The sequence below is a fragment of the Kogia breviceps genome, chromosome 7 (assembly GCF_026419965.1).
Source record: "Kogia breviceps isolate mKogBre1 chromosome 7, mKogBre1 haplotype 1, whole genome shotgun sequence".
Lineage (NCBI taxonomy): Eukaryota > Metazoa > Chordata > Mammalia > Artiodactyla > Physeteridae > Kogia > Kogia breviceps.
In genome coordinates this window covers 104573133-104645221 of record NC_081316.1, presented here as the reverse complement: position 1 = coordinate 104645221, position 72089 = coordinate 104573133, and the positions used below count along the sequence as shown (strand labels likewise).

Here is a 72089-nt window from a genome sequence, read left to right as displayed (position 1 = left end):
TTCTCTTCAAAAGACATTCTTTTTTTAAAATTAATTTAATTTAATTTATTTATTTTTTGGCTATGTTGGGTCATCGTTGCTGCTCGTGGTCTTCCTCTAGTTGCAGCGAGCGGGGGCTACCCTTCGTTGCAGTGTGCGGGCCTCTCATGATCGTGGCTTCTCTTGTTGCAGAGCACGGGCTCTAGGCACATGGGCTTCAGTAGTTGTGGCACGCAGGCTCCAGAGCACAGGCTCAGTAGCTATGGCTCATGGGCCCAGTCGTTCTGCGGCATGTGGGATCCTCCCAGACCAGGGCTCAAACCCGTGTCCCCTGCATTGGCAGGCAGATTCCCAACCACTGCACCACCAGGGAAGCCCCCAAAGACATTCTTGAAAGACTTAAAAGACAAGTCACAGACAAGGAGAAAATATTTCCAAAACACATATCTGCCAAAGGACTTGAATCAGGACTACATAAAGAACTTTCAAAACTCAACAATAAGAAAATAAACCACCCATTTTTAAAAAATGAGCAACAGACATTTCACCAAAAAAAGATACACAGATGGCAAACAATCACATGAAAAGATGCTCCATGTTCTAAAGTGAGATAACTCTGCATACCTATTAGAATGGCTAAAATTATAAATGAATGAATGAATGATGATACCAAGTGCTGGGGAGGATATAGGACAAGGAGGATTCTCTATCATCGTGGGTGAGAATGTGAAATGATATAGCCATTTTGGAAAACAGTTTGGCAGTTTCTTATAAAGTTAAATATATACTTGCAAATGATCTAGCAATTCCAATCTAAGTATTTACCATATGAAATGAACTGGCATGTACACGCAGCCTGTATGTGAATGTGTAGAGAAGTTTATTCATGATCACCAAAAACTGGAAACAACCCAAGGTCCTTCATCTAGTGAATGGGTGTAAAACTGTAGTATATCCATACAATGGACTCTTACTCGGCAATGACAGAAATGAATTACTGATGTATACGACAGCATGAGTGAGTCTCAGATATTATGGTAAGTGAAACAGCCAGACCCAGAAGGCTACATGCTGTATAGTTATATTCACAGGATACTCTGGGAAAGGCAAACTATAGGAACAAAAAACAGATCAGTAGTTGCCAGGAGCTGAGGATGGAAAGGTGATTGAATGAAAAGGGACTTAAGAGATATATGGAGGGTTGATGGAATTGTTCTGTATTTTGTTTTATTTTATTTTATTTTTGCAGTACGTGGGCCTCTCACTGTTGTGGCCTCTCCCGTTGCGGAGCACAGGCTCCGGATGCGCAGCCTCAGTGGCCATGACTCACGGGCCCAGCCGCTCCGCGGCATGTGGGATTTTCCCGGACCGGGGCATGAACTCGTGTCCCCTGCATCGGCAGGCGGACTCCCAACGGCTGCGCCACCAGGGAAGCCCCTGTTCTGTATTTTTATTGTGGGAGTGATTACATGACTTTATGCATTTATCAAAACTCATAACTGTACACTGAAAAGGGTTAATTGTACCATATATAAAGTATACCTCAATCCAAAAAAAAGTGAAGCTCTTTGTTCTTGACAAACATATCCTATGAGATATGGACTAAAAATTGTTATCCCCATTTTACAGATGAGGAAATGGAGGAATAAAGAGATTGATTAACTTGTCCAAGGTCACAGAGCCAGTAAGTAGTAGAGTTGTGATTGGGATCCAGGGTCTAGAGCTCCAGGGTCCATATGCTCTTAGCCATCAGGCCATACTGCCTCTGACACTTGGGAATTTATTCTTAAGTATATTTTGGCTCATCCATTGGATTTTAACCAACTTGAAGATACAGTCGAAATCATTTTATTTGTGTTTCAAATACGTGAGAATAACTTGAAGATATTGTAGTCTTAAAAACACAGAAAAAGAGTACAGAGAGGAAAGGGTGAAGGGCCCCTTCCATCATTCCTGCCCCTGCACATACCCCTGCTTCACGAGTGTTCTTGTTGACAAGATGGCCTTCCACCATGGACAGATATACTTACATATGCACATCATATGTATTTCCAGTATCCCACTCAATCTCCAGTCATGGACACGTCCTTGACTTGGAAACAAAAACCATAACAAGTTCATAATCTTGCTTTTCATAGACTAGCTGTATGACCCACAGGAAGCTAGGTCACCTCTATGTACCAGTTTTTTTCATTTCTAAAACAGAAGTAATAATACCTACTTTTAATAAGGATAGATCCCTTATCATATAGTAACAGTTCAGTAAATGCTATTTAATCCAAACGTGTGGGTAATTGAATCGCAAGATGGCAGCTCCGACTGCAAACACCAGGTCTCCATTCAGTCAACTCCACTGAATGAGGGTGATTCACACTCAGCTAGGTCTGAATTCAGCACCTGTTGTTTTTTTTAAGAATCCACTACTCAATCCTAACAAGCAGTCTGGGTCTTATGCCACTCAAGGTATGACTGCAGAAATTGAAGGGATGGGAAATACTTAGCCTAGAGAAGCAAAGATTCTTCAGGGACGTGAGCATTGGTTTAAAATATTTGAAGGCTGTCGTTTAGGAAGAGAAGGCAGATTTGTTCTCAGCTGCTCCCGGGCAGAGCCGGAATTAATCTGGATGCAGATTTTGTATTATGGAATAAAATTGTCCAACAACTACTCTTAACCAGCCAGGGAGGAGCTGTCCGTGAGGCAGTGAGCTTCCCACCACTTTCAGGTAATCAAGCTGTGCAATTTGTCAGAGAGCCAAAGAAAATTCCCAGCCGGTCAATTTTGGGATCCCATGCCTCTCGGTACAGGGGTGCACATGCCCAGAACATATGTAGGTGCATATGAACACTGAAAGGGGCCAGTGTGCCCCATCCATCCTTTCTTCCTCGCTAGTAATGGAGGTAAGTGGAGTTACATGCATCCAGGAACCAAGGCGATACACAGATAGATGGTTTCATCAGCTGGTCTTACATTAAAGGGGAGCAAAGGAGAGAATGCCCTGCCCTCCAAAAATGCAGACCTATTTGGATCCTAGTTGAGGTCCCTTGGCAGCTGACACACATGCCCATCTGCCATGCTGGCACAGTGCCCCCAGCAATGGGAGCTCTGCTTCCTGCTGGTGGGCATAGGTGCCAGGTGGTTGCATATGCCTGCAGGGGGGGCCTGGGTCCCACACAGCTCAGGGCACTTGCAACCCCCACGCCCACCCCCCATCTTCCCCACCTGGGGCATGGAGGTGCCCCGGAGCTCCAGAGAGTTTAAGTGAGAAGCCAGGCACTGGTGGGGTTGGGGTTACCAGATGAACAGGCCTTGCTTTGTCCAGCATGTCGTGGAGCCAAGACCACCCAAGGAACAACCAAATGGACGCTTGGAAGGAAAGGCCAAGGCACACATGACACCAACTCAAAGGTCATCACAAGGGGTTGGGCCCTTGAGAGGGAGATGGGGTGTTAGAGGATGCCCTGGGCTCTGTCATTCTCCTCCAAGGATGCAGAGGAAGAACTCCAAGGGAGGATCCTCATGTTTTTCTACATCTGACCTTCGTGGAGAAGTTCATCCTCCTCTGCTGTTGAATGGGAGTGTCCAAGCCCGTGGTCACCTCTGCCTAGCTGTGCGGGAGCGTGTCCAGTGCGCTGGCTTGTGTGCGTGTGCGTGTGTGTGTGCGCGCGCGCATGTGCATGTCCACATCTGAGGGTTGCAGTCATTGTGTATTGCTGACGCTGCAAAATCACATAAAGGCTGGGCAGCTAATCCAATCATTCATGCTTCCCTTGTTCTGACTCTTGGATCTGATAGATAAAAATGCCCAGGCAAATGATCAGTTTCATGGACTGTTTCCTCTTTTGTCAATACAAGGAATTGTGAGCTGTCATCTTGTCCCTCCTCTCCAGAGAGAGAACTCAAATATTTATGACCTGCTTTTATAACACTAATTGTATTTCTAATTGTTTTTCCCTCTCAGCAGCATTGCTTCCCTCACCCCGGTGACAATGTGCGGTTCTGGGGTTCATGAAGAGCGGTTTGTCACAAATGAAATTCAGAAGAGATTTGGAATGAGGCAGCCGCATGTCCTGCTTAGTGGTCCTCCTCCGTCCTGAAGCCTGGGCTCTGGCTGGACACCAAGGCTACACGTCCAACGGGCCCTACGGAAAGGATGGGATTGGCTCTCGTCTCCCCATCCCCAGACATGCGGCTGCCAGGGAAGCATCAAGGGCAGCTCCTTGTGCTGGGTGCCCTTCGACCACAGGGCCAGGCAAGTCCCTGCCTCGAGTCCCTACCTTGAAAATCTCTTCCCTCTCCCCCCCACTCCCAAACTGCTTCTTGTATTTCCTCTCAGCAAAAGGCCCGTGGGTGGGTTTATTTTTAAGGTCTGAAGACTGATTTTTACATTTTCAGATCAATGAAAAAGCGCTGGAATGAGAGTGGTATCCTGGGCAGCACGTTTGACTAGGAATCGGGAAAGCTGCGATCTGGTCACTCAATTACTCACTCATTCATGTATAATAGGACAGGAATCAAAATAGTCTTGGACCCTACACTGAATTTGAAAACTAAATGAGATAATGTAGGTAAACGCTGTCTGTAAACGACATGTGAAGCAACCCCTGTAAAATGAGAAATCACTATTAATAATAATCCCAGAGCCCTAGCTATCTCTTCCGGTCTCCCCATGCAGGGTAAAAAGTGAACATTAGGATGTGATGCTGGGGAAGAAGATCCCTATTGACTGCCCCCTTTTCAAAAGAGGGAGAGAAATCTTCTCTCCAGTCAATCTTGGAGGGTCCCCCCCTGAAACTTGGCTGGAGCTAACCAGCGCGCCACAGGTAAAGGACCTAAGCTCAGTCATAACTAAAAGAATAAAAGAGATTAACTCTAGGGTGGACTCACCCTAGGGAGGAGTCTTTGGCTACTGGTGAGATGTGTAAGCCCGGCCTCGCAGAGCCCTGGATCTGTTGTCCAATCCACGTTCCAGGGAGCTGATAGCTTTCCTGAGTTTCCTGAGCCAGGGAGGGCAGGGGTGAGGCAGCAGAAAACCATGATGGGGAGAGCGTGTGGCTACTCTCAGTGCTCCATCCCACACCCCAAACCCAGCCTCTCTGTGTCTCCTTCCTGATGCTCTTTCATCTGGAGGCACCAGACTAATTTGTGACCATGGTGGTATATGAAGAAAGGAATTCTCTCTAAGCAAGTGCGGTTGGAAAAGAAAGTTAAAGTAACAGCATGTTTTACATAGAAAAGTCCTCGGAAATCAGCTCTTCCAGTCCTTCCTTGCACTGATGATCTGAACAAGCAGTGGTGTTGGCTGGAGGGACTAGGATAATCTATATGACCTTGGAACAGTCTCTTACTTCTCTGAACCTGGGATTTGACTTCTTAATTTGTAACTTGGTGGTAACAGTAAGTAACCACGTTCTGGGGTTAGAGGGATCGTATGAGGTAATACTGTGTAAAGCCCTTCCAGAAGTGGTATGGCCTAGAGGAAAGAAAGCATATTGGAGAGAGCCTGGATTTATGATTGAACTGTTCTATCTGCCCGTGGCCTTAGTGAAGTCGTTTAATGTCTCTGAGCTGCATTTTTTTTAACCTGTGAAATGGAAATAATGATAATGATGCCCACCTCAAAGGGTGAAGAATATCGAGTAAGATAATGAAAGCCCTTGATGAGCTGTGAAGTGCATTTCAGCATTAGTGATTGCCCTTCTGATAAAGACACTGAGGGCCAGGGAGGCCACCTGACTTGCCCAAGGCCCACAGCTAATGTGGAACCTGACCCACATTCAGAAGCCAGCCAGGCCCTTACTTCCAACAGTTCCCCTGTCCACTCCTGCCCTCCGGGGAGGAGCCTGGCCCCCCCTGACAGCCTAGGCTTGCTGGCACGGACCTGCCGGCAGCCACCCTAACCAAAGGCAGTGGGGGAGATTTTACATCTATTTGATCGCTGCGGTTTATGTTTGCCTTCCCTCAGGAGTTAACTAGAGTCCTTCCAGCATTGATTAGCTCTATCAGGTTTCCTAATGGAGTAAACACAGGGCCCCTTGGATATTGACGAGAATTTAACAAATATACCCCTTACAACACCAAAATCGGCCACGGGACACAGCACGTACATGCACAGGCCACTTTTGCCTGAACCCCCAGCTGGAAGTGAGCTGTGACTTCCCCTTGGGCTGCTGCTGCAGAGGCTCTGAGCTGAACTCATGCATCCATGGGACTGTTCATAGTTTTTCCTTTTTAATTTTGAGGCAGAAGTGATTCATTTGAGCCTTGTTGAGGCAGAGGACAAGTATGTATGGATAATGGCAAGGCAGAAGAGAAGCTGAGCTCGTGCCAATGTCTGGGCCTCCCGGAGCTTCTCCGAACGGGCTGGCCTCCTTTGCCAGCCTCTCCCCACCCCCAGCCCGGCAACCACTCTGAGCAGGGATATGGCAGCCCAGCTTCAGGTCCACACCTGGAGCTCGGACTGAGCCCTTCAACCACCCTCCACGTAAACTCAGTCTCCCGTTCCCCAGCTCAGCCTGCACCCCACTCTACAGGCTCTTCTCCCCACAGCCTCCTCGCCCAAGCCTGCGGTATTCCCGGGCCTCGACCCTCCCCCAGCAGAGTGGCGGCCTGCCTTTCAGCTGCTTGCTTCCCCTGCTGCCTCCTGACCTCGGCCTGCTCCCCCAGGAAGACTGGAGTGAGGAGGGGCGAAGGCTGCGATCAGCCAGGTGAGCTGCGATGGGGCCGGGGTGGGGGCGGGGCGGGGATCTCCACCCCAGCTCCATGGCTCTCATCTGCGCCACAGGGAAATTCCAGATTAGGCTCAGGGCCTGTGCTCGGACCCCCTGCTTTTTGAAACCAGTCTTTTTTTCATCATGCGTGTGTGTGTGTGTGTGCTCACCAAGGGTGTGCAGGTAGCCACCGCCTCCTTCGGAAAAGAGGCCCAGCCTGGAGAGGGAAGGGAGGGAGGGGACACTGCCTTCTCTGCCCGCTCCTCCTGCCCCAGCAGGGGTTCCCTGGTCCCTGCCTGGTTCCACCTCCCCAGGTCCCCAAGCACTGACTCACCCCCACGGCTTCCTAAGGAGCCACACAATAGATTTATTGAGGGGAGCTATAAATTTCAGCAAGGTCGACCCTGGGAGGAGCCCATGACTTTCTGAGGGGGCTCCCTTTGGGCTGACTGTATCCAATACAAGAGGGTCTTTCATAACCACTCAGCCTTGGCCACGGTTTAGGGCCGGCCCGTGCAGGGGTGGGTTCTGAGTGCACCCGTGACCCCCCTAATCTCCCACTACCACACCCCCATCCCCGGAGGGCAGCAGTCACAGGAACAAACACTTCTGCTTTGAAGGAGACTATTCGGATGGCTGCTTCATTGTTTCCCCCCAGTTTTGGCCTCAGCCCAAAATCCAGTTGAGGGAAGGATGGAGAAGAATAACTAACTATATCTTGCAGGCCTTTTTTTAAAGTTATGACACATCAGGAGATGCCGGGAGGGGAGGGGAGGAGGGGGAAGGGAGGAGGACCTTTTCCCTCTTTATTGGGGGGAAATTGCTACATTTTCTAATAACAAGTAACTAGAAAACAGCTGAACCTGAAAACTTCAAACTTCAATCAAAGTCACTCTTACAGAGGAGTAGGCAGGTTTGCAAAGGCTAGGAAATAAGAAAAACAAGGACAATTGGTCTGGAATTCATCAAGATATTAATATTAGAAAAGGTAGCAGAACACACAGGCTGTACCCAAGTGGCTGGGTGTGAAGAACCCAGAGCCTAGGGTCCCCTCTAAGCCCATCCCTTTGCCCTGAGAAAAGCTCATGCATTAGGGACAAGACCTTGACTGGGGAGAGGTCAGGGCAGTGTGAAAAGGACGACCCTCCCAGGCACCGGCCACCAAACCACCCCAGCCTCGCTTCCACCCACGCCTCTTCTCTGCAGTGACAGGCCAGCAGCATGGGTGGGGATATCTGTCCCCCGGGGCAGGTACCCATGGGGCAACGTTGACTGACAGCTGCAATCTACAAGGGGCCTTATTTGATGGGAAACAGACGCTTGGGCTCCCCATGGCTGTCAAGCCATTCCCTAGCTCGCAACTCATTTAAACTAAAAACCCAAGTATATTTATTCCCTCATAGACCTGATACAATCCAGTGCTCCTGCCAACTTGCTTTGCAACTTTGCACACAGCAGATCAATGTGTGCAATTTAGGAACAGTTAGAAATGAAGACTTTGGTGAAGGCAAGGCGGGTTGGGTAGGGACAGGCAGGCTGGGGGCTTGCCTCCTGCTCACTGCCCCCCATCCCTCCCTCTTAAAGCTCTTGCTTTCCCCCACCCACCTCATAGCACTGATCTCTGAGCCTTTAACAGGGGGAGAAGGTCTTTGAGGTGTGGACACAGAAAGACAACTCTTCCACGTTACCCAGAACTGGCATCTTTTTTCACGTGCCTCACGTATAGTACGGGACCGTGATCATAAGGTCATAAAAAACAATCCATCCACATGTCCTGTTCTCAAGGGCACCCTGTAGAGCTCAGGTCCCCACTCTCCCTGCCAGCCCAAGGAGCTCCCAATTCCTAAGCAGATATTAAGCAACGTGGGGCAGGTGACATAATGTTGAACAAATACAGATGCTATTTACCCTCCATCCATTTTCCTGACTATTCTAAGGGGACTCAAAAAGAAGTTTCACTCAGTTCTGCTGTGAAAGGAGCTTGCAGGATCTGCTGTTCTTAAGAGAGTGATTCTAGCAGGTTTGGGAAGATCCTTCTCCATGATTCCAACCTCTCCTATCAGGGAGACAACTCAAGGGGAGATGACTCAATTCTGCCAGCTGGTGTTAAAACAACAGACCTGAAGCTCATTTTCATAAGGTCACCAGCAAACTCCCTCAACGGGGAACCAAGGCTTTCTGCCCACTTTCACATACACCCTCAGGCTGAACATGGCTCCTTGTTCCCAGCAAACTTGCCCTTGATGTTCACTTCCAGCTGAATTCACTTGAACGATGACATCAGGGAGAGGGGCACGGTGAATTTTTCTTTGGGGTGCACAACCCCTGCTAGGAAGGATATGAATATCTAGTAGGGTTTAGACGAAGCAAAAAGGAATCTGCATCCGCTGAGTACAGGGCTCTGTGATGTGACTTTGTGTACATTTCTAGACTCTTCTACCAGTATCACCTCCCCACCCCTGTCAACATTCCCCAAAACACAGATGAAAACCAGTTAGATGGATTTACCCACAGTCACACAACATGTGAGTGATAGCACTAGGGTTCAAAACCAGATTTTCTAACCCCAACGCTAGGGCCATTTCCTTGAAAGCACCATGATGCGGAGGAAAGACGGGCTCCTGGCCCAGGCAAACCTGGATTCAAATCCTAAGTCACATCTCATTCCAGCACTTGCTAACGGCATGGCCTTGGACAATTACACTTTTGGGTATTAGTTTCCTCATCTGTGAAATGGAGGACCTAACACCTATCTCACAGGATGCTTGGGAGGATTACGTGAGTTAACGCCTGTAAAATCTAGCACGACGGCAGGCTTGAAGGAGTTATAAATAGATGTTACGTCCCTTTCTCCTGACTTTCCTCCATTTTAGAAGAGAAAAATAAGTTGAAGATATGTTTTACGGTAGTTTAACGTAAACGGACAACTCAATGGTTTTCACCAAATGCACCATGATATTAGACAAAGGAATATTTCCACTTGCCCTACCCAGGGGCTCCCCTTCTGCCCCTTCCCAGGTACCATCTCTCTTCAAAGGTAACCACTATCCTGACTTCTAACACTATAGATTCGTTTTACCTGCTTCTGACTTATGTAAATAGAATCATCTAGTACGTTCATGGTTGTGTCTGCTTGCTTTCATTCACCATATTTATGAGACTCATCCATGATGCTGCACTAGTTATAGTTTGTTCTCTCTTTTCTATATAGTTTCCCATAGTGTGAATATACCCAATTTATTTATCCATTCCATTTTTGATAAATATTTGGTTTTCTTCCAGTATTTTGCTTTTACTAAAATGCTGCTCTGAACATACTTGTGTCTGTCTTTTGATAAATGCACATATGCTTTTTCTGTTAGCTCTAAGAAATGTGTATGTTTTGTATCACTAGAAACTGCCAAACTGTTTTCCAAAGTTTTTGTTCCAATTCGCACTCCTACCAGTAGTGTTTGAGTTCTGATTGTTCTACATCCTCACGAAATACTTGGCATTGTCTCTTTTTTATTTTAAACATTCCACTGAAAATGGGGGGATATTTCACAGTGATTTTAATTTACATACCCCTGATTATCAAGAGTTGAACACCTTTTCATATGTTTATTGGTCACTTGGAGATCTTTTGAGAAAGTCCAGTTCAAGTATTTTGTCCATTTTTTCTATTGAATTATCTGCCTTTTTCCTATTGGTTTGTAGTGTTCTTTACATATTCTCAATATGAGTCCTTTGAGAGATATATATTTTGCAAATATCTTCTCCAGCTCTGTGGCTTGCCTTTTTTGCCTTCTTAGTTGTGTGGTTTTACCTTTTTAATTATTAATTGAAGTTATTAATTTTAATGTAGTTTAATTCATCAATTTTTTTCCCTTTATGGTTAAGCATTTTGTGTCCTGTTGAAGAAATCTTTATCTAGCCCGGATCCTGAAGATATCCTTCCATGTTTTTTTCTAAAAGCCTTTATAATTTTACCATTCTCATTTAGAATTATAGTTTATCTGTTTGGTGTGCGGTGGGGATTTTAAAAAAAATTTTTTTTTCAAATAAGGATATCCAGTTGACTTAGCATCACTTATTGAAAAAGGCCATCCTTGTTCCCACGGCACTGCAGTCACCTTTATCATAAATGAGGTGACTGAATATGTGTGGGGCCTGATTCTAGACTGTGCCATGTTCAATTGGTCTATTTGTCTATCATTTCATCTGTAGAACACTATCTTTATTATTATAGTTTTAGGTAAGTCTTCGAGATACTTTCTAAAAAACTAATACCAAGATCTTCCCAATCCAGGAATTAAGGAAATCTCTGCCCTCTTCCTTGTCTCAGGTAGATTGTTCTGATGCCAAACCATCCTTCCTGTTAGTTGGATGGGAAGAGGGGAAGGAGTAGGGAGAAAGTAGAAAAATTTGTTTTGAACATTTCATATTCAGACTAATTGAGATTGGGGTAAGTTACCATGTGTCCTTCAAGGTGATGGACCTTCAAGGTGAGGGAAAAACCCGAAGACATAAGAAAGTTCACAGAGCAATGGGAAGAACTTGGGCCTAACAGTGAGAATTCCCAAATTCTAGGCTCAATCATATCACTCATTAGCTGTGTAACCTTGAACATCCAGGTTCCTCTGTCTGTGCCTCTTTGCCTTCTTCTGTAAAAAGAGGGGATGGAACTAGATGTCCTCCAGTGTCCCTTCTCTCTCTGAGAGTCTATAACTCTGACTCTTAGCCAAGGAAAAGAGAAACTGGTGTAGGAAATGACTCTCCAGTCTATAAAGGTATTTCCTATTAGAGCAATAGAACTTTCCATTCCTTATTCATCCCCAGTGCAATATCTATTCAAAGTTGCAGACTCTGTTGGTCAGGATATCTCCTCTGTATTCAGCATGGGGCCGTTAATGACTTCCTCTGTGCTGAGATCTGGTCTAGAAAGAGACAGGTGTGGTTTTGGTGTGAGACAGACATGGGGTTCAAATCCTGATTGTGCAACTTACTTGCTATGTGACCTTGGGATAATCACTCCACTTCTGTCAACCTCAGTTGCTTCATAGGTAAAATGGAGGCTAAGAATACTTCTCATGGGCTTCCCTGGTGGTGCAGTGGTTGAGAGTCCGCCTGCCGATGCAGGGGACGCGGGTTCGTGCCCCGGTCTGGGAGGATCCCATATGCCGCGGAGCGGCTGGGCCCATGAGTCATGGCCGGAGAGCTTGCGCGTCCGGAGCCTGTGCTCCGCAACGGGAGAGGCCACAACAGTGAGAGGCCCACGTACCGCAAAAAAAAAAAAAAAAAAAAAAAAAAAAAAAAAAAAAAAAAAAAAGAATACTTCTCATGTAATTTTTTTAATAGATCTTTATTGGTGTATAATTGTTTCACAGTACTGTGTTAGTTTCTGTTGTACAACAAAGTGAATCAGCCATATGCATACATATATCCCCATATCCCCTCCCTCTTGAGACTCCCTCCCACCCTCCCTATCCCACGTCTCTAGGTCATTGCAAAGCACTGAGCTGATCTCCCGGTGCTATGCTGCTACTTCCCACTAGCTAACTATTTCACATTCGGTAGTGTATACATGTTGATGCTACTCTCACTTCGTCCCAGCTTCCCCCTCACCACCCCCCGCCACCGTGTCCTCAAGTCCATTCTCTATGTTTATGTCTTTATTCCTGCCCTGCCACCAGGTTCATCAGTACCATTTTTTTTTTTTAGATTCCATATATATGTATTAGCATACAGTATTTGTTTTTCTCTTTCTGACTTACTTCACTCTGTATGACAGACTCTAGGTCCATCCACCTCACTACAAATAACTCAATTTCTTTTCTTTTTATGGCTAATATTCTGTTGTATATATGTGCCACATCTTTTTTATCCATTCATCTGTCGAAGGATATTAAGTTGGTTCCATGTCCTGGCTATTGTAAATAGAGCTGCAATGCCTTCTCATGTACTTTTGCCAGCCTAGAATATCTCCACAAGGACAAGCTACTATTTACAAGCTACATAGTGTGGCTGCAGTGTCTAAACTCATTGTCAGGTGTCTCATCACTTCTGACCTGTCCAGTTGCTTTCCTGCTTCTCATCCCCATCTGCCATAAGCCAGCCAATAAAGGTATCAGCAAATTAATCATTCACCTGGAGCCAACCCAAGGTCACACACACCTGTTCAGAGATTACTTGGGTTTATTTTTGGTCTGAGTTCCCAGATGCTTCAATCCTGGGGAATGTGGTTGTGAGTGTTTGTGAGGTCAGAGGAGAAGGGCTAAGTCAACAGGAAGCGTTAATGCGGGATCCGAAGTGATTATGTTCACAAACTATTTAGCCCAGGGGCTGATGCATGGTAAACACTTAATAGTGATATCTGCTGGTATTTCTATTATTCTTATTACACCTGTTCAGTTAAAGGACAGCACAGGTGTTCTTATGTGAAAAACACCTATGGTCCTGCCCCTTAGGTGGGGCATACCTAATGTGGCATTACCTCTTTCCATGAGGAGAATAACCACAGGATTCCACCCCCCAAGCCAATTCAGCTTTTGGGTGAAACCAAACCACTGTAGCTTACTTCTTTGGCAGGAGACGGAGAGAAAAATGAAGAGATGGATTGTTAGGGAAGATGTCTGTGTCCTCCACCCAGTGGCTCCTAGGGAGCACTTCCCTTCCCTACAGAAAACAGGATTCTCCTCTAGTTGGACTCTCTGAGCTGCCAAAGGCCCCTGTGGCCAGAGAGCAGGCCTCTGGTCACCAGTCCCTTAGCTTCCACTGGTCAAAAATGGCCACTTGATCTTTCCCACTCCATCACTGTGCCCTGCAGAGGTGACTGCCTGCTGCTCAGTGATGTCTCTGTGCTAGAATCACCCCCCAAGCCCCATCAGATGTTACAGAGAGGTATTGCCTTCTTCTCTGTCTCTTCTTCTGTGTGGCTAGAGGGGAGCAGGTCGGGCACACAGGCCCTCAGCAGGATATAACAACAGATCTGTGCATTGCATGCAGTTGCCAGCATATTTGTTGGACCCACGTCCAGGTTCACTTAGACATCTGCTTCGAAGCCGACAGCTGAACATAAAAGCAGTCCCAAGTGGCTGTTTTCAGGTCTTCAGCACTGGTTAGCCGCAGTTGGGAAATCTTCTCCTTCCTTGTGCCCCTAAGTGAATTATCACATGTTATCAAGTCAGAGCTTCGGGGTGGCCAAGCCGTAGCCCTGCGGCTCCTCCTCTGATGATCCATCACCCACCGAGTGGGTGATTAAGATATTCTTTGCCTGGGAGTGTGCATCAATCTGCGGCTCGGCTGTCCTTCCGAGGGGGCATGGCAGAGGAGCGCCTGGCATTTCTGTCCCCTAGATGTTTGAGTCGCACGCTCTGTACCTTGAATCCACTGAGAGATCCTGAGTCTGATCACCAGTCCACCTCCAGCCCATACTAACTCCCTCCCAGTCATTGCCCCTGCATCCGAGCCATTCAAGGGACACCTTCTTCCAGCACCAGCCCTCCCAGAGCACGGGATGCCAGGTCTGCCCCACAGTGCCCAGGGCCGGGCCCTCCAGCCCCTCCTTGCCCTTCTGCAACCAGGCCATCCCTTCTGCTCTCAGCCCCCAGGCCACGTGGAGGATTAGATTGCACATGAATAAGCAATATTCACTTGGCTCTGAAAGCCTAGAATAAATCCCTTGAGCTGCTGTACGGGAGCAGTGCAATATTTCCCATCTCCTTCCCATCCCCTACCTCCCCCCTCACCCTGCTCCTATTCCATTTGAAGGCCTTTTTTTCTGGGATGTACCTGCAGGTGGGTAACTATATTAGAAAAACACCATCAAAACAAAGCATTCAGAGCAGAAAACCAGATCCCCGGGAGGAGTCACTCGATTAACAATAAGGAGAGGTGCTGGAAGAGAGCATCCCCCATCTGACCTCTCTCTCTGCTGGGAGGAGGACAGGAGTCAGTCCTTTGCTTTCTGCACAAACTCTTGCTGGTCACCAGCCCCACTTGTGGAAGGGAAAACCTCCCAGAGGCTTCACGGGAGCCACCCACCCTGTGAAAAGCCTGCCCTTCAGAAAGGGCTGGAAAGGCAAGGCACCCCTGTGGTACGATGTCTTAGTTAGCTCAGGCTGCTTTAACAAAACACCATAGACTGGTGTCTGTTGTCTTAAACAACAGACATTTATTCCTCTCAGTTCTGGAGACTGGGCAGTCCAAGATCAAGATGTGGGAAGATTCAGTTCCTGCTGAAGGTCTTCTTCCTGGCTTGCAGATGGCCGCCTTCTTGCCATGCGTTCTCACGGCCCTTCTTTGGTGCTTGTGCAGGGACAGAGTAGGGTCTCTCTGTCTTCTTCTTCTTATAAGGGCACTAATCCCATCAAGAGGGTCTCACCCTCATGACCTCATCTGAACCTTATTACCTCCCCAAGGCCCCACCTCCAAATATTACTATCACATTGGGGGTTAGGACTTCAACAAAGGAATTTGGGGAGGATGCAAAAATCAGCCCACAACAAGGTGACTGACACTTTTCACCAACTCACAGTGAATATTCAACACAAATTGTAGGAGTCAGATCCCGCCTACCAGTTACCAGTTGTGCTTCCTCAGGTAAGTGACTTTATCTCTCTGTGCCTCATTTTTCTTACCTGTCAAGGGGGAAATAATGCTCTTCAATGTGATGCTAAGTCACAGTGAAATGTTTAGAACTGTGCCTGACCCATTATTTTTACACTCCTTTCATCCTGCTGCCTCCTCTCCCCATCCCAGGCCAAATTCTAACAGGTATGCCAGGTACAGCAGAAGTAGATAAGAGGGAAATTTTATTTTGTTGTCTTTGATGAAGTACCCACCACCCTCTCAATGGTCCTTCATCAGGCCTGGAAAATGTCTGTTAAACTTCTTTGTCTCTAGCACATAATGGGTGCTCAATTAATCTATTTCAAGAGAAGAAAGAGACAGGAAAAGGAGGGAAGGAAGTGAAAGGTAAGAGGGAGGAGAGAGGAGGAGAGGTAAAGAGGAGAGATAATGGAAGGAATTAGTGCAAACCCAGTCTGTACAAAATTGAACTCATCAGCTATCTCCTCCCACCCTGGCCCCAGCCTGCTTTCCCTCCTGACGTCATTCCTATCAGTGGTATTAACATTTTCTATTGTCTGAGGCTCAAAACCTCAGGGTCATCATCAACTCTCCCCCTTTCTTGTTCCCCTTATGCATCCAACCACTGACCCATAGTAACCCTTTTTTTTTTTGAAGTATAATTGACTTACAATATTATATTAATTTCAGGTGTACAACATAGTGATTTGACACTCCCAGTCCAGCCACCATCTGTCACCATACAAAGTTATTAGTATATTATTAACTGTATTTCCCATGCTGTACATTACATTTATTTATTCATTATTTATTTTATAACTGGAAGTTTGTACCTCCCAATCCCTTCCACTTATTTCACTTATTCCCCCATCACCCACAGCAGCAACCTGTTTGTTCTCTTTACCTATGAGTCTGTTTATGTTTTGTTATGGTTTTTCTCCTGTTTTTATTTTTTAGATTCTACATATAAGTGATATCATACAGTGTTTAACTTTGTCTGACTTATCTCACTTAACATAATACCCTCTAGGTCCATCCATGTTGTTGCAAATGTCAAGATTTCATTCTTTATTATGGCTGAGTAATATTCCATTGTATATATACACCACATCTTTTTTACCCATTTTTCTATTGATGGGCACTTAGGTTGCTTCCATATCTTGGCTATTGTAAATAATGCTGCACTGAACATTGAGGTGCATATATTTTTTCAAATTAGTATTTTGTTTTCTTTGGGAAAATACCCAGAAGTAGATTTGCTTGATCATACGGTAATTCCATTTTCAATTTTTTTTAGGAACCTCCATACTGGTTTTTATAGTGATTGCACCAATTTACTATCCCACCAATAAGGGTACAAGGGTTCCCTTTTCTCCACATTCTTGCCAACACTTGTTATTTGTTGTCTTTTTGATAATAGACATTCTCATAAATGTGAAATGGTATCTCAATGTGTGGGTTTTTTTAAATAAATTTATTTAGTTAGTTATTTTTGGCTGCATTGGGTCTTTGTTGCTGCACGCAGGCTTTCTCTAGTTGTGGCAAGCTGGGGCTACTCTTCATTGCCGTGTGCGGGCTTCCCATTGCAGTGACTTCTCTTGTTGCAGAGCACCAGCTCTAGGCGCACGGGCTTCAGTAGTTGTAGCACGTGGGCTCAGTAGCTGTGGTTCACGGGCTCTAGAGCACAGATTCAGTAGTTGTGGCGCCTGGGCTTTGCTCCGCAGCATGTGGGGTCTTCCCAGACCAGGGCTCGAACCCGTGTCCCCTGCATTGGCAGGTGGATTCTTGACCACTGCGCCACCAGGGTAGCCCTCAATGTGGTTTTGATTGGCATTTGCCTTATAATTTGTGATGTTGAATATTTTTTCATGTGTCTGTTGGTCATCTAAATGTCTCCTTTTGAAAACTATTTGGGTCCTCTGCCCAATTTTTAATCTGGTTGGGTTTTGTTTTGTTTTGTTTTGTTTTGTGGTACACGGGCCTCTCACTGCTGTGGCCTCTCCCGCTGCGGAACACAAGCTCCGGACGCGCAGGCTCAGCGGCCATGGCTCACGGGCCCAGCCGCTCCGCGGCACGTGCGATCCTCCCAGACCGGGGCACGAACCCGCGTCCCCTGCATCGGCAGGCGGACTCTCAACCATTGCGCCACCAGGGAAGCCGGTTGTTTGCTTTTTTGATGTTGGGTTGTATGAGTTCTTTGTATATTTTGGCTATTAGCCCCTTTATCATTGTTTGCAAATATCTTTCTCCCATTCAGCAGGCTGCTTTTCATTTTGTTGATAGTTTCCTTCGCTGTGTGAAAAGGTTTTTAGTTTGATGTAGTCCCATTTGTTTATTTTTGCTTTTGTTTCCCTTGCCTAAGGAGACATATATTTTTTAAAAAAATAGCTAAGACCAATGTCAAAGAGCATACCGCCTGTGTTTTCTTCTAGGCGTTTTATGGTTTCAGGTCTTACATTTAAGTTTTTAATCCACTTTGAGCTTATTTTTGTATATGGTATGAGAAAGCAGTCCAATTTGATTCTTTTGCATGTAGCTGCCCAGTTTTTCCAACACTATTTATTGAAGAGGCTGTCTTTTCATAGTAACTCTTCGTAATGTTTGTCAGACATATTTTTTTCCTTTTCTGGTAACTCTCACTGTAGTTCACAGCTTTATCATCTCCCCTTCCCCATAATGTGATGGTCCTGCCTCTAATCTGTGGCCTTGCAACCCATTCTCTCTAATGCATCCAGATTAATCTTCTTAAATTACCATTCCCACTGCATTATCCCCTTTCAGAAATTGACAGTGGCCCTTTCCCATGGGCCCCCACATCATTCCAGCCTCATTCTCCACTTCTCTTCTGTACAGATGCCCTCCTCCAGCCTGATAGGTCTTCTCTCTGTTCTGGATGCAGTAAGTGCATTTGCATCATGAGAAATTTCAGTTAGATGCTAGACCTGAACTGTCTGAAATGGTAGCTATTAGACATGTTTGGCTACTGAGCACTTGAAATCTGGCTAATGCTGCCCAAAACTGAATTTTTAATTTTATTTAGTTTAAATTAAAAAGCAGAAGCAGTGTAAAATATTTTGGCATTAGACACGCTTTTATTGTTTTGATAGAAGCACCTTTCACTTTAACCATTGTATCCCGTTAGATATCACTGTTGTACTGTAGTACATGTGTCAGCAACGTGTGTCATTTCTCGTACTGAAAACACAGCACAAAGCGGGAGATAAATGAGGAGTTTGGGATTAACATATACATACAACTATATATAAAATAGATAAACAATAAGGACCTACGGTATAGCACAGGGAACTATATTCAATATCTTGTAATAACCTATAATGGAAAAGAATCTGAAAAAAATTGATATAAATATATGTATGTATAACTGAATCACTTTGCTGTACACCTGAAACTAACACAATATTGTAAATCAACTATATTTCAATGAAAAAATAAAAGATAAAAATACATAAATAAAAACAACACTGGTTGTGTCAGTTTCAATGGATTGATTCAGTTGGAATGATTTTAATTTCTATCCACTGATATACCACTGTAATGTGATTTTTAAAATATTTTATGCAGATAGCATGAGCTACAGTGATACCTGTTTCTTTTAATGTACCTAATAAAACATGGAAAAATACATATGCGGCTTGCATTATATTTCCATCGAGTTGCTCAGTAGTAGCTCTGCGTGATGATGACACACAGGAACTTAATGGTAAGGGAGGCGGGAAACAGGCCTCCTGGAGATGGTTACGGCAGCCTCTGTACTGCTCCAGCCCTTCCTGTGGCATCTAGAAACCAGCTTAGGCGTAGTGGGGACCTTGAGTAAATGTTGCAGAAGGTGGTAGAGTGTGGTGAGTAGGAGGAGAAGCTTGGAATGATCCGACACTGAATTTGAATCCCAGCTCTGCCAACGTGATGGATGACTCCGAGCCTCAGTTTTTCCATCTGCTGAACTGGAGAGTTAACATTACCGAATTCAGAGGGTTAGAGAAAAATTACATAAGATAATACCTACTCTTAGCATGGTACTTGCCGGTAACGAGCGCTCAATAATTGAGCACTAATAAATTACTTTTGGAGGCCCTTCGATTCCTCTTCTCTGTGATTCCCAGTCGCATGGTTGCTGCAGAGGATGACCTTCTGACTCACAGAGACGAGGTTCATTGCAGCAATAAAGTCACCTCATAGAGAAGTTATGTTTTACCCATAGACTCAGCACAAAATGCATTCTCAAATGCCCATCAGCTAACCACAATGACCTGCCCTTGCAAATCCCATGATCAGCTCTGAGCTCCACCTCCAGCCTCCCTGGGATGGGGCGTGGGGGTGGGGTGGAATGGGCCCTGTTTCTATGCAGTTCCTGGGTTTGTCAAAAAATAATCTTCAGGATGCCTAGCCCTGCTCCCAAAGCACTCCTCCAGGCTCTCCCAAGGTCAGCTGAACCCCCAGGCTAGAAGTCACCAGAACTGTGGTATAAGTGACTCTCCAGAGAAGTGCCAAGGAAAGCCTCTTCTCCTTATTCTTACCACCTCTCTGCCGATATAAGAGGGTGTGCACAACCCCCGCAGACAGATCAATGTCTTGAAGACCTCTTCTGGGATCTTGCCAGGCAGGAGGAGAGGAAGCAGTTTCATAGCTGAGTCATTGGAGCTCATATTCTCTCCCAGTGCTTCTGAGTGGAGAAGAAAAACAACAGTGATTTCAGACAACACTCGAAGAAACAAGAAAGCAGACACCAACTCCAAGCTCTCTGCAATGTTCTGGGACCCAGAACCAAGGAGAGAGCCAGAGAGTCTTGGATTTAGAACCAAAGAGGCAGAGAGTAACTCAGAGGGCAAAGCACCACAACCTTCTCACAAGTGAACGCACATGGGAGCCAGTCCTCTAGTTAAAGTAACCCATAAACCTACAAGGGCTGTTAGAGTCCCTCCAGTGTCACAGGGAGCAGTAAAGGGGTCTTAAAGGAGAGGAATAGCAGGACCCTTGTGGCTGTGACTGACACTTTTTCTAATGAAAGAAAGAAAAGAAGGAATTTATTAAAAGGATCCTGAGTATCTCCCATAATCAGAGCTAAGATTAAATAACCAAGCCATGGGAAATATAGAGATGTGACAACAGACCAGCTTCGTCTATGTGGCAGATTTACTCCAAGGAGCAGAGATTACTGGGAGCCTAGTACAACATGCATTCCTCCTTTCCTCCTTAGAACCCCAGTTTTATTGGGCAGCAATGGTTCCCAGCTAAAAGATTACATTTCCCAGCTATCTTTGCAGCTAGGTTTGGCCATGTGACTAGGTTTGGGTCAATGAGATGTGAGGAGAAGAGTTAGGTCTTCTAAAAAATGAGGGCCAGGGCTTCCCTGGTGGCTCCGTGGTTGCGAATCCACCTGCCGATGCAGGGGACACGGGTTCGTGCCCCAGTCCGGGAGGATCCCACATGCCGCAGAGCGGCTGGGCCCGTGAGCCATGGCCGCTGAGCCTGCGCATCCGGAGCCTGTGCTCCGCAACAGGAGAGGCCACGACAGTGAGAGGGCCGCGTACCGCAAAAAAAAAAAAAAAAAAATGAGGGCCATACTCTTTTTCTCCCTTTTGTCCTTCCAACCTCCTGAAATGCAAATAAGACCACTGAAGTTCCTGCACCCTTACTGGAACAGGAGATAACTTGGAGGCTGGAAACTGCCCTGAGGATGGAGAAGCAGAAAGATTGGAGCCTGACCTTGGAGCCCTCAGCTGGCCCTGCACTGCCTATTTCTGGACTGTTTTTACAGAAGAGCAACGTACATGTCTATTTTATTTAGTTACTATTTTTGTTTAGTTGTGCTTTTTTGTGGCATGGGTGGCAAGGGGGTTTCAGTTAAATGCAGCAAAATCCAATCTTAACTGATATACTACAATTAGGCTGTTTTCCTATTTACTGTATCTTTAAGTAGACATGGTCTGACTAGCTTCCTCAGTTCTTAATTCAAAATCCTGGGAAAGTCCTCTGATTGGCCCAGTCTGGGTCAGCTACCATCCCTGGACCAAGCAGCTGTGGTCATGGGAGCATATCCTGAGAAAACCAGGAGCTGAGGGGAGAAAGGGTGGAGCCCATGCTGACCTCTGCCCACAGAGGGAGGGGTAGCAGGTCATAGAGGTAAAGAGAGAAATGAGAAGACAATGCCCGCAAGTCTACTCTAAGAAGAGATGGGTTTAAATTACCTTAATCTTGGATGGACCTAGAGATTATCATACTAAGTGAAGTAAATCAGACAGAGAGAGACAAATATCATAAGGTATCACTTCTATGTGGAATCTAAAATATGACACAAATGAACCTATCTATGAAACAGAAATAGGCTCATGGACATACAGAACAGACTTGTGGTTGCCAAGGGGGAGGGGGTTGGGGGGTGGATGGAGTGGGAGGTGGAGTGAGCGGATGTAAGTAAGCTAGTATATATAAAATGGATAAACAACAAGGTCCTACTGTGTAGCACAGAGAAGTATATTCAATATCCTATGCTAAACCATAATGGAAAAGAATGTAAAAAAAAGAACGTATATATAACTGAATCAGTTTGCTGTACGGCAGAAATGAAGAGAAGATTGTAAATCAACTACACTGCAATAAAAAAAAAAAAAAGAATCCTTTAAGGTAGTTGTGTAATGTCCCCATTTTACAGAAACAAAACTGACACTGAGAGAGGTTAAAGTCACTTGTCCAATGGCTGACAGCCAGGGAGTATTGGAGCTAAATTTCAAGTCAGGGTACAATTTCTATCACATTAATCATTTGTTCAAGCTCAATTCATTATTGAGCTTCCCTTACAGAGAGAACTGGATTAGAGATGACATACCTCCCCTCCCATCCCTACCTCCACCCCCTAAAAAACACACAGCTCTGTAGTCATGTCACTTAGAATCTAACTGGGGGGAGGGAGCAGACAACAGTGGGACTATGTAAAATTACGAAGCAGAGAAGTAACTGTAAATTAAATAATGTCTCCAGGAGGGATGGATGTGTAAGGACCGCCCATTAGACCCTTCAGGAGAGTCGGCCATGATGGTGGTGTTAGTCCAGAAAATCTGTGAAGCTGGCAGCAGAGCTGTGAGAGCAATAATATCTTTACTGGAACTTTTTTTTAAGAGCTTTTGACTAGCCTGAAACATTAGTGGGACTTATTTTCTCAGCTCTGGTAAATATTTAATTATCAAAAATAATGGTGTCTCTTTTTTTTTTTTTTTTAACGTTTTTGAATCTAAATCACAGTGAGAATTTTATTAAGGCTGTCTTGGCAGTGAATGGCACCCTAGTGTGGCATCTTTTAAGTGACATTCCTATAATTAGAAAGAATTGTCTTTTCATACCACAAATTTGAACTGGCTAATTACTCAATGAATATTTAGCTTCTTACGTAGGCAAATATTATGTGAAGAGAGGGACTTTACTGAGTAAGTATTCAACCCAGAAAACTTCCCAGGAGCCAGCTATGACCCTGTCTATCTGAAGTCTTCTCCACTGCTCTTCACCCCAACTATTCACCACCCACCTCTGCCATCTCAGACTCACATACATGGATGTACACACCACACACACACACACACACACACACACACATACACCACAGCCTGGCACTTCTAAGGAAAGCCAAGGGGGTCCTTAGTTGTTTGGATTTTCACATTTTTATTTCTTAATACTGTAAAATATTTCTGAAAATATTTCAACCACTCGAAAATTTAAGGAATATATGATAAATACCCTTGTGCCCATATCCCAGCATCATAAATAAAACACGACCAATAAGGTTGGATGCCCACGTACTGCAGCCCCTTCCTCCCAACCCTCCCTCCCACTCCCTATTCCCACGCTCTTGAACTTGACCATCTTTGAATTTGGTGTCTATAGTCCTATGTATTATTCCTAAACAGTACATGGTTTGGTTTTGCATAGCTTACAGCCTTTATAAGTGGTATCACAGTGTATATACTCTTCTGCAACATGCTTTTTTAGCTCCATGGTGTTTCATAGAATCATCCATGTTGATACATGTAGTTCTACTTCATTCATTTTTATTGCTGAAAAGAACTCCATTCAATGAATATTTCGCAACTTACTGCTTATTCAGTTCATTCTCTTGTTAATGAAATTTAAGTTGTTTATTCTTTTTATTTCCTACTACTAACAATGCTGCTATGATTCCTCTGGTGTATGTCTCTTTATGAACCTATATGTTTCTCTAGAGCCTGTGCCTAGAGTACAGCTGTCCAATTGTAGGGCAATGTATCTTCAACTTTACTAAATACTGCCAAATATTTGTAGCTCAATGAGCAACAAGAAAAACTGACGTATGTAACCCACCTTACACTTTTTGGCCTGAAGGACTGTGTCAGCATTCCTTTCCAATACTCTCCCGTGGCTTCAGTAACCTTCCAGAAGACTCTTCTGTGTTCCTTTCTCAAAGGATGCTGGTGTCAGCGAACTGCCAATCACAGGCCCAAAGCCATGGCCCCAGTGAGAAGGCTGAGAAGGCTTACCTGCTTCATGTTCCAGCTGGTCTCCTTCGAGCTCTCAGAGATTTGCAGCAGGCAGGGCGACGTGATCCGCAACTCTGTCTGACACCCACCAGCACCAGAAGTACAGAAGATCAGTAACATATATACCTCAGCTTCCCAGGGCCTCAGCAGGGACTGCAAGCCCTCAGGAGTCTAAAACACAGCTCCAGAGGATGAATATATTGGTTCTATTGTCCTAAGGAGCAAGCTGAGAAGTCTTAAGGACTTACCTTGTCTGAGGCTCCATTGCACTAGGAGGATTTCAGAGAGGGACAAGCCCTCCAGATCAAAGGAATGAGTGACTCTCTTCTGAAGCATGAGCAAGCACTGTAGTGATGGGAATAGGGGAAGGATGGAGGGAGCACAGGTCGGCCTGATCCCCCAGGAATCACCTTCTATAAGAAGCTGCTGGGTCAGTCCTTCCCCAAACTCTGAAGTGTGGAGAAAAGGGGCTCGTGTCTTGAGAGCTGACCTCTGGTCTTATCAAGGGCAGATTGAACCAGGCATCCAAGAGTTCCCTTCATCTCAGGCCTCCCAGCCCCTTCTGGGAGGGCTGCTTCCTTCCCCCTTAAGCACACTGCCAGGTCAAAGTCTACCGGGGCTTAGGGGAGCTGAGTGCCAACCTTGCAGGAAACTGTGTTCTCTGCAGCCCTGCAGGCCAAGAAGGAAACGCCCAGGGCAAACTGCACCTGACCCCAGGCGACCTGTCCACATAAGGTCTCCAGGTAGCTTTGCAGCCCTGAGATCCTCCGTCCACCTCTGCCACCGTGTAACCCCCCAGCACTTCACGGGACCTAGTCCCTCACCCTGCAGCTGGGGGGTGGTCTCTTTACAGACCTGGTGGTCTCATGTATGACTGCCTGTTCGTAAACCTGGGGAGGCCGAGGCACAGCCCTCAGTCACTGAATACTTCCTTTGGCCCTGAGCTTTCTCCTCCTCCTCTCCCACTGGGGCAGGAACGAGCCCTTCTGATGGGCCCAGTGTGGCTCAAAACGGAAGCGAGTTCCCAAGCCACTAGCCAATAGCAGAGCTGGAATTTGCCATCCTTGTCTCATCTACAGAGGGAGGAGAGTTCCAGGATGCTGGGAGCTAAACCCCAGGAGGACGGGGGGAGCCTCATCTCTGCCCCCTGGCTGTACAGGCCCCACTCCAACTCAGCTCCGGAACAGTGCCTGGACTAATTTCATACAATTCTACTTTTAAAAAGAAAACCCCGGAAGTAATTACTTTAGTCAGACATTATTTACTTAAGTAATTCTTTACTCAAACGTCTTTAGGCTTTATTTTACTAATACTACATAATTACGTAATTGTATAATTAGGAAGAAATTAAATGACAAATGTTTGCTGAGAACAAATGGAAAAAAAAAAATAGATCCTTTATTTCCCTGAGCGCTCTCGGCTCAGTATGTTACATCTCCTTCCCCTCCTCCCAGCTCTCCCCGGTCTCCACCCCCCCCCACCACCCCCCGCCCAGCATCCTGCAGTGGGGATCAAACAGGCGGGGTACCTGGACACGTAGCAGCAGGTGTAGGCACCCTGAGAGGAGGCAGAAAGCAGACACCTGTTAGAACTAACCTGTTTATCTCTCTCTACAGCCCGACCTCCCTCCCCGGGTGGGAGGCACGAGTCAAGCCTCCTTTGGTTTCCCCTTACTGGCCCGGGAGATCCACGGAGCTCCATCCCACGGCAGCCCGAGGAAAGTAAGCACAGCTGGCCCTACGGATTATCCTCCTGTAAGCAAGTCCAATTCAGCTCATCCCGAAGATTCCCGGGGGCAGAGAACTTCCCAGTCTGAAGAAGAGGAATGAACGGTCTACTAGATTGAGAGGGGGATGGGAACACATCTGCTTTGCCACCTTCACAGGGACCCGCAGTGTCTGCCTGGCACTCTACCCAAGGAAGAGGCATGGCACACACCCCAGGACTGAGTTGCTCACAGGGGGACCCATTTCCGTGGACTACCACGCCTCCTCCCTCCTTTCCTTCTCCAACCTCAGCAGCTGTGGAAGCCAGTGGAGCTTCCTGCCAGTAAAAATCCAGTCAATCAACCACCTACCCAACACCCGTGGAGTGTGCCTTTTGTTCAAGTTCTGAGGGTGACACAAAAGAGCAGGCAGGCCACAGCTATGCTCATTAATACGTCAGCTGCTTGGAGCTTGGCATGTAGATCAGTGTTATTCACAGTAGAAAGTTTCCTAGGCCAGCCTGCCAAAAAAAAAAAAAAAAAAGAAAGAAAAAAGAAAAGATCACTTTAAATGTCACCAGCATCCAGTACCTATAAGGAGGAATCTGAGCCCTGGACTCAGTTATGGACGTTCACATCTGTCTCCAACACTTCCAGGCTGTGCCCCTGGAGAAGTCACTAATCTTGCCATGCCTCCATTTACCCATCCGTAAAATGGGAATGGTGCACACCCTACCAGATTACTGGCAAGATTAAATGAACTGGTAGCAACAAGGCACTCAGAACAGCACCAAGGGTTATTAAGCAGGAGCTAGGAACTACAGAAGCCAACCCAGAGTAGAAAGGCTGTGGGGAAAAGCTCCTCTCCAACCCCACCAGCTCTGAGCTGATGATGACTCAGGAGCTGGGGCAGGGCCAGCAGGGCAGGAGGTTGGGAAAAGATGAGAAAGGTCTTAAAGGGACTCTGGTCCCCAGGGACAGTGCCATGGTGCCCTGGTAGGAGGGACTTCCTGCTGACTGAATGCTCCAGAGAAACTTCTGCCTGGGGCCTCTTACTTCGGGGGCCGACTGTAGGAGAGAACACAGGGCCCCACTCTGACATCCTTGAAGAAGATACTTGCTGAGCTTGTCTTTTTTTTTCCCTCAACAAACGGGATCAAGGGATTAAAGTGACTTCCTCCAATGTCTCTATTCATTAGTTTCATATGAAACAGACAAAGAGCATGTCCAAGCACTAAATGGTGGGTCTCCGGGTGTCCACCGAGGTGAAGAAACCCTGCTTCTGGCCATCTCAGATGGGAAGGAGGCGGGGAAGGGGGATGATAGACGGGGCTGGGCACCCCGAACCCTTGCGACAGCAGCAGAGGGAGGAGCCAGGGGGGTTGCCTTCCCCGCTCCCCAGTCCTCTCTGGGGGAGAAAGAACATCCCCTTCAGAGTTTGAATCCCAGCACAGCAACTTGCTATCTGAGTGACCCTGGGCGAGTTGTGTGACCTCTCGGAGCCTCAGTTTCTTCTTTTATAAATCAGGTCTTATAAACTGATGAAATGATCCTTCATGGGATTGTTACAAGTGTTACATGAAATAATGCATGATAAAGCACTTAGCCCAGGGCCTTGGCACATCATAAGAACCTAACAGATGGTCATTCATTCCTTCATTATCATTACCATTCTTATTTCATGGCACCACTACTAGTCCTGCCGCCACAGATCAGATCTTAGAGGGGTATCTGGAGCGGGTGCCTAGGGAAGGGGTGGGTTCCAGGCGACAGCAGGCAGCCATGAAGTCCATAGGGGAGAGGAGAGGGGCAACCAGGAAGAGAGGGGAGTAAAGAAAATTCTAACAGTTGGAGAAGATGGGGCAGTTCAGAGCCAGGGCTGCTGTCCCCATGCACTGTCCAGATATGAGAGACAGACTGGTGGGTAGCTCTCGGCAGAGGACAAACATACACCCAATAGGGAGGAAATTCTACCCTTTTCTTTCCAGCATCCTCCATGAAGCTTCTTATTTCTAGGAGCTCCTTTGAGGTGTTTAAATTACAATCCACTGGGGTTAAGAGTCACTTGTTCGCTGTCAGAGGCTAGCCTCAGAAAACTGCACTTTTTAAGGTTTTCCCATATTGACATTCGGCAAACCAGCTGCCCACACCTCCATCTCCCTGCTCAGTCTTCTGTTCATGGGGCTCAGCCTGGTCATGTTCTGTGTGACGCTAACCAGGGCTATTGCTGTGGCCACGCTCCCACCCTGCATTTCCTCGAAGGCTGAGCTTGGTGTCTTGTCTATGCTGTCCCACCCCTGGCTGCCAGCCCAGCTCCTATATCACCTTTGCTCCTGCCCACCCCCCATGACCTCAGCCACCCCCTAGCTGAGGCAGGTCCTCCCACCTCGTTCTGTGTTGTCCTTTTTTCCAGGCAGCTACAGGGTCAAGCAGCAAAGGAGCCAGGGAAGCCAGAGGGAGAAGAGCCACACCTCTTCTCTCTGGGTTCAATTTCAAGTTTAATTCAATGCAACGGGTATTTATAGACCCTCGAACACCAGAATGCTCAGAACCAAGTGTGTTTGAGTGTAAGTGTGTATGTGTGAGAGTGTGTGTGTGTGTGTTGGGGGGGGGGTCCTCTGATGGGAGAGATGGAGACTCGTCTTTGTTGGTTCAACTCATATCTTTCAAAAAAATGAAATTCGGGACTCCTTTGAATGTTCTATAGAACACATTGCAGCCAGCCAATACTGACCGATGGATGAACTGAGTTTTTGAATCCCAGGGCTTTCTCACAAGTTGGGTCCCCAGGGTAGGGATGAAACTCTACCCCAGAAGCCTTCAGCTCCTCCAAATCTCCCCACTAAGCCTTGGCTTTGCCTCCTGTGGCTCGTTGGCTGAGAGCTGGTAACCAGGGTAAGTCTGCAATTAACAAGGTCTCCCTGGTCATCTAACCTTAACAAGGACAGAGACAGCCAGCGCACAGCCTGCCCTCGCTGCCTCCTCTGTGCTGTTTGTTAGCCTCACAGATTATTATTAGAGGCGCCGCAGAGCTAATCACCTCCCTGGTGGACACCCCCTCCCCTCCACCCCCCGCTGGCTCCTGCTCCTACATCATCTGCGTTTGACCTGACTTCCCAGGACTCCCAGGCTGCCTGCTGGCGGCCCCCAGGGAGGAGCAGAGGTGAGCCCACCTGGGCAGGACTGGAGGATCGTCTCCCCTAGGAGGGTGACCTCTGCCCTGAGCCCCCAAGGACAGGGACTGGGGAGGTAGAGGGGTGGGGAGGAGAGGGAAGGGGGGAAGGAGAGGGAGGAGGAATTTTGGAGAAGTACTGTAAACCAAAAATGCCTTGGCACTGGCACTTATTCATCTCTGGTTAAGCCCTTGTTAGTACATCCAGAGGGATGTTCGCAGGGAAAGGCAGGAAGACCAAGCTACGGCAGAGCTCCCCTCCTACAAATCAATGTCGGACAATGGAGGAAGGTCATTAGCAATTCTCTCCTTCCCCCAAAGACTGCAGAGGAGAAAACAAAACTTCAATTCCAGCAGAAGGAATTTAAGCAGCCAGAGGAAGAACCTCTTCACTGCGAGGAGGCTTTGCATCCTTGGATAATTTCCATGCCTTCTTCTGCAGCCCAGCTAGCCCTCACCAGTTTTCACCTGGCTTTTCCCCTGCTCAGACCTCCTGGGTGGCCTCCACCGGGCAGAAGGAAGTCTGAAGACAGGAACCTGATGTTGAAGCCATGCCCTTGCCACTTCAGGGCACTCTCTCGGCCTATCTAAGCCCTACTCTTCCTGCAAACCCAGCTCAGTGTCACTCCAGCCTTCTTCTGGCCTCAGTTCACCTTCCTCCCAGCCTTGTTCCGGGGTAGGACCCATCCATGCCCTACACATTTCTGAGCCTCCTCCCTCCTAAGTGCAGTATCTCACACAGAGAAAGTGATCAACAGATACCATGTGCTTAACACGAGGGACAATGTGAGTCCTGGTGTTCTGGTCATTTGTAGGATGTTATAATCAGAGTTTTAGAATCACAGGGAAGAGCAAGAAAGGGAGTGATCAGTCACAGGACCTTATTACCCCATGTCTTCCTTGTGGCCACCCTATTTGGTATGTATTTTTATTCCCATTTTATGTATATGCAAACTGAGGCTTAGAGAGGCAATTTGCACAGGGCCACATAGCCAGTAAGTGGCAGAGCTCTGGGATACGAATTGAAGTCTAACCCCAAAGCCTAAATTTCCTTCACTATAGGATGTCCACCTTGGTCAAAACTCCCTTAGATGTGAGGTCAATTTGACCTAGCCTTCTATTACAGAACTCACACAGGATTTGCAAAAAGGTGGACTAAGTGAGATATCACATTTCATATCACATCCATATCCTCACCACCCCTTTGGAAGAATCCCATTTCATTTAGTGCTTTCTGAAAATGAAAGGTACTCACTAACTCAGCAAATGTTCAGTGAGTAAACTGAGTACATGCAATATGCCAGGTTCTGTTTTAGGTGCCAGGGATACAGCAGGGAACAAGACAGATAAAAAGCCGTGCCCACTCATCAACAACAAAACAAATAACCTGATTAAAAAATGGGCAAAGAACTTGAATAGATATTTCTTCAAAGAGGAAATACAAATGGCCAATAAGCACATGAAAAGATGCTCAACATCACTAATCATTAGGGAAACGCAAATCAAAACCACAATGAGAAATCACTTTACACCCATTAGGATGGCTATTACTAAAAACCAACAAACAAAAACAGAAAATGAGTGTCGATGATCGCGTTAAGAAATTAGAACACTTGGGCTCTGCTGGTGGGAATGCAAAACTGCATAGCCCCTATAGAACACAGTATGGCGGTTCCTCAAAAATTAAACATAGAATTGTTACTGAGTCCCGGCTTATACTGCTTTACACACGACAGACCAATAAATCGAGGGACAAATTGTTGGTGTAAGGGATAGTGACTTTATTCAGAAATCCAGCACACCTAGAAGATGGTAGACTAGCATCCCAAAGAACCATTTTACCTGAGTTAGAATTCAGGCTTCTTTTATCCTACAAGGGGAGGGGATGTGGTTGGTTGGTCCTAATTTCTTGGTGCCGGAATCCTTTGTTCTTGCAACTGTTCTTGTAGGTCTGGTCACACTGTTCCTCCAGCAAGACAAATGTTATTCTCTGTTCTGCAACTTTTTATCTCTATATGAATGGAAAAGTGTTATTCCTTTAAAGGTCAGAGGCTTGAGAAGGGGCTATCCTGTATATTTCAGGCTACAGGCAACATTCTTTTACAAAGGTGCGGAGCCAGCCTGACTAAGCACAGGCAACAGAGCACAAGGGTTAGAGTTAAAGGAACAGATCCAATGTGGAGTCAGAGTCAGGTTTGTTCTTCTTTGTTACAGAATTATGGTAGGATCGCTGCACTTCTACTTCTGGGTGTATATCTAAAAGAATCGAAAGCAGAATCTTGAAGAGATATTTGCACTTGCCTGCTCAAAGCAGCAGCATTCACAACAGCCAAGAGGTGCAAGCAACCCAAGTGTCCATCCATCTACAGATGGGTGGATAAACGAAATGTGGTATTTACATACAATGGAATATTATTCAATCTTAAAAAGGAAGGAAACTTTGATTCGTATTACAACATGGATGACCCTTGAGGACATTATGCTAAGTGAAATAAGCCAGTCACGAAAAGTCAAATACCATGTGATTATACTTATATGAGGCACCTAGAGTAGTCAGCTTCCTAGAGACAGAAAGTAGAATGGTGGATGCTAGGGGCTGGGGGAGGCGGGGGTGGAGAGTTGTTGTTTAATGGATACAGAGCATCAGTTTTATAAGATGCAAAACTTCTGAAGATTGGTTGTACAATAATGTGAATATATTTGACACTACTGAACTGTACTTAGAGACAGTTAAGATAGTAAATTTTATGTTATGTGTTCTTAACAATTTTTAAAAACTAAAAATAATTTTAAAAAGAAAGAAATCCCCTGTTCTTGTGGAGCTTCCATTCCTGCACTGAGTTCATGCCCTGTTGGCTTTCTCCTCCCGGGCCTCCTTCCCCTTCCATGGGTGAGAGGGGCCAGGCAAGAAGTCAAGTAGCCATAGCGTTCATACCCCTGCACTGCACACCCACGCCTGACACCCCAGCATTTCTTTGCAGGTCTCCTCAAGCTGGGAGGCTCAGGCCAGCTCCTCTCCTGACCCCCTATGGCTCGCCTCACTCTCGCTGGCGACCCCTGGAGGAGAGTCATGACGGTGGTCATCACAGCCCCAATGGAAGCTCCTTGAGGGCACATCTGGGCTTCACCTCTGGAAACCAGAGGCCTTCTTGGTCTCACCCCCCAGACTCTCCAGGGCCAGGAGTTTGTTGACTTGTCACAGATCACCCGAGGGGTGTGCATGAGGGTGTATGTATATGTGTGTGCACACACACAGAGTAGGGGTTGGAAGGTGGATGCGGGAGGAGTCCTTCCGGTAGGACCACAGATGTAGCCAGCTGCCCGCAGGCCTCCAGCAGCCAGCCCGTTCCCCAGAGAGCCCACCTGGCGCTAATTGTTTGTTGTTCTGCCGCGGATGTAGCTTCTCCCCAAAAGTCCTCTCTGTCCAGATGTTGTCATCCGCCAACCCCATCAAGTGGGGCCGGCCTGGGGTCTGGCTCTTGCCTGTCAGCCCTGACATCTTCAGTGGATAATGGAACGCAAGGATGTGAGAGGCAGAGCAGGTGCATGCTAATGAGGAGATCAATTTTAATTATGATTTTAATTAAACACCCGATCCAGTAGGAAATATGACAAGAACTGGGCTGGGGCTATGCAGCCGGGAAGGAGGGAGAGCTGTATGGGGAGGGAAGGAGCCTCCAGGCAGCCTCAGGATTTAAAAGAATAAAGGGCAGCACAGTTGGGAAACGGAGAAAAACCTGTGCAGCCTGAATTTTGCACCTAGTGAGGCTCTTCCTACAAAGACTGCTCAGACATCTCGACTCCTGCAGAGAGGGTCTCGGCCAAGAGGAGGCCTCGGAGAGGGCCAGGCCTGCCCTCCGTTCACCTGGGGAAATCGAGGCCCCGGGAGGGGGGACTGTGACTGTCTCTGCTCTGTCCCCATAACGTGCTGCCCAGGTCTCCAATCAAGTGCTGTCACACTGCATCCTCCTCAACTCCTCCCAGCCCCCATGTGTTTCTATCCAGTGTTTATAACGTGAGGGCTGTTTGTGCCATGCAGACCCTTCAGGGGCAAGGCCACAGGTGGACACTTAGAGGGTAGTTGGCCATGCCTCCTACTGCAAAGGAATTCGCTGTCCTAAGGGACCATCCCCAAACTCCACATTCCACTGGTGTTCTGAACAGTACCTGGCATGTAGTAGGCATTCAGGAAATGGTGTACAACGAATAATTACATGACAAAGAAGGTCCCTAAAATGTCAGGAGAAGTCAGGAGTGCACCCAATTAGTCAGTTGTTCTCAAGTCAGGCTATCAAATTTCTCAACACTGCCCTGATTGGAAGAAAGCATTGTGTGCCCTCTGTGTGTGTGTGTGTGTGTGTGTGTGTGTGTGTGTGTGTGTGTGTGTGTGTGTGTGTGTGTTGTGGGGGGGGGCATTGCTGTGTTGTGTGCTGTGTAAGTGGCGGCAGATGACAGCAGCTGGTGGGGAGGAAACTCAAGGGGGCAAAGGAACTAATGCTGCAGGACTCTTGATAGCAGACAATTCTAGAATAACGCAATAGCAGAATTGCCAGAGATGTTATGGATGAGCGCTGCCCACCAGAACTTTTTGCAGTGACGGAGATGTTCTATAGCTACACTGCCTGCTACAGCAGCCAGTGGCCACATGTAGCTGTTGAGCATTTGAAATGTGGCTCGTGCCACTGAGCTGCTGAATTTTGTACTTAATTTCAATTCACTTCAATTCAGATAGACACACTACAATTCACATCGCCAGTGGCTACCATATTGGACAGCGCAGTTGTAGATCACCTAATCAAATTCGCTCTTGGTCCAGCAGAGGAAAGTAGAGAAGTCGTCCTTGGACATCACCCAAGCTCATGCATAGGCCTTCACAGGCAGCGCATTAAGGCTCCATCCTGTATGGCTTTCTGGTGCTTAAACGAGTGCTTATTAGGGGCTTCCACTTCTGGGAATGTTGATAAAGTCCCTCTATAAGGCCTAAGGGCCAAGTCCAAAAAGATTCTCCCCAGTTCCCCAGATAAAGTTGCATGGGAAGAGCTGGAGGCCAGGGCAAGACTTTACTTAATAACCCAGCTATTTCTTCTGCCTTGTCTCCACCACCACCAGTGCCCCAGCAGGAAGGGCCCATCTGGTTGTTCCCACCTAGGTAATGTGGGGTCTTCCCAGCCTCTTGGCCTGCAGCTAAAGTCTTGTCACTGGCGTGAACAGAGAAGCTGAGACTGGAGATGGTGGCAGAAGTTCATTAGGATTAGATGCGTATGTTCCATGGTTAACGAAAGCGCAGATGGTCCAGAGCTACTTCTTAAGCCAGATTATCTTCTAACTACTCTCGCCTCCTCCCTCTCCGCTTCCTCTTCACCCTACCTGCAGCGGTCCGCCTTCACAGGTGCTCTGGAGAGGTATTGATTGGGCTGTTTCTCCTTCTTGCAAGTTATGACTCAATCTCTAAACTTTTTCCATAATAAATGAGGTCATTTGCAGGAGGAAAGGAGGAAACAGGGACTCTGGGCCTCACTCTGACACACCCATCAGCCCCTTCTTTCCTTCCCTCTTGTCTCCTCTGCTGTTTGCTTCTTTCTCGGGCTGCCAATGGAAGAGACAAAGTCAGGGTACCCACAAATCGCTCCTATAGTCAGAACACAAAGGATGTCTGCGCTCAACACATTTCAGACTCCCAGATTGGCAGTGACAGCAAATCAGGGAAAAGCATGAGCTACAAATCCCCAGAGAATTCCCCCAGCCTACCCCAAAGCCCCTCACTGTTGGAGCAATTGAATTCCAAGCTTCAGATGAACTCTGGTTCTCAGACTCCGGGAGCTAGTTCACCAGGAGCACCGTCTTAGAAAAGCCCAGCTCCGAATTCTCTCTTCCTTTCACATGAGGAAGAGATCAAGAAGGACAGTAAGTTAAGCAATTTGCATCTGTGATTCAAATTTGCTCCTCCCAAATCTGAGCAGGTTCCCTAGCAGCCAGACCCTGGTGCGTGGTCACACTATCCTTAGACCCAGCTCCGCTTCGTGAGTTCAGGACCCTCGAAGTAGGACAGAGGCAGCCTCGCTGTGGACACGGCAGTCTTCCTGGAAAGGAGGGACCCTGCCTGTCAGAGACCTGTTAGCTGAAACAGACAAAAATGTAAGAGACAACCTGCTGACCTTCTGGGGCACAGGGGGAGAGAGGCGCATGCAGGGCGAGAAGGCAGCGCGTTGTGAGACAGGCTATGAAGCCATCAGCAAGCGAAGGGCCAGGGACAGACATAGCGTGTAACTTTGTACATTGGCCCTTCTCATGCTAAGTGCGGTCTCCATAGGAGAAAGAAATTCTCTCTTTAAAAGAACTGACAGAGTGGTTTTGCAACTCCCAATCAATAATTCCTTTTGCCCCTTTCTTAAGGAACTCCTTCCTGAGAGCAGTGTATCTGCTAAAGGAACCAGCCAGCACCCCTGTGTTTGCTGGTGCCCAGCCCTCGTGCCTTCTTCAATTCCTTTCAACAAAGTCATTGAGCATCTACTCTGTGCTTTCTTTTGTGTCTCCCCCCAGCCCTCGCCGAGAACAATGGCTCTAGATAATGAAGGAGGGGTAGGGGTGGGGAGCCAGTGCCAGGAGCAGAAATGGAAGCAGAGGAGGGCAGTGATGGACACCACGTCTTAACTGGGGTTCAGATTCTTGCCTGGCTTGGTTTTGTCCCCAGCACTAGCCTGTCTCCCAGGGTTCTTCTTGCCTTGGGTGACACCTTGAGCCTCCCCCAGCTCACCTGCATGTACTCAGTCAACTGGAGATGACACCAGGCTCCAGACAAACTCCAGGTGGGAATGTCTGCCACCCATCTCCAGGGTAGTGCATTCAAAGCCAAACAAATGCAGCATTATTTTAAGCTGCACACCCACACAGCACTCCTAGGAGTATCTAGGCAGGGAGACCAGCAGAGAGACGAAGGTTTCAGCCTGACAGCCAGAGAGACCCACATCTTGCCCCTGACCCTGAACGGACATGTTTCTTCTCCTGCCTGGGACTGTCTTCCCATTACGGTGCCTTGCAAGCAATTAGCAAGCCCTGACCGAGAGACAAGAACTTTATTAGCACTGGTAACATCTCCCATCCTCCCAGGCCTTTCTGCCCAAGATCACCATGTACCCTGTAGGCGAGAATCCTCTTCTGCCCCCTCCACTGGGGTGGGGGAAGTGTGGCTGGAGTTGCTCCTCTCTCAAATTGACTACGTTGCAATCAGGGCTCAGAGCTTAAGGAAAATGCATCCAGTTAGAGAATAAATTCAGGTGGAGCCTTGACATCCTCATCTTTGAGCTTTTCTCATGCCTACTGACTGTGGCAAATCCATCAACACGTATTTAATGAGCAACTATTATACATGAGGCATCACAGGACACTTGCAGATGTCTAAGATAAGACAGCTGTGCTTAATTGAAGAAATTTACACTTTTCTTGAGGAGATACATCCAGGGCACACTGGCGGCTGCTCTGGTGCAAACTGGGGAATCCATTCGCATAGAGCACAGCACAGCGGCCCCTGGGGTTGATGCCCGTGACCATGACTGTTACTCACGACAGGAGGAGGGAGGAACCGAGCACTGTAGGAATGGGAGGGGGTGATTGTGGGATGAAGGGATGGAAAGGCTTCACCAAAGTCATGATGGAGCTTGAGTTTAGCTTAGAAGGGTGATTTGGGTCTAGTTGAAAGGAGACAGGTGCAGAAGACATTCTGATGGGAAAAATCCCATTAGGTAGGAGATCTGGTCAGAAAGACCCAGAAAGAGTTCAAGAGACACTGAACAGAACAGTTTGGCTGGAAAGGAGAGCTTATGTGAAGCAGAGATGGGAGATCTGTTTGCACATGTAAACTGAGGGCCAAACACCACTAAAGAACCCCAGGCTGAACTGTGTCCTGTTAGAGACCCACATGCCAGATCTTCCTAGTGATGACAGAAGGATCTTGGGTTTGAGTTACTGGATAAGGTTCAGATCTGGATTTGTGGCTGGACCCTCCGAGTGGCTGCCCATGCTCCGTGGGCTGCAGGGCTCCATTCAGCCTCCATCTTGAGGACCTCTCCCCCACTTCTCACCCGGAGCCTCGCGCCCAGCATCTAAGGACAGCAGGAGTGATTTCTTAAATCACTTAAGATTTATGTGACCCCAACAGAGTATTTAATATCTGTAAATTCCCTTGAAACCTCTGTTTCCTTAATTGTAAAGAGGGGGTAATAATAATAATACCTATCTTACAGGGTTGCTGTGAGGATCAAATGAGGTAAATTATGCAAAGTGTTTTGGCATATAGTAATTGCTCTCTAAGATTGGGTATTATGATTATTATACCAAAATCCCTAATAAATTGTAGCTGTTCTTTGTTGTGATGGCACTTTATTTCATTCCTTTATCTAGCAAACTCTCAAATCTCAGCTTAAGTATTATGTCTTCGGGAAAGCCTTCTCCATCTCTCCCAGCAAGAGGTAGTTAGTTATTTCCCCTGTGCATTCCTATAACACCCAGCCCATGTGTCTATTACAGCATCAGTACACTAGATTGATTTAAGTGTCTGTGTACACCCCACTACACCACAACCACACATGCAGCAGTCTGAACTACTTGAGAGTAGATTCCACGCCCCGTTCATCAGCATATACCCAGTGTCCACTTCAGGGCCTCAGCGATACAACCTTTAAGAAATGTCTATTGACTGCTTAGAAATTGCCATAACATAAAATATTTGTTAATTTATGTGTCTAACCATACATAATAACACTTTATTGGTATTCCAGTTGGTGAGGTGCATGCTTTGTTCCATGGGAGCAGCATTCCTTGGGGTTTGAGCAGAACTGGACCACCGAGGGAGCTGCAGCCAGAAAGTAGGATTCCCGCATGTCTGGCCCCACTCTCAGAGGAATCCTCTGGAGCATAGTGTCCCTCAGACCCACCACTCCCTCCTGCAGCTTTGGGGCTTCCCTTCCCTGCTTCAGCAACTAGGCCCTGCAGAAAAAGTCTGTCCCAAGCAGAACAGGGCTGAAAATCATATTTTCACGGTAAGTCAAACCTCCTCTCCTACCTTAAATGAAAGGTATTATTTTTGAGAAGAGAATGTCACACTCTACCACCAAAATTCTGCTTCCTCAGCAGAAACCCTGGCAGTTTCTCTGCACAGCTGGCAGCTCTCCACCCAAGGCCAATGCTGGGAAATTCACCAGGCCTAACGCAAATCATGGGAGCACAAGCTCCTCTGTGATTAAAACAAGGGAAAGCAAAGTCAAGGAGCCTTCACTTTGCAGAAACAGGGCAGGGGTAGGAGATACTGTCCAGACACTCCACCCCAGGACCCGGAGCAGGTCCTAACTCTTCTTGGGAAATTCACCCATCACTTTGCCAAATAAATAAATTATCCCCCCCAGCTCAGCAACCTCTGTGCCTTTCCTGTAATAGATGATATCCTTTCAGCTTCATCTTTGGCATCTATAAAAATATACCCTTCTTAGCTGCCAACAAGCTATCAGTCCCTCATCTCTAAGCAATTCATTCTAGAGACCGAAACCTCTTTCTGATTCACCCACACTGAACCTACCCTGGGTTAAAAAGCTTTGTACAGAGCTGGGAGGGTGGAAAATGTGTCAGGCAGTGAGTGGATTCGAATAAATGGGAAACTGCCTCTACTTTTTTTTTTTAAACATCTTTATTGGAGTATAATTGCTTTACAATGGTGTGTTAGTTTCTGCTGTATAACAAAGTGAATCAGCTATACATAAACGTATATCCCCATATCTCCTCCCTCTTGCATCTCTCTCCCACCCTCCCTATCCCACCCTTCTAGGTGGTCACAAAGCACCAAGCTGATCTCCCTGTGCTTTGCGGCTGCTTCCCACTAGCTATCTGTTTTACTTTTGGTAGTGTATATATGTCCAGGCCACTGTCTCACTTCGTCCCAGCTTACCCGTCCCCCTCCCCGTGACTTCAAGTCCATTCTCTATGTCTGCGTCTTTATTCCTGTCCTGTCAGTAGGTTCTTCAGAACCTTTTTTTTTTTTTAGATTCCATATATACGTGTTAGCATACGGTATTTGTTTTTCTCTTTCTGACTTACTTCACCCTTTATGACAGTCTCTAGGTCCATCCACCTCACTACAAATAACTGTCTCTACTTTTTAATGAGTGAGAAGGCACTTGGAAGAACAGGTCAGATGCAGCCTTCTGTCCCTTGAGTTCCTGTTGTGTCAGCTTCTGTGTGTGTGGCCTAGGGGCTGATCAGGTTCCAAGTCCCCAGGAGTTCCAGAAGCACTGGCTGCTTACCTAGCCGCCAACTCTAAGTACGGATGCAAGGGCACCGTGGTCACATTTTCCCAGATCTGGATGATTTTGGCCCTACTTAGCCCCTCCAGCCACTCTGCAGGCTCCTGCTTCCTGACAGAAATGTGAGTCAGCTCTGGGCAAAAAGCAGATGATGAGCTCAGGTGTTCTGTGGCTTCTGGAGGCCTTATGGCTGCGCTCAGGTGCCGACCTATTCCATCCTGGCACCCTCTCTACGGATTCAGCTTCTCTGAGGCCAGGAGGCCAGATGTTTTGCCGAGATGGATTCAGGGACACAGGTGGTGACCTATGAGTGGCCTGCAAGTTCTCGTGGCAAGGCACCCCCATCTGGATGTTCCCCCTTGCAGGCACCTTGGCCAGCAGGGCACATCATGTTATCGTGCAATGCTTTCCAAGGGGCCCATCTCCTCTGGAAATCTCCCAGTGACCACAAGTAGCCTCCTTACCAAGGACTCTCCACTCAGAAATCTCCAGCCTGATGCTCTAGCTCTTCGCTCCATTTCGTGATGGGGCTGTATGCAAACATTTGCTTTGATTTGTAAAATGATCCATATAATTAGGGAAAAGAGTTAAATAAAGGGACTGATTTCAGAGAGCAGGCTCTTAACGACACTAATACCTGACAAAAGGGGTCATTATGATGGGCTAATGGGCCTTGCGTGGCATTCAGCTCTCTCAGGACACAATCCAACACACTCAATTATCTGCTAATCAGGGCCATTTTGTCAGAGGTTATTGCCCTGAAGTATCAATTATAGGAACATTATTAATACTTTATGGAGAAACCGCTTGCATGAAAGTGTTAAACTCATGGGGTGAGCACTTCACCCCTCCCCTCCCCACTAGGACCCATCATCTGCCATCTCTTTTCGCCCCCATTTAATTCCCCAACTGGGTAATTTTCTCAGACCCCACTGGTTCTACTGGGGAGGAGCCAAGGCCATGATGATGTTCCCAATCCTGTCACCTGTGACCGAACTGGCACTCCCAACTCTTAATGCCACCAGCTGGCAACAAGTGGTTTAACTTGAAGCCAAGGCATCACTGCCTCAAGATGAGGGAGGGAAGCTGAGGGCCATACGGTTGTAGGAACAAGAGGTTTGTGGGTGTGTGCGTGTGTGTGTCTGTCTTTCTCTCTCTGTCTCCCTCTCTCTCTCTCCGTCTCCCTCTCTCTGCGGTCTCTGTCTCTGTGTGTATATGTCTATCTCCTTGTCTTTCTGTCTTCCTCTCTCTCTTCTTCACTCCCTTCCCCTCCTAATCCTCTTCTCCACTTTCTCCCTCTCCTTCTCCCTGTCCTCCCCCTCCTCCTCTTCTTCTTCTTCCTCTTACCCTTCCCCTTCTCCCTCTCTTTCTCTCTCTCTCCAGTGTTGTCCTTTCAAAGAAATGGAAAACAGATACACAGGGACCCTCACTTCCGGATACAGCCTGTCCGGGATGCCATCTTCGCTGGTCCCTAGAATCTACTTCTCCTCCAGGCCGGACACAGGAATTTCTCACCACTATGGAGGCACCATCAACACAGAAACTGGAGGTATAACTCGAAAAACATGCAAAGGACTTTAGAGTCAGATGAATGGGAATTCCAATCCCATGACGAACTGGCAGTGAGATCTCAGGCAAGTCACCTAACCTCTTGGAGCTGTGGTTGCCAGATCTCCCCGGACACAGCCTAGCTTAGAATACCAGCTGGGCCACTTACTAAGTGTGCAAACTTGAGAAAGTTATTCCACCTCTCTGAACCTAGTTTTTCACACATAGGATAGAAATAGTTCTGTCCATATGCTGGAGCAACGGTGAAGGTTAGATGAGAATGTGCACATAAGCGCTGGTCCTGCGCCTGACACATTCCATCCACGGGGAGCAGGATACTTACTCTGCAATGGGGCTCTGGGGTTGAAATACTCGCTCCTAAATAAACAGTGAACATAAATGCTCAATGGAAGTAAGTTCTCTCTGTTCCTACACTCCTGAATAGTTAGATAACTGCCAGGGGGAGGGTTAAGCACTTTTTCCAGCTAGAACAGAAAAAGCAATAGTGACCCCTTGAGACCCCTTCCAGTGTTCTGGCATCTTGCGGAGGTGCCCAGCCCACTTGGGAGAAGCTGACCTTTGGGAATGGGTGAGAATCTCCACTGTCGTGGCCCAGCAAGTCTAGACCTGCCCCTCACAATCAGGCACCTAGCCAGCAGAAAGGAGATTCGGCACCGTGTGGGAAACTCCTATAATCTGGCTTATAGGCAGAGTTTAGACTCATGAGAGAAGAGTAAGAAGGTAGGAAGGGGGAATTTGCTTTGGCATTGAATGGTCTCTCTCATCACCGCCAACCCTACTCTGTGGTTTAGAAAAGAGAAGTAAAAACATGGCTGTGTTCATGCCTTCACCAATTGTTGCTGAGGACCTGGCATGAGTTGAGCAGAGTGTGATCACAGTCTGAATGGGAAAGGCCAAAGCAGGAACAGATCAATTCTACTAGAGTTTGACCTATGTGCTAATATAAGTATTTATCTATGCATGTTTAAAGCTTCCTGTAACTCCTGGTTAAGCCAAAGGACTGCGAGTTATTCCACTGGGGAAGCAAAGATCAAGAACAGGAATGTATAAAAACACTCAAGTGGTGGAAGAATTGGCAAAATTGGTGATCGTCCTCAGCTCAACTGAGTACAGACATCGAAGAATGAATTTCGTTCGTAACTGTGAGATCTGGGGTCAAAAGTGTGAATCTGCACGTAGTTTAAAATGCAGAAAAAGCCTGCCACCTCCTTCCTGGAGACCAGAAAGCAGTCGAGGCGTCTGGTTGACTCGAGGAGAATCCCGTCCAGTGGAGAGAGATGGTCAACATTACAGTCAGTATCCTCCAGATGCGGCCGGAAAGGAGGAACAGACACTTATAGACAAAAGGCCTCCACATCATGCTCAGGGCAGCCTGACGCAGGGCTCAGTGGCGAGCAGTGCTGGTTGAAGGTCTGAAGGTGCTGAGAATCAATCCTTCCACTCCTTGATCATGGGGTATAAATGTGCTGTTCAGTGAGCCTGGGTAATTAGCGTTTGCGGTAAGAAGTTATGGGGTTAAGTGCTACCAGGGGTTTGAGCTGGGCTGACAGAGCCTGAGCCGCAGAGTAGGGTGGTTGCCTAGCAACAACACCTGTAGCACATTAAGCAGCCAGTCAGCTTTGTCAACTTCTAGCAGGGGCTTTGTAGAACGGGAGATGGGGGTGGAGGAAGGATAAGGGGTCACAGAGGTGGAAAGCTGGACAGTGGCTCTCAAGATGAAAGAGGGGACAAGATTGAAAGTCCCATCAACAAGGCTTTATGTCTATTTTCCTCAAGCAGGAGGCAGGTAGGCAGCTCAGGTGGGAGTCCAGGGTAGGTGTCCTTAGTATGGCTCTTGTCTCTTCCTAAGACCCTCACATGAAGCACCGAGTGAAGCTGGAACCCTCTTCCTCGACCCAAGCTCTCTCTCAAAGAAGGCATCTCAGGATTTGCTGACTTGGAGAGGGGGTGGGGGAATGATGAGGAGGAGACGCTTTGTGGTTTTGTTTCTGGATTTGGGAGGATTGGGAGCTCTTTCTGCTGACTCACCTTCGAGGAAGGGCCATGGAGAACAAAAGCAAAGACCCTGAGAGGGTAAAATCTATCTCAGTGCCTTCCTTTCTCACCTTCCCACGCAACTCTCTGGACTACATCTCATGCTCACCTGAGATCTGACTGAAAGAAAGAAAAGATTTGGGGAAGGGCAGAGAACTTAATAGTATTGTTGCCACGGTCTTTATAGAATTCATGGTCTAGCTAGCCCCTTGACTTTTCTCAGAATTCCCAAGCTGCCTCTGGGGGCGGTGGGGGGGGAGCGTGGAAGGGCAAAGAGCCGTGTACCATATGGGAGGGGCCTATTCAAAATGTAGCCCCAGCAATCAGAAGACTTGTGGTCAACTCCACTGTCACTTGTGAGCGACGTAGCTGTTGGCCGATACCTTTACTGAGGCTCAGTTTTCTCATCTGTAAAGTGGGTGGTAATTCCATCTGCCCTACTTACCTTATGGGGATCAAAGAAGGCATGTTACAAACGCTATAAATCCTCCTACGTGTATAAAGTATTCGTAATACAAAGAAGACACTGATGTATCTGCTCTTTTGGACTGGCCTGAGCTATTCGCTATTTGGCCCAAAGCAGAGGAGAGAGAAGCAGCCACGTGACTGTTGCTGGGTTAACTCAGTGGCAGAAGGGCTCTGAGAGGAGGCCTATTTAACTATTCTATTGTAGGTTCACTGGTTCAAACCCAGCCCTAGGCCAACAATTACAGTAATCATTGGGTTTGGAATTCAGAGAGTCTGACTTTCAGAAAACCTTTTGCTTATCTATTACCCACTGAGTTTTTACCGGACGCTTATGCATGAGGTCACGAAGGAGGCTGGAGAACCTGACTCCTGGCCCTAAACATGCATCCGCCCACCCTCCCCTCCGCGCAGATCAAGCTTCTCCTTCTAGATTATCTTAAAAGGCGGTCCGGTGACAAGGGGCACGCGTGTGTCCTCTGGGTTTGGAAATCCACATCAGCATGCCAGCCGGACCTGCCGCTGCCCGAGGGTCCCCCTCCTACCTTGATCCTCCCTTCACGTCTGAAAAAGCAGGAACGTCTCCCTTTGCACCCATCACTCAAGATAGATCCTCCTCAACTCTTTAAGTCACACCACATCTGATTAGGGAAAAGGAGAATCTATGCAGAAAGCAGCAGAGAGAAGGCCCATCCAGGCTAACGTCGCTAGCTACTCACCGGCCCGGAAGGCACCAGACCTCTGCGGGGTTTTGTGGGCTTTCTGCCTGGGTGGCCCTGGGGTCTGCAGTTGCCCTGCCACCCCCAGGGTGACAGATAGTGTGACTGTGTGTGAGCTGCTCACTCCATGGCTTCTCCGATCCCCATGTTGTGCTGTTATTTTCATGCTCTGGGTTATATTTAACTCAAGTCATAATATTTGGGGTGGGGGGGGGCGGGTTGGAAGCCTGCTGTTTCACCAAGAAAGGCATTTGAATATTCTCAGTTCCAGAGAATTCCAAGGGCTCCGGGAAGAGAGTGAGGCGGTTGCCCCAGATTTGTCTGACACATTGCGGTCACGTGGACTCCATTAGCGGATGACTGAGGCGGTGAGCAGGCAGCCTAAAGGAATGTTGTAGACACGATGAAGAGGAGCTAGTGAGTGATGTCAGCAGGAGGCTGATGCCTCTGGGGGTCCCAGGGCACTCGCCCCACACATCCCCAGAGGGAGGGAATCTCTAATTGGCAAATATGGCCCGCCTCGTTACCTCCCCACCTCTTACGGCTGGTGTCAGTCCGAGGGGGAGGCAGAACTCGAGTCCCATGTGACGTGAGAGGCACACGCAGATCACCCCCCCCCCACAGAAGCTCTCATTCCCGATGCCTCTGATAAGAAAATAAAGCATCCTAAGGGAGCCCATCCTCATAGCGGGAGTCAGTGTTTCCCCCAAAGAAGCCCCGGCAAGGTTAGCACGGGGCAAAATCCAGAGCTGTCCAAAAAATGTGGAAACACAGATAATTCTATTTGGTTCCTTACAGGAGGATAAAGATATCCTTGAGGACACAGATTCACCTGTTTCCAGATTGTATGGACACTCTGTGTGTACTTTTAAATTCTGAATCTCTATTTTCCACAAGTTCTTTCTATGTTACATCATACAACACATTTCTCTGGGAGACTCCAACTTTTTTCTTTTTTTTTTGCATCACTTCCCTGAGCCCGGAAGGGCAGTTCAGGCAGAATCCCAAAGGCACGGAGGTGGCGTCTGTGAGTAGATGGAGAGTGCGGACAGGCAGGCTCGCCACGCGTTTCTCATTATGGTGTCTAGACACGGGCAGGTCTCAAAGCTGCAGGAGAGGAAAAGTGTCATGTCCCAGGGCACCAAACGCTTTCCAGTCGGAGCAGACACCAAACCCCTCACCAGTGAGGGCAGCTGGCAGAGACCTAGAGAGTATTCCAGGAGGACAGGTCCTACCCATGCCTGTGAGTGGAGGGGTCCAGGAGGCAGTGACTCAGGGGGCAGAAATTAAGGAGGCCCTTGCAGTCAGAGGCTATCCTGGTCCCCAGCCATGGAGAACACCATCTCATCTCCAGTTGGAACTAAAGCACTAAAACCAGCCTTTGCTTCACATTCATGGGAACTGACATATGGTATAATTTTTTTTTTTCAATCTTCCAAGTTCCCTAGGCAGCTTTGACGTGAATATTAATACTAACATAATTTCGTGATGATTAGAGAACACAATTAGGGGCTATTAATAATGACACAAATAATGACATTTAAGGCCTCATTTTTAATTTGAGTAATATTCTGTCTGGTGGTATTTAAACAGTCCTGTCTGGCACAATTAGGGCAGTGCTAGGGTGCAATCACTGTTCACAGAATCTGTCAGACCCCCCTCCCCCACTCATCTGCATGGCAGAGGAGATAGATGGGGAACGTTGCCCCAGACCTGAGATGCTCTAGCCGAGGCCCCTTGGACAGAGGGCCTTGTGAGCGGATTGCAACCGAAGAGTCCAGCCCGAGGAAGATGGCTGGTGGCTGGACTGGAGTTCGCTGAGAAGCTGGTTGCTTCCATCTTTCGGTATCACTCTCCTCCTCAGAGTTGGAGGGACGGTGCAGGTTTCAATGTACCCATATCAATTGTACTTGAGCTGCAGAATGTAGCTCCCATTCCATCCCAGAAAGAAGCCTCTCCAACCCCTTTTCCATCACATTATCTTACTCCTATCATAGCATCTGGTACATTCGATTCTAATTATCTGTTTACTCATCCACCTCCCCAGCAGACTGCTCACTTGTTGAAGGGCTGGGTTGTCTATTTGCCTTTAAACCCTCAGTTCCCAAGCACACAGTAGGCTCTCAGTGAGTGTTTGTTGAATGACTTAATGACCGAATGACAGTGTTCTACCGTCCATCCATGGGGTGCATGTTGGAAGCTGAAATCCCATCACAGCATTATACCTGCAGGAGCTCTAAACTGCATCTTTGGGGCATTTCTGACAAACAGAAAACATGTGGAAGATGACTGGGCTGGTCGAGGGGGTGCAGAGAGAGGAAATGTCTGTGAGATACAAAACTTCAGGAGCTCAATGGGTAGAAGCCAAGGATGGTTAGGACTTAACCCAAAGACCTTGACCTTGGTTAAATGGCATTAATCCATTGGGGAAAGCATACTCCAATTTCATAATATATTTTGGTGTTGTAGACTCAATTCTGTCTGAAGAGAAATGATAGATAAGCCTGGACTAGAAACTAGGTTTTCTCTCAATCCAGGATTCTATAGCAGAAAGGACGAACCAAACCAACAAACTTCCTGATAAGTGAGGATCTTAAATGAATAAGTAGGAAGAAGAGGAGGCCAAGAGGAGGAGGAGGAGGAGGAGGAGGAGGGGAAGGAGGGGGGAGGAGGGGGGAGGAGGAGAAAGAGGTGAGGGCACGGGGAGAAAGGAAAGAATATCGGTGAGCATTTACCCTGGGCAGGCATTTCAGACACTTTACACCATCTTCTCTGATCCTCACAATAATCCTATGAGATATATATTATTATTATTTTCACTTCACAGATGGTGGAACTGTAGTTTACAGAAGTTAAATCAACGCGCCAGGTGCCACAGCAGTATGTGGCTGATTCCGGCTTCAAACCCACGTCTGTCCGACTGCTGAGACCAGATTGTCACCACCCACTGAACTCGGACAGGTGACCGAGGAGGAGGAAGAGGAGGACATGTAGGATGCTGATACCTCACAAGAGGGACAGGAGAGCCCCTTGAGGCCCCTCCCACCTAAGGATCCTGCGGGGTCTGCAGGGGGACCAATGGAAATCCTCTGGCCAAGAGCCAGAGCAGGCAGCCCTGGAGCCAGTGAGGGCAGGAAGCTAGACTCCTGGATCCGGTGGCCCTGGACATGTCCGAGGACACAGCTGGCAGGGAGCCGGCTCCAGGGCAGGCCGACGGTGCTTTGGCCGAGGCCAGCGAGGATGCAGAGGCCGGGGCAGGGTCTGCAAACAGCAGGGGAAGTTAAGTGGAACCTTTCTGGGTAATTGACTCTGCCTGCCCACAGGACCCCCTGCCAGGACCAGGCAGGCCCGGGCCTGACACACTGCAACCTGTCTGGCGTCTGTTCTGTGGGGCAGGGCGCCTGGTTGACAGCAGCCTGGTAATTTCAATATAAGACTCCCCCTTCCGTTGCAAGCCTCCTTTTGTCTGAATCCCTGATGCCCACAGGCGTGATGGGATTGAATGGAGGATAGAGGACTGGGGATGGAAGGTCCAGGCTGAGCCCCCATACTCATCAGAGGCCCTCCAGCCTCCCTCAGCATCCCTTTCAGCTGGTGAGCTGGTACCCACACCCCTCCCAATGCCACGTGCACACTATCAGACAGGCGTGGGGAATTCAGAAGGGCACTGGGTCCCCATCAAGGGATTCTTGTAGCAGCAGGAAGCCCTTGAAAGCCCCCAAAGCTGGTCACTCACCAATTTTCTCCTCCTTGGGCAGAATACTTATTTCCTGCTGCTACTTACCACCATCCCCCAAATCCTTCCCTCGCCCTCCTGATCCGCACAGCCTGGGCATTCTGCTCACCCATCCTGCACACCCAGCCTTCCCAAAGCAGCAGCAGGAGATGCGATCTGCTTTGACAGGGACCCAGGGCCCCTGTGCCCTGACCATTTGGGGAAGCAGCTGCAGAGGGCATGTGGGGGACTCAGGAAGGGCTCAGAGGAGACGGGAGCACAGGAATCAAAGGTAGCGTGAGGACAGAGCTTCCCAGGACCCAGGTCGGGGGACAAAGTAGCAGAGCAGCCATGTAGTAACAAGCCAGGGGCAGGGCTAGACCAACCCCCCGACCCCAGCTCCTCTTTTGGCTCTGGGGTTGCTTCTCACTCTAGTTTCACATGGGTTTAAACCAACCTTCTCGTCTTCCCCTACTCACCTGCAGCTTCTCCCAGTGCCGAGGTCTAGAACTGACACTGCCATTCTCCCAGCTGCAAGTTACCTCAGGGGTCTCCTGAGTGCACCTCCACAGCCAATCAGAAGCAGAGTAACACTGATTCTCCCTCCCAGTATTTCACTACATTCCATGGGTACCAGTCAAGGTGAAGCCTTCGGACCCTCTTGCCCAGACTGTTACAACTGCCTCCCAGCTAACATCTGGGCCTTCTATCTCTCCCCACGTCACCCTTTGCTATATATACCATTATCAGAATTAAGTTCCTGGAGGGTAAAAGTTATATCCAACACTTATGAAGACCTTACTGTGTGTCAGGCATTATTCTAAGCACTCCACAGACATTACTCATTTGATCCTTACAACGGCTCCATGGGGTAAGTACTGTTTATCATTCCCATTTTACAGATGAAAGAACTGAGGCACAGAGAAATTAAATAATCTGCCCAAAGTTGCATAGAGAGGCAGTGACAGGGCCAGGAATCAAAATCTCCACTCTTTCTCCTGTGAGGAGCAATGCTCACATCAGACTCCCTCTTTCTTCAAAAATGTTTAGGGTTTTCTCACTCTCTAGCCCACCCCAAATCCACCTCGGCAGCTTCCGCGCCTTCAAAACCCTGTCCTAACCTAGCTTCCTAGTCTCATTCTCAACCCCCGCTTTCCAGCCTGAGCTGCTATGTTTTCTTCCCCCAGAACTATTGAGCCTGGGAAACTTTGTTCTCGGTGTACTTTCTATCGCCCCATTTCTGCCTGCCCCAATCCCTCCCTTCTCATGCCCTAGCCCAGCCAAAAGTCAGTCTTTGCCCTTTTTGAACTCTTCTTAGGAAAGCAGATTGTTACAGTGGCAAGAGAATTGGCCTGGGACATACTGGGTTAAAATACTTATTCTTAAATACCTATTCTAAAATACTTATTAATGGCTCTGTCACCTTGAGAAAGCACATTCACCTCTCTGAAAATCAGTTTCCTTGTCTATAGAAAGGGGGTGATGATAATAGTACTTATTTTCCAGAGTTGCTGTAACGATTAAGAGATATGATTTGGGGAAATTACTACGCGGCTCCAAATGGATCCTCAGTCAAGGTTAACATCCCCACCCGGCCCCACCCCGCAGCTTCCTGCCCTCACAGCATTTACCATGTCTCCCTGGCATTTTGGCTGTTCAAGTCCTCAGGAAACTGTAAGTTACTTCGGGGCAGGGGTGACCCATCAGTCTCTGAATTCCCCGCACAACTTGCCAAGGGCTAGACATTACTGGTGGCCCATCAATGAATGAACAAATGTACGAATCCATCTAAATGCTCGACCAGGGCCAATTCAAATGGTAGAGAGGGGATCCACCTACCAAAGAAGGTAGATCCAGACGATCTCTGAGTCCCCTTCAACCTTGAGAGTCCACAACTGGAACAATCTCCTTCCTAGACAGAACTTGTGCAAAGCACAGAATTCTCTCCCTATCTCACTAACGACATCAGTGTGAGGTCACATTGACTCTTCAAATCCGTTTCCAGCCCACTCATTTTTCTCCTCCGAATTCTTTTTTCCGGGGGTCTGGCATTTCCAGACCATACTAGGAGGCTGAGGTTCTCTGGCGGCCCCAAAGCACGGTGGCCTCTGGCGGAAAAGTCAAACCAGCAAATAGAAATGTCACTCAATCATTTCCCCGTGCTTTTCTCTCAATGGCCTTCTCCACCGCATATAATGAGAACTGCTTTTTGCCCAAATATTGTTTGAATTTCAAATACACAATTTCCCCGGGGGTGACCAGATGAAAAGAGAACTCGAGTTTGCAGCATAAGACCTCTGTGAGGTAGTTGCCTTGAATGAACACCAAAACGAAATTTTTATTGAGTTCCTTGAAATGACAGAGCACATCAAGGGAACAGGGCTCCCTTCCCACTGTGGGGTGCTAAAATTATTTTAAATGAACACCAAAGAAGCACCCTTCAAGGGGTGAGGGAAGAAGAAAAAGATTTTAAACGCAGTGGGCAAAATGATATATCCGTTCGTTGTGTCTACCCCATCCCTACAAGCACCCCAGCGTGAGCCTTCCTACGTGCCTCTCTGTACAGGCATTGACTGTCCACAGCTGGGGTTCTTAATCAGAGTAGTGAGGAGAGTCTAAGGGGCCCTAGGGCAATGATTCTCAATCTTGGCTGCATTAGAATCTCCTGGAGTGTTTTAGAAAAACTACTGATGCCCAGATCCCACCCTGGACTGTTTCAATCAGAGTCTACGTGTGTAAGGCCTAGACCTCAGAATTTTATCAGAGCTCCCAGCTGGTTCAAATGTGGAGCCAGGGGCTTCCCTGGTGGCGCAGTGGTTGAGAGTCCGCCTGCCGATGCGGGGGACACGGGTTCGTGCCCTGGTCCGGGAAGATCCCACATGCCGTGGAACGGCTGGGCCCGTGAGCCGTGGCCGCTGAGCCTGTGCGTCCAGAGCCTGCACTCTGCAACGGGAGAGGCCACAGCGGTGAGAGGTGCGCGTACCGCAAAAAAAAAAAAAAAAAAAAAATTCAAATGTGCAGCCAGAGTGGGATTGTATACATAGATTCAGAGGGTGTAATCCCCTAGAAATGGCAGCTAAACTTTTGTATGCATGAACATATGTGTGTTTCTGGGGTGAGGGGTCATAACTTTCAGACAATGCTTTCAAATATCTGCAACTCCAAACGGGTTTTAAAAATAGACCTATTTTTAGGTCTACAGCTTGTGTCTTGGGTTCCTTCCAGCTGGAAAATGATATGAACCTAAGATGTTGTTGAGGGTTAAGCGCTAATCAGCAAACAAAAGTTCTCTGGTTCCTCAAGGGGTGAGCTTGTTGATCAAGATCACACATGGCAAGAAGCTGTCGGTGAGGGGCCCAGGGACACTGATGGGGGTGAGGGGGAGGGATACCCACTGAAAAAACGAGGGAAGCGTTCTTGCAGGCAAAAACTGGGCACTGGGCACTCGGTGTAATTTACTATTTCGGCAGCCCTGCCTGTGGCTCAGCTGACAGCTGTGCCCAGCTTGGCCTCCGAATCTGGACATCAGAAGCCAAGACCATAGAGAGGGTCGAATGCCCAGGATCTCTTATTTTGGGAGTTCCAATATCTCTGGCTGACCAGTACACTCCATAAAACTGTCCTGGGAGCCAGCTGGTAAGTGTGTGTTGGGGGCTGGAGAGAGGCAGATGGGGGTGGAGCCCCTGAACAGCAACCCCAAGACCAAAGTGGTCCCTTGGAGCCCACCGTACCATCAGAACGTGATTTCAATAAATCCAGGAAGGGGGCAGGGGGAAAGCTGTGCAAGGAGGGAGGGTACTGGGCTCATCAACACCCCAGGAGCCCTCCATCAAGCCCTGGAGGCCATCCTGTTATCAACACCACTCACCACCCCCCTCCTCCTGTCCCGCCCCCACCCCCATCCCCCAGGGCCTGGTGGGACCTCAGAATTTGGGCTCTGCCAGGGTACAGCCAGGCCTGCCTGCAGCTCTGCCACTGCCAGAAGGCAAGAGGGCCAGGCTCAGGGCCTTCCCAGCTCCAAGTCAGCTGCTTAAGTACTCAGCCCTGCTCATGAAAGGGCCCCTCTTCCTCTCTTCTCAGCCCTGTGCTCTAATTTATCCTCCCCTTTGATAACCAACTCCAAACACATTCAGTCAAGGCCGGGCCATCAGTGCACAAAGGCCTGTGCTCTCCCAGCTGAATGCGACACTTCACTCTTGGGGGGATTTCTATAGAAGGCAAAATCCACCAAACAAGCTATTACACTTAAATCAGACAATGCCCGAGGTGAGGAGACCAGCGCTAATGACTCAGCTAGCAGCGGGCTTCTCTATTTGGAAGCTCTACCACAGCATGGGAGAGCAACCCGCTGCCCTTCCCAGCCTCACGGCCAGATGCCTCTCCTGCTCCCGGACTAGAAAGTTGACCCTCTGTGTCCGCTGATTCTCTGAATCCTGAGGGTTGATTTTCCCCAGGCCTGCATACACTGAGTCTTGATTCCCTTTTTGCCGAGGAAAAAGAACGGACAAATGAAGTCTGTCTGCCCCCTTCTCTCTTCTTCATTCTGAAGATGAGGAAACCACGGGAATTGTTGAAAGTCACACAGGCAGCTAGAGGCAGAGCCAGGATTAGAATCCCTTGTTCTCACCTCATTCAGTTCATACAAGAACTAATATAAATTAGGTGATATGCACAGAAGGCACTTTGCATAGTTTCCGGCAGAGGAAAACACTCAATAAATACCGGTTGTTTTCTGCTGTGGTAGTAGCAGCATTTTTATGTGTCATTCAACTACTCAGGCAGTGCTTGTCATGAGCCAGACAGTCTTTGGGGTGAACATGACACAGCACTGCCCTCCTGGAGCTTACATTCTAATGGAAGATTCGAATTGGTCAACAGACAATTGCAATACAGAGTGGTAAGCGATAGCACAGGGGAAGCAAAGGATGCCTTAGGAGTCCACAGGAAGCGCACCTAATCCAGACTGTGGGGCTTGGTGAAGAGAATCTGGTGTTTGAGCTGAGACTGAAGGAGGAGTTGGATCTAGACAGGTGAAGGGGGTAGGAAGGAGGGGGACAGGTTGGGGAAGATAGAGATTTCTAGGAGGAGGGTATCATTGAATGTGCAAAGGCAAATAAGGTATGCAAAGGTGAATGAGGGTCAGATGCAATGGGATAACTGGGTTTGACGGGGTGAAGACAGGGGTGTGCAGGGCAGAAGGTCAATGGTTGCGAGATGTGAGGCTGGAGAAGTAGGCACAAGTCATCTCATGAATCACATGATAAGCCATAGAAAGGAACCTGAGCTGTATCCAGAGGAGTAAGGGGATGACAGGATCCACGGGCCTGGTAGAGATCTCAGGATGTATTGGGGGAAATGGGCTGTGGGGGAACAGAGCAGGGGGAACACTTAGCAGGTCACGCCCCAGTTTAGCACTTGTTCCAAATTCCATTTCAACCCTTTACGTGGTTCTAATCTTGAGTCACCAAATAAGGCCCACCATTAAGATGACTCATGGAAAGGGGGGGGGTAAGCTTAAAGTAGAGAGCTGTGGCCACAAGAACAGAGAAATCGAACGATTTCGCGGGCCACTTGGACCATTATCTGAAGCCTGGAGCGCTGTATAGTGAGAGCAAGTCCTTCCCCACCAAACAGATATGTGACCTTGGGCCAACTCCATTTCCCCATCTGTACAATGAGGACATTTACCAAGTAAGCGGTATGCTGCCTTGCAGTTCTCCCATTCTGTTGTTCTATTACTTGAAATATATATCATATATTTTTATTCTAAGAAGCGTTGCTTTGCATTTTAATGTTTATAAAAACAAGACAAAATGGTTTGCATATTATAATAGAGGAAACACAGCCCATCAAAATCAAGCACCCTGCATAACCATCCGACATTTCCTCTTCTGGGTCCAAGAGAGGCCCAGATTTGACACGGACCAGGAAAAGCTGGTTGGGAGCTGTGGTCCTGAGCTGCCCCAGATTCTCCTTGAAGCCTGTGAAACCCTCTTTCCCAGGCCCATCGCCCTGAGGAGTGAGGTTCTACAGAAGGCCACAGCACTCTCTCGTCCAATAGCTCTGGCAGCTGCTAAGGTAGAGGCCAAAGCTCCAAGGATCTGGGGCAGGTAAACAAACCAACAAATTCAGGCTGGGGTGAGAAAAGAAAAAACCACATTAGAGCTGTTTTCGGCTGGAAAGTTGCTTTCCATCCCGTAGCTTTAGGACACAAGCAGCATAGTGTCCAGAGGCACACAGCTGTATAGAACAATTCAAAAATTGCCTTGTTGGACTACAACGTGCCAATTTTTCCAATCTAGAGCCATTTTCACTATTACAGTCTGTGCCGTCTAAGCCGGGAGAATTTTCTTCTGGGAGGGAAAATTGATTCCGAGGTTACCATTAACCCCCCTTAGCACAGCACGCCCCATTCCAAAACTATTCTTGGGAACCAAGGGGGCCAGAGGAAGCTCTAGAGGCCCACGGCGAGGTTGGTGCCCACCATCCCGGCTGCTAACAGCCGAAGTCCATTAGCCCCATGTCTCAGGGGGGCAAGAGAGTGAGTGAGATGGAGAGAGGCGGGTGAGAGGAGTACAGAAGGATCTGGGAATGCGTTTTTCCAGGAATTCCTAGGCTTTGGAAGTTTGCTGGCACAGCTCACTTCATCTGGGTAGATTGGGAACTTAACGTGAGCAGGAACCAAAGCTAAACTCTGCAGAGACCCTCTTTATTTTGACCTGTAGCTCTCACTTGTGACTGCCCTCTCTAAAGGGGCCCGGGCCCGGTAGAGGAGTGCTCTCCAGGAGCTGGTTTGGAGGTGCTCATCTCATTCCCATTCCTTGTACCCAGCTGCTCAGGGCGCAGGTCTCTTTGCCAGATAACACAGCTATAAGGCAACTGGCTTTGTCTGCCCAGGTGCTCTATATGGAAAATCACTCCAAGCCATTCTAAGCACAGTCAAGAGCCAGCAGCCTTGATCATGGGGTGTCCTGTGACCTCCATCTTCCCAAACATAGAGCAAAGACCCACCAGCCCAGCGGAGAAGGCAGTGGTGACAGCGGCTGCTACAAAACAAGGAGAGAAAGACAGCTGTGGGAAAAAAGGGAACAGCAGACAACCGAGGAAAGCAGCACATCCCCTGACCTCTCAAGCGTTTTGTTTGTTTGTTTGTTTGTTTGTTTTGCGGTACGCGGGCCCCTCACTGTTGTGGCCCCTCCCGTTGCGGAGCACAGGCTCCGGATGCTGCAGGCTCAGCGGCCATGGCTCACGGGCCCAGCCGCTCCGCGGCATGTGGGATCTTCCTGGACCGGGGCACGAACCCGTGTCCCCTGCATCGGCAGGGGAGCCCCCAACCACTGCGCCACCAGGGAAGCCCTCAAGCGTTATTTTTTGCATGCCTATGACAGAGCAGTCGGCACTGGTCTGGGATCCAGCAAGCCGGACTCTGAATTCTGGCTCTGCCACTTGACCTTGAATAGTTACTTAATCTTTCCCAGCCTCTGTTTCTTCTCCCCTAGCCTGGAAGTAAAAATAACCACCTGGCAAAGTTGAAGTCAACATTAAATAAGATAATATAGCAAAGGAGTGATTATATACTAGTTTGCTCAGCAAATATATAAGTATGTGTGTATATAAACAACTAAGGAAGCCCACCATCCACTCTAAAATGTCTCTTTATTGTTTATAGAACGACATAGTTTCATTCTTCTTGCCAGAGTTTGCTTCATTGTCTGAGATTGTGGCCATGTGGATGACCAGCTCTGAACTGGTCAGAGAGCTTAGAAAGGAGGCCCCCTTAGTGCTGGGGGTTCTGGAGAGAGGAAAGCCCTCCAATACAGCATGTGTTCCTTCCGTAAACATTCAGAGCATCTGCTACATGCTGGGTCCTGTACTGGGCACTGGGGCTCCCCAATGAGCCGTATTTGGTCCAGTTCCAGCCCCCTAGGTGCCAGGGAAGCCAAGGCACCAGACCCATAAATACAGCTCATTACAACCCTACACGGTGAGAGCAGGGCAGGCTCCCTGAGAGGTGGTCATGGGACGGAAGGCGAGAGGAGGGCCTCCCAGGGGTGGGTCCGGGCACAGCGGTTGCTTCGGTCCCTGCAGAAACTGGGAAGTTGACCTCTCTTAGTCATCGGGTGATTTGTGCGGGAGGGGAGGAGAGCGCGCAGGGCTAAGTGCTGACAGGACGTCCCTGTCAACACAATGTTCCGCCTGGCCGGGCCTTCATATATAAAGATATTTAATGAATTAGTTAATTAATGAGAGGAGTTTGATTGATAGATCATATGGCGTTCGCAGCAGGGTGAGTCTGACCCTCGATATCGCCGCCTCGGCTGCAATCCGTCCCCCTCACTGGTCGGGAGAGCGCGGTAGCTCCAGCAATTTGCATGCATTTAATGTAGCTCTTTAATAGGATGTAATGTTAGCGAAAGCCAAAAGCGCAGCAGCTGTAACTTAAAAGACAGCCCCATTACTGCAAGCCTTATAATTAGGGTAAGAGGGAGACTCGGTCTGCCATATGTTAAACTCTTTTGAGGTTAATAGCTCTGTAAGATTTTTGCAATTTAAAAAAATTACACTTGAAGGATGATGACAAGGCTCATCAATGAGGAGCCTCTCCACCGGAGGGAAGGGATCGAAGGAGCCCATGTCCCCCAAGGCCCTCCTTCCCGGGGACGTGGCCAGGTGGCCCCTCTCCCGCCACAAGTCACTCCTGTCCCCACCTGCTTCCCGCACCCCGGCCCCATTAGCGCCTGGCCGCGGCTCAGCTTCGCGGGATCAGAGCTCGCCCACCTGGCTCGGCGCAGTCCGCGCAGTCCCCGCAGTCCCCGCAGTCCCCGCATCCTCCAGTCCCCGCATCCTCCGAGGGAGGGAAGGAGGGCGCCAGGCGATCGGTGCGCACCGTGCCGGGAGCAGCGCGGCGCGTGCTTACCTTGCAAAGTCCCGGGCAACTCCAGAGCAATTACGGGTCCCCGCAGGTTCCCGGGCGCTGTTTGCACATTCCCGGCCTGAAGCAGAGAACACGCAGCAGGCGCTGCCCCGGGGTGGGGAGAGGAATTCGCTGGGAATTTGCTTGGTAATTACCGGGCACAAGGCCCTGGGGGTGTTTGCCACCTCTGTGCCACAGCCCACGCGGCAGGGTTGGGGATGGGGTGAGGGTCGAGTGTGATGCGGAGCCCTAGCTTGGGCCCGATGGACCGTGGAGCGCTGGCCCCTGCACCCCGACCGCGACGTGGAACAGGAGGGCCTCCCTCCACTCACCAAGCCGTTGTGAGCCCGGCTGCACCCTCCCGGGCTCTGGTGTCTTTCCCGAGGGCCCCTTCCCAGCCACCCAGGGGGCCCCGGGTGGCGGTGGGGGCCAGTCAACGGGAGTCCGTCTCTGGAGACTGGAGTGGCCTCCTCCCGCGCGGTCCCATCCCACAGCCTGAGCCCGGCGGGGAGCCCGGGAGGGGCAGCCCGCCAGGCACATCCTCTTCCTCAGGAGTTCTGCCGCCGGCATCTTTCCCCTCCCCCCCAGCTGCCACGCGGAGTGCGTGGGAGTCGGACCAAATTCCTGATGACAGACACTCCAGACAAAACAAGGGGGAAAAAAAAGAAAGCCCTCTTATTTTATTATTATTTTTTTAAGGGGGCTCTTGTTAAAAGGAAATTACGGGAGCGAGCAAATTACTGCTAATTGCACAATCACCTGATTATCTCTGGTATCAAAAATACACGCGATCCTTTTCCCCTCCCAGCCACTTAAAGAACTCTCAGGGACATCTCTTGGGAAAGGACACAGATCTCTCTGGCCAAAACACCAAAGAATATGAGGAAAGGGGGCTTGTGGGTGAGGATAGCAAAGGGAAGATTCAGAGGCCAGGGTAGATCCCCAGAGAGGAGAAGGAAAGGTTTAGGACAGGATTAGGGAAGGGATGGAGTAGAGGAGAGAGGTGGCCGAAGAGAACAAGAATGCATCTTTGGGTGAATTATATGTCAGAGCTCACAGCGCTTCAAAGAGGTGAGACCCATGGAGGTTAGGTCACTTGCCCAAGGTCTTTGGAGCTCGCTGCCCGAGTGTGGGCTGCCTGAGTGTGGGCTGGTGTTGGGTGGGGCCTGGGGGAAGCTGTTGAAACCCTCTAAACCCTCATTGCATTTGGGGGCAGAAGTTATGGTGGGCTTCTGCAACCCAGGTACAAAAACCTTTGTTCATAATACAAATCTTGATTTGAAATGCTGCTTATTGGGAGCTACTAAAAATGAACACAACAGTAATATAGCTAAATTTTGTTAGTGCTGATTTATAAAGCATTTTCCCATCTGCTTTCTCACATAATTCTCTCACCTACCCTGTTCCATCGGAACCCCCATTTTCTTTTATTTTTATTTTAATTTTTTTTTTTGCGGTATGCGGGCCTCTCACTGTTGTGGCCTCTCCCGTTGCGGAGCACAGGCTCCGGACGCGCAGGCTCGGCGGCCATGGCTCACGGGCCTAGCCGCTCCGCGGCATGTGGGATCTTCCCGGACCAGGGCACGAACCCGTGTCTCCTGCATTGGCAGGCGGATTCTCAACCACTGCGCCACCAGGGAAGCCCGGAACCCCCATTTTCGAACGAACTAACAGAGACTCAGATGATGTGAAGAACTCCTCAGAGGCCATTGGAACACCTAAAGCGCCAGGCCCGGCATCTTTGCCCTGTGTCTCAGAGCCTGTCTTGGAGAGACGAGCCAAGGCTTTAGGGATTTCTCTGTGTGGGTCTGAGACCGTGTAAATAAGGTGCTGAAGTTAGGTTTTATTATCTTCTTTATAGTCATTATTTTTTTAAGTCAATGGCCCAGGCAGTCTCTCTGCTTGCATGTGGCCCAATCATCTGGAGCTATTTTTTTTTCCCACGGGAAGGGACTTCAGTTGACACACCAGCCCGAAATGTCACTTTCGGGTCACCAAGGATGCCTCAGCTCCCTGATGGGAAAAGGCACGGATAGGTCTGGTTGCAGAGTCCACCTCCTGTTCTCCCCCACCCATTTTGCCAGCCAATCAGGATGAAGAGAGAGACATTTCCCCCAGTTCCCCATCCTCTCTGCTGCCACAAACTGGGGAGCAGGAGGCTTAGAGGATGCAGCCCCAAGAACCCAGTCAGTGCCATGCAGACATGAGGGCCACTGCAACTTCCCGGAGACTCTGGCAGTCAAGACCCCTCCTCCATCCCCACCACTCGTTTCCCCACGGAGCAGCCATGGCAGATTCAGAATTACCGTCTACAGATCAGTAACAGGCCAATTACGGGCGCCTTGCCTGCAGCCAGCGGGACCTCCCTCTGCAGGAGCATCGGGATGCATGCAGGAACATAGGTTCCCTTCATTAGGGCAGCTGGCCTCCAAGTGAGACCAGAGCAAGGCTGAAGACTCCCAGGACTGGGGGCTGGGAGGCCTCTTCCCAGGAAGGGCTTTGAACTCAGGAGCAGTGAGGAAGATGTAGAGGTGAATTGGCCTAAGAGGGTCTCTCAGAGGAAGAGGCTGACACCAGGCCCGCCCACCCATCCAACCAGCCCCCAACATCTCTCCCCCTACACACAGCCCATTTGAGAGAGGTTAATGAAAAGTAAACAAGCCGATTCTTCCCATCAACTACCCCTGGGCAGAAGGTCCCGAGGCTGAAGGGGTCAGTGGGCGGTCAAGAAGGCTATCTGAGGCCAGAGCAGGCAAAGGGCTTGAGCTTAGGGCTATTTCCCAATAAAGCCCTGCTTGACAAAGTCCCCAGCCTCTGGAGAGGCCCCTTCCCTTAAAACCAAGCCTTCCATCTGTTTAGGAAACCTGGTCCCTGTGATATAGATGCTGAGGATGAAAGATGAATCAGGCTTGCCCTGCTAGGAGTCTAGAGTCTAGTGGGAAAGACAGACACATGGCCGCTTGACTTGGAGAAATCACATATCTCCGAGTTCAACACCCTCAAGTCGTAGAGAAGAGGAGACAGAGGTTGGGAGTGAAATGCCTTGAGCCAGGTTTCCCTTTGGCGGCTGGATCTCGGTGGGAAGCAGCTATCCCGACTCCCCGTCCAGGCCTCCTCCCATCACTAGGCGGAGCTGAGTGGGAGCTGGTACTGCAGCCAGCCCCACGGAAGAGCCGCAGCCACCTTCCTCACCTGCCGCTTTCTTCCAGGTGAAGATGCATGATGAGCAGCCACTTCTCAATCCTTCCTGCTCAGCCAAAGGCTGGGTGTTTCATTTCTACCCAGCAGAGGAACTGATATCATTTAAATTATTTCATTTAAAAGGAAATTTCCTCAACCCCATCTAAGGTATCCAAGGCAGGATACCTTGGCCAGGACAGGACATAGGGAGATTGAGGACACGGGGCCTCAAGAGGGGTGGTGGACCACAGCTGGAGTCCTCTCTTGGTCAACCAAGGGGAATGCATTTTGTACTGTGCTGTCTTGTTCAGTGAGAACAAGGTTGGGTACTCCCTGCTGTTCTGCCATGCCAGACCACCTCCAGCCTCAGGGCCTTTGCTCTGGCTGTTCCCTTTACCTAGACTTTCCCAGCTATCAGCACGACTCACTCCTTCACCTCTTTTAAGTCTTTGCCCCAAGGGGACATGGTGAAGGACATCTCCCCTGACCTCACTAAGTAAAAGCAAAATACCCTCCTCCCCGTGTTCAGCATCCCCACCCTGCTTTCCAGTTCTCCATAGCGCTTCACGACTTCTAACGTATTATATACTGTATTCACTCGTCATATTTTATGTATGTCCCACTTCTGCCACCACTAGAAATCAAATGTCAAGAGGGCAAGGGCCTCCTGTGTTTTGTTCACAGTAGCTAGAACACTACTTAGCACATATTAGATGATCAGGAAATAATGAGTAAAGGAATGCGTCAAGAGTCTTCAAATATGAGAGCTGGGAGAAACCTTGAAAATGAACTAATCTCAAACCGTCAAATTGTGGGTGAGGAAAACGGGAGCTGGAGAGAGTAAGAGAAGGAGGAGGTGGTGACATATGACGTAGACCATTTTCCCTTCTTCCTCTTTTTCTTCTTCAACTAGTTCATTCCATGCATTTGTTTATTCATTTATCCATTCAGAAAGTATTCATTGGACATTTACTACTTTCTAAACACCGTGCAAAAAATAACCATAATGTTAGACACATATTGATCACTTTGTTCCATTTATCTCATTTGAACAACACTGTAAGCTTAGTTCTATCATCATCCCCATTTCACAGATGATAAATTAAGGCTCAGAGAGGTTAAGCAACCTGCCCAGTCACACAGCTAGAAAATGGCTTAGGTGAGACACATACCAAGGTCTGTTTGACTCCAAACTTGTGTGCTGCACCACGACACCTTTTTTCCCTCTTTTCCTTTACCTTCCTGCCTCTTGGGCCAGACTAAATGGCCCAACCAAGATGGCAGCCAAGGTCACCCAGAGCCGGAGCCCTTCTGAGGTGGCACAATCCTGCTGCTCCAAAGACCCCCCACGAAGCCACCTCTCTCCACCCCATGTGCCCTCCTCCTCCTGGCCACACACTCTGAGCCCCACATACAGGCACTGGTATGATTCACAGCACCAAGATCGGCCCCTGGGAGGGAAAGAGGGCCCATAAAGCCTTAGGGCAGTTTTATGACGTATTCTTAGCTTTTACAGGCAGACTGGGCGGCTGAGGCTGTGGAACAGCAAGTGTCTTGGGCAAGATGGGCAGGCTCCAAGGACCAAGAACTAGTGAGAACAGCTGCAAGTTTTTTGTGAAGACAGCACCATGTTTTAGCCGCCTGCACGGGGAAGGGCAATTACAAGAAGCAAACGTTTCTTCAGACCTCTATAGTTTAAAGAACACTTTGACATTTAATGCCGACCAGGCAAAGCAGGTATTATTTCAGATTCACAGATGAGGAACCCTGCAGAGAGGTTGTGGAGACTCCAGCTTTCCTTCCTGAATTCAGATCTGATGCCATGCTCCTGGGACCACCTGGCACAGCACTCAACTCTCAATGATCCCTGCTACTTCAGCCCACAGAGACAGGCAGTCCCAGGCAGTCACCCTTTATATGGTCTCAGTCCAGACTCCATCACCAGGACATCCCAGAGCAGCTCCCGAGTAAATTTCTGCTACCAACATCCAAGTATTGGGGAATATTTTACCCATGTCTGTGCCCCCGGAGCCCTAGCTCGACTCCTCCATCTCCCTTCATACTTCTCTTCTTCTATTCTGCAGGCCACCCCCATCTTGTCATTTCCAATGCACAGCTTATATCAGCACCAGATGTGGGGGGTTTGGAGAGAAGGCAATGCCTCATAGATGTAATCACCTGCACTCTGATTTATTCGGATCATCCCTGAATTTCTAATGGAAAATAAATAACGTGGGTCTGGTCATGCCTTTTTGACAGATGAGGAAACAGGTTCAGAGAGGTCAAGCAATTTTCCCCAAGTCACACAGCTGGTGATCGAGAGAACCAGGATCTGAATCAGGTGTCCTGACTCAAGTCCAGGTCCCCTTCCCTTCTCTTAGGTAAGTTTCAGAGAGTCCCAGGTTGCTCCTAGTTGTTCAGTGTGGCACTGTTTCAGATTCAGTGGGAGTCTTGGTTCCTCCCTCGTTGAAAGCTAGGACTGGCTTTCTTAGCTACTTTGACCCAGCGCGTCTGGGCATATTGTAGCTTGTGGTTTTTCTAGTAGGTGGGTGGTCTTCCTTAGTTATCAAATGCCAACACCAGCCTCCCGCTGAACACAGCTGGCACCTCTAACATCCCCTCACGTGGCCCGAGCTAGAGACCCAGTTAATCATCCTTAGGCCAGGGATCCTGCATCTTTGGATTACTAAGTTCAAGAGGTGTCATAACTTTGAAAATCATTTGTCCAATCATCTAGTTTAAACTCCTCTTCCATGGAATCTTCTTAGTGAGGCTTTTCCGGGCTTGGCTCCTTGACAACACCCTGAAGTACGGTGAACAGGACCCCATGCTAATCTGGGCCCCTCCTGTCCCTGAAGCCTCATCTCTCTCTGTGCCTTCTTCCCCTCTCTCCCCTTCTCCAACCCCGCCGCCACGTCCCAGTCACTGGCAGTGCCTGCAGCCTCTCAGGGGCCGACACCCCCATCCCATACTGCTCCCTCACAGCTGTGCAGCCCCCCTGTCTGGATGCCCTCCCTGTCTCCTTTGCCTGCCAATCAGCTACTCGTCTGTCAAGAGACGGCACAAAGGTTGCCTCCTCTGTGAAGCCCTTCCTGATACACATGCCTGTCTCTCCCGCCAGAGAAGTCAACCACCCCTCCTCTATGCAGCCCTCGCTGTACCCTAATGAAGGAACTAGCTCCCTGCTGGGTCTGTGAGCATTTGGAGAGCAGGGACACTGTTCGATCTCTCTCGTAATCTTATCAGAGATCTTGGTACACTGAAGACGCGCCACGTGTGCTCACCGAATACAGAAAGACGTTAATGGATGACCATTGGCTGCATGCGTGGAAAGAGAAGAAACTATGCCATCGCAGAGTTTAAAACTTCACCTGTGTGTCCATCGATGGATGAACTGAAAACCAAAATATCATCTATACATACAATGGAATATTACTCAGTCTTAAGAATGATAGGAATTCGGACTTGTGTTATGACATGGATGAACCTTGAGGACATTATGCTGAGTGAAATAAGCCAGACACAAAAGGACAAACACTGTACGATCCCATTTATATGAGGTACTCAGAGTAGTTCAGTTCAGAGACAGAAAGCAGATGGTGGTTGCCAGGGCTGGCGGTGGTGGTAGGGTGATCACGACTCCCACCGGGGAGTCTTCCCCGGTCACCTCAAAGCCCTCCCTGGTAGTGGAGCAGTCTGCCTCTCCCCCACAGCTACAGAACATTTCACAGCAGTGAGTCTGCCCCGGTGGGATTAAGTTCTACCCTAGCCCTCCCCTTCCTCAGTGTAACCGGTGAAAAGTTGCATCTGGACTCTGCCTCAAAAGCCAGTGTTTGGGAGACGCATACCTATACACTCACACTTTTGTTCCTTGATTTACACAAAGGTACCACTGGCAGGCTTTGCAGTTCTGGGCTGTCCTGGCCTGAACCCTTCAGCTCTTACCAGACCCTCCTCACGTGTAGCTCTGCAACCCTCTTCAGTAGATGGCTGGGTGCTGACAGCAACGTGGTGGGGAGCGAGCGAGCATCTATCCAGGAGCAGCAGGGGAGAGCTGGCGTGAAGCCTCCCTTCCCTGCACAGGCCATGAGGAAGAAGGATAGTTAAGGCTGGAACCTCAAATGCAAACTGCTTTCGAAGAATCTGTCACACACGGAGCCCCTCCTAGCAAAGTCGGACCCTGAAAACTCAAGTCAGTGTGGTACCGGAGGACTCGTTTATTGAGCACCTATTATTTGCAACACGCTGGACTGCATGCTTTGGGCTGTGCCTGCTGCAGCACCTCCAGTCTAGAAGGGCAGATGCCAAGGACCCAGGCAGATACTAGGTCGTAATACAGGGCCAATGCACAGTGTCAAGACATGCATTTCAAATGCGGTAAGGGTTCAGAGTGGGAGAAAGATGCTCAAACCCTGGCAAGGTCTCCAGCCAAGCCAGCCTATAAACACAAATAGCCTGGGGGCTTGTCTTCCCAGGAGAGTAGGGAGCACATGGAAAGGCTGGCAGGATCCATTATTCTTCTGGAATGGAAGAGGCTAGGTCCATACACTGACTCCTCCTCCCCAGGCAGGCCCCTGGTGTTTTCCCAAGCCTTGGAATAGGAAGGAGAGAGACACTGAAGTCCCAACCAGTCCGGAAAACAAGATATAGGTTGAGGAGAAACAAAGCCAGTCTTCAGGATCAGATAGACCTGCGTTCAGTCTTGGCTCTTTCACTTACTGTGTGGCCTTGAGAAAGTTACTGAACCTCTCTGAGCCTTAGGTTCTCCATCTGTAATACGAGGATGACAACCCTTTCACGTTATGAAATAAAGAGGTGTATGGAAAGCCTCTAGCATGAACCTGGGAAGGAGTTAGCACTCAGTCAATGAGAGTTGATATTATTGTTAGTATCTGTAAAATTTGCCCGGGGGGTTCCTTTGGAGCCTTTGATTGATTTCTCTGGTATCCAGGTAGGCCACATAGCCCTAGAAGTTTCCCAGTGCTGTTGGGAGATTCCTTATTTCTGAGCTTGAGACATTGGTGAAGATGTTGCATGGTCCAATGTTAATTAGTACTGATATAGGGTTTTGGTGAGGATGAAATGAGTTACCATACATCAAAGGGCACCTAGCAGCATCTGGCACAGACTAAGTGGCCGTGCGGTGTAGACGTGCAGAATGGACTCTGGAGGCAAACTCGGGGGTTTGTTGCTTGGGGTGTGAGCCTGAGCACATTATTTTTAAGTTCTCTGTGACTTGCTTTCCTCTTCTGTGAATCGAGGATGGTAATAATGGTGTGCGTCTCACAGAGTCGTGGGATGTTAATGATACAATAGGTACAGAGAACATGGAGAAGTCCCTCCCCCTCAGTAAGGGCTCTGTGAGTGTTTGCTCTCATGATTATGATGTTCTGTGTCCATCTTTGCCACTGCTGTTGTTTGGGGCAAGAGTACTGGGCTTGAATCCAGAAAACCCACGTTCGAGTTCTGGCTCTGACAATCAGACGGCTGCCTAACGGTGGACAGGCAATTTTGCTTCTCTGAATCCGCTTCCGTGTCTGAAAACTGGAGATAGTAATGCTCATCCCACTTGTACCTTGATGGGTTAATGTGAGGACAAAAGCACTTTGTAAACTGTAAAGAGTAATAAAATTATAACAGGCAAATGAAAAAATGAAGTCGTAATACAATGTTAAAGGACTTTTCTTAATTTGTGGAAAAGAGAAAAATAGAGATAAACATGCACGTTTATTCGGAAATGGGAAATTTCCCAAAGGAAATTTGGGACCTAGCAGATGAGAATGGGCTTGGGACACTTACACTTTACTTGAAATCCTTCAGCACTATCCATATACATTTTTTGAAACAAGCATGTTTTCCTGCCCTAACTTAAAACCAAAGCAATATTTTTCCGGACATTATGGATTTTTAGTAGATTGCCTAGAACTTCAGACAATTCGGATGCTTGCCCTGGTTCTGAAGTAGAAATGAACAGGCACTCGTGGCCTCAGTTTTTCCATCAGTGAAATGGAATAGCCATTCCCTTGTCACCACCCAGCTTTACAAAGCTATGGGGAAGATAAAGATATGATCCCAAGTAAAAATAAAAATGAAGACAAACACAAAACCTTTTTTGAAACTAACTTAATTACTTCTAACCAAAAATCCATGAGCTTCCAGGTCTGTCCAGACCTAGGCCTGGCTCCCACCCAGAGCCAGAGGGAAAGGAGATGCACTATCGTTTCTGCCCTGGAGGGCTCGCCATTGGTGTTCACAGTGCCTCTGACCCTGCACACAGCCTGAGCAGGCCAGGGCCCCTACCCTGCTGTCCAGACTGCCGGAAGAACCCACCCCAAACACAAAGACCCAGTTCAAGGATCCGGAGAGGAGGACTCTTCAAGGAGCAAACCCCAGAAGACAGACTGCGTTACCTCCCACCTAAGCGAGACATCTCTGCTGCTCCAGAGGAGAGGCGAGAGGAAGCCAGGCTGGGGAAGTGGCTTGAGCCCCCAGATCTCAGACCCCACCCCCCAGCCCCATGTCCCCACCCTCCTCTCTCAGAACCTCCCAGAAGCCTCTCTCCTCTTCCCTTCCCCGGGGGCAGTGGCTGCTTGGTATTCAGGCCATGTCATGCTTGCCTGTCTCCATTTGGAAGAGTCTCCTTGTGACCTCTCTGTATCTCTCAGTTGCCTTTGTGGGGCGGGGGAGTGAAGGGGAAGGGAGAGAGAGATCATCTCAGCATTTACCCAATTAGTGGTAATTAGAAGGCAAGGCCCGGTGCTCTCCTCGCAGCTGCTCCAAAGGGCAGAGACGGCTCCAGAGTAGCTGCTAAACGGGCATTGGACATACTCTGTCTGCGAGAGCTCCGAGCAGCCAGCTCCTGGCCCTCAGAGCCCCACCTCGCTCCCCGCCCAGTGGACACCCTCATCTTTCTCCACACATCTGCTTCTCCCAGGTCATTTCTGGGGTTTGCCCTGGATTCTCAGCCCCCAAAACAGCAACTATGGGCTGTGTCAACCAGGGCCCCCTCTGGGCCTATACCTGGGTTTAGGCCTGGTTCCCATGGTAACCCAAGCCCCACCCCCTGCAGAGTGCAGCTCCCAGGCATGGGCGTCTACCTTCCCAGGACACCCACTGCTTTGGTTCCTGGTTACCTTGAAGTACTCTGGTCTGGCATAGAGAGCCCTACAAGGCAGGGCAGCTGGTCCTAACTCCATACTCTTGGGTCACAGTTGGGTCACAATTCCTCTTCCACTCACCTGGGTCCAGACCGCAGGTCTACAACTGCAGTGGAACCTTAAATCTGATGGCATCTCAAGAGGTCAGCATGCCTGCCCCTCCTCAGCAGGTGATCTCAGTAGGTGGAATGGAATTGAGAAGCTATTTTTACTCGGAGAACGGCCTGCCCTGACCCCAGCATAAGGAGCCAGCTGTTTGGGACTGTCCATTCTTATTAATGGCTCTGATGAGCCTCTATGGAGATCCATTATCTCCGTGCCAGGGAATATACCATTAATTCCCACCTGTGCCAGATTACCTACAGTTAGTGGATGGTACTTTTCCACGGTCTCCCAACACATCTTAATCAGATGGTGAGTGAGTTTAATTAGCCGAAGTATAGGTTTTATTTTTTTATTCATATAACTACTTAATCTAATGGAAGCCTATTATCTGTGGCTTCTTTCCCATGCATAGTTATGGCTGTTTTTAATTGATGGTGCATCAGGGGTTGCAGCTACAATATGGCAGCTAGAACGCAAAGTCGCCTTTCCCTAGAATGAAGGTTGAGAAAATGCGTTGTCAGTGAGGCATCAGATTTCTTGTTTTCACTGAGATGTGAGCTCCCATGTAGAAACTGCTGGCTCCTGCCAAAAGGAAGAAAATGTGGATCTCAGCTGGGCAACCCCTGGGCTTCACTGCTGCAAAATGCCCTTCAGGAGCCCTGGCGGCTGAAGCCAAATCAGGAACAGCTGAGGAAGGTAGCTATTTGTCAATCCAACCAGATCATAAGCAGCCCCAGGGCAGGAACCAAGTCTTTTTCTTGTTCTGCTTGCTCCATCCCACAGGCCCTGGGACAGGCTCAGGTACCTGTGTGCTCTCCATAGACAGGTGGTGAATTAAACTCAGGGCTGAGATGGTGCAGGAAACCCGGACTGTTGCAGAGAGAGTCACCATCTTGAATGTGAAGATGATCCTGAAGTTCTCCACGCAGAGAGAGGGATCCATGTTCAGATGTGCACTGGGGTTCTCAGCCAATCCACAGAAGATCCTAGCTGTTCCCATTTAGAAATCAGACCCTGGGCTTCAACTGGGATGGATTACCAACGTTCCAGTGACCATTTGGGACAGAGTGTGATCTCTAGGAACCAAAAAGTGGCCCATTCACCCAGATTGTAAGGGAAATGAGTGGAAGGGTGGAATGATATCTGGTCAAAAGTAGGAATCCATCCATTTCCGTGTATGTGTGTGTGTGTGTGTGTGTGTGTGTGTGTTTATTGAAGTATGGTTGATTTACAATGTTGTGTTAATTTCTGCTGTACCACAAAGTGATTCAATTGTAGATATATATATATACATTCTATTTTTAACTATTCTTTTGCATTATGGTTCATCACAGGATATTGAATATAGTTCCCTGTGCTATACAGTAGGACCTTGCTGTTTATCCACTCCATATATAATAGCTTACATCTGCTAACCCCAACTTCCCACTCCATCCCTCCCCCAACCCCCTCCCCTTTGGCAACCACAAGTCTGTCCTCTATGTCTGTGAGTCTGTTTCTGTTTCATAGATAGGTTCGTTTATGTAAATCCATCCATTTTCTAATCACTCTAAAAGGCTTGGGCTTCCTAGAGGTAAGCTACCTTGAAGGGTTGGTAGGAGAACCTGGAAGCCAGTTAGCAAAGCCCCAAGCTGACCCAGAATGGAAGGACTCTAGGGTCTTTGATCAATTTCCCAAGTACCTTGGGCTGAGCAGGACAGGGAGCCCTGTTCACCGCTGAGGGCAGCGGAGGCGCTGTGGACAGGGAGTGTTGTCCTTCATGGCCACCCGCACACGCCCACCCTCACTTTACCTCTCGCCTCCAGCTCTCCCCAGACCTGTTAGCTCCAGTCAGAGGAAACCTGCATAGCTAGGTTCAAAGCCTTATTTCCCCTCTTGCTTGTCTCTTCCTGTTAAATAATGTGATACAGAAAGGAGGCCACAGGAAGTAAAGGTGCTGGGGCTTTGGGGTTGAACCGTCTCTTCCAGGAGCTTCCAAGTTACCTGGACAGGAGTCATGCACTTTCTCTCCCGGCCCCCGGCTCTAGCGGGGTATCGTTGTCGGTGGCATTCGGTTTATTCCTTCCTTCCCATTTTGCAAAAATATGTGTACAGAGACTCCTGTGCCTGACCCACAGTCAGCAGCAGACAGGAGCCACAGATTCCTCTTGCAGCGTTTTACAGGGTGACGGATCAGATAATGTACACTTAGCGAGAGCACAAATAATGTGAATCAGGGTTGGCATAGTGCAGTGAGGTGTAAAAAAAGCAATTTGAATTGTTCTAGGGAAACGCCAGAGCCGCTCTGACATGCTTGCTTGCCAGAACGCTGCCCTGTGCCCCTCCGGAGGGCTGAGCTCCAGGCTCTGGCTGGAATGGCAACGAGGCTGCCCAGCACGGCTGGCCTGAAGGGGAGCTCCCCCAGAGACGGGAGAGCTTCTGCATCCACACGCAGAAAGGAGATGGCATGAGTGAGCGGATGAAACAGGGCTCCAATTCACACTGGAGGGGATAGTGTGACCCACTGAGCTGTTGAGACAATCATAGTAAGGAGGGAGGGAAAGAGAACGAGAGAGACTAAATTCTGTGTCCCTGGGGATGGCCACACCTGGACAGCAAGTTGATGCCGGATGTGTATCGACTGGGGTAGATCTCTCCTTAGCCTCCCTGGACTGCCAGAAGTCATCTAGTCCATTCCCTTGCCTCCAGACAGAACTGTGCCTCCTCTCCTACACAAAAAAATGGGTTCTGAACTTGTTTCAAAGGCTCGCCAAGAAAGGGAGATTTCACCTCCTCTCTTAGTCACCTGTTCTTAGTGTGTCAGTATGCCCAACCTCCGCAAGTTCTTCACTTTCAGTCTAAGTCAAATCCTTCAGGCACCCCTCAGCTTACACATTTTCACGAGGGGCTGGCCACACTTGATCAGTTGATGGCATTCGAGATTACGTGTGCCCAAGCAAAGACCTGGCCGTAGTGCCACGTCCTCCCTCTCCTGGCGAGAGGGGCGTAGATGAGGAGGAAATCAGCTCACCTCTCAGGCCAGCCTTTCTCCCACTGTCCTTTCCAACCCTGGCTGCACTGAGCCTGCTCTGTCAAGCTCCTATTGCTCTCCGGCTCTGCAGAGCCAGACTACCCGTTGACACTCTGCAGGTTTACGAAGCCGATCCTCCTCTGGTGCTGTCCCCATCAGCCTCTGTCCTCACAGCCCCTCCTCCCTCCATGCTGCGTTTCCTGTCCTGAGCGGGAGACAGGCTGTTTATCACTGTGACACCCGCTGGGCAGCCTTACCTCGCAGAGCCAAAGTGTCTCTGCAACCCTCCCAACGCTGACTTTCCCCAGCCCTAAACATCATCCCCCAGCCCCCCGGGGGAAACCAAGGCTCTGCGCACAGAAGATGGTCAATAAAATGGCATGAATTTATTTTTCAGTAAGAGCAAGCAGACATTGCCAAGCGCTTCCGTTAAGTACCTTAGTCAAGCCAAGCTCTAAGCCTGAAACTCAGCATCTGGGTGGTCTACGAGACCCGGTCAGAGGGGAAAGTGGTAGGAAATCTCTTGATTGTTTCAAATGAAAGCCGATTACAGGGAGCGAGGGAGTTTTTTGGTGGCTCGGGAAGCTGAGAGGTTTCGGCATAATGGATGGCCAGGCTGCCACCTGCCCACCTGCATTACTGACCTCAGAGTGGCCAGGCAGGGAGCCCAGCGCAGATTAAGAACCCAAACAAAAGGGAAGATAGGACAGGCCTGGGGACAGGCAGCCTGCTGAGGGACTGGCTGAGGCCTCCAGATTTTTTTCCCAGGAAATCTGGGGACAAATTTCCATGTTGTCATTGTATAAATTTGTGTGCTGATTTGCATACATTTGCATTTTGCCTTCAAAACACCCAAACTCCCAGAATATAAAATAAAATGCAATTAATTAATTAATTAATTAATTAGTATGATGGATGGCAAATACAGCCAAACTAAAAATACAGTATCAGTGAGGGACCTTGATAAAGGGACAGATTTTTGAGCTTGTCCCCCTAACCCAGGATGGATCTCAGGGATATGGTATAACCTGTTCTGAAGTTGTCTGTCTCCCTGGCTAACAGTAAGCTCTGGGGAGCAGGAACAGTCAGAATTCTTTGATCCCTGCATCCCTGGGCTCCAGCACAGGGCTTGTCACATATGAGATTATTAATAACTGTTTGTAGAATATGTGACTCAATGGCCAAGTGAATGAGTGACTCCCCTGCAAACTTATGATCAGATGATAGGATCAGAAAGAACTTGGGATTTCCCTAGTGGTGCAGTGGTTAAGAATCTATCTACCAATTCAGGGGACACAGGTTCGAGCCCTGGTCCAGGAAGATCCCACACGCATCAGAGCAACTGAGCCCGTGTGCCACAACTACTGGGCCTGTGAGCCACAACTACTGAAGCCCACGTGCCTAGAGCCCGTGCTCCACAACAAGAGAAGCCACCGAAATGAGAAGCCCGTGCACCGCAACAAAGAGTAACCCCCGCTCACCGCAACTAGAGAAAGCCCGTGCACAGCAACAAAGACCCAACACAGCCAAAAATAAAATAAATTAATTTTTTTTTTTTTTTTTTTTGTGGTACGCGGGCCTCTCACTGTTGTGGCCTCTCCCATTGCAGAGCACAGGCTCCGGATGCGCAGGCTCAGAGGCCATGGCTCACGGGCCCACGCTCCACGGTATGTGGGATCTTCCCGGACCGGGGCACGAACCCGCGTCCCCTGCATCGGCAGGCGGACTCTCAACCACTGCACCACCAGGGAAGCCCAAAATAAATTAATTAATTTTAAAAAAGAAAGAACTGATGCCCCATCCTCCTAGGAACCAACTAGACGAGGTTCAGGGCTGCCCTCGGGGGAAAAAGTCTTCACAGGCCAGAGAATCAGTGACATAGTTCCAGGCAAACCCTCTGGGGCAGAGTTCTGGGAGCAGGTTTGGAGGGATTCCAGGGCATGTGGGCTGTCCCAGCCCAGGGGCAGGGGCTCTTGGTCCTGAGCAGGTGTGGACAGAGATCTGTACCACATGATGGCATAAACCAGAGGGCAAAGTAAAGGCGGTGGAATCTGCCCTGTGTGCCCAAACAATGAGGCTTTATGGTCTTCTGAACCCAGAAAGGACCCAATAAGTGACCTGGCCCATCCATCCTCTGTGCCTAGCACAGGGCTTTGCACAGAAGTGATTCTTAGCAAAGTTTTACTTAAGTACCTTCTACGGAATACTCAACAAATATTGATTAATCCACTGATTGACTGACTGATTGATTCTCTGGTCACCTTTCAGCAGTCCTTAA

At 48.6% G+C, this 72089-nt stretch overlaps 1 long non-coding RNA gene across 1 annotated transcript; it reads right to left on the bottom strand.

Moving 5' to 3' along the window:
* Positions 1-25040: 25040 nt before the first annotated feature.
* On the bottom strand, positions 25041-56850 carry LOC136794589 (uncharacterized). The gene is made up of 3 exons (XR_010841579.1): positions 56692-56850; positions 25855-26003; positions 25041-25589 (listed from the first exon to the last, which is right to left on the bottom strand). It is a non-coding gene; the product is annotated as an uncharacterized lncRNA (long non-coding RNA).
* Between the last annotated feature and the right edge of the window lie 15239 nt (positions 56851-72089).